The 71,081-nt window shown below is 36.8% G+C and overlaps 6 protein-coding genes across 10 annotated transcripts; all 6 read left to right on the top strand.

The window, feature by feature from the left end:
- Nucleotides 1-3,518: 3,518 nt before the first annotated feature.
- On the top strand, nucleotides 3,519-8,733 carry LOC107759566 (glutamate receptor 3.7-like). Of its 2 annotated transcripts, none has more exons than XM_016577534.2 (6): nucleotides 3,519-4,161; nucleotides 5,379-6,716; nucleotides 6,884-7,161; nucleotides 7,274-7,305; nucleotides 7,446-7,852; nucleotides 8,158-8,733. In XM_016577534.2, the coding sequence occupies exons 1-6, from the start codon at nucleotides 4,096-4,098 to the stop codon at nucleotides 8,560-8,562; spliced, it is 2,526 nt and encodes an 841-aa protein (XP_016433020.1). In that variant the 5' UTR covers nucleotides 3,519-4,095; the 3' UTR covers nucleotides 8,563-8,733. The 2 variants fall into 2 exon arrangements, with proteins under 2 accessions (XP_016433020.1, XP_016433019.1); XM_016577533.2 differs by having other exon boundaries at nucleotides 3,568-4,161; nucleotides 5,371-6,716.
- A 3,665-nt stretch (nucleotides 8,734-12,398) lies between these two features.
- On the top strand, nucleotides 12,399-18,777 carry LOC107759568 (glutamate receptor 3.4). 4 transcript variants are annotated; one of them, XM_075237619.1, is made up of 7 exons: nucleotides 12,399-12,655; nucleotides 13,537-13,912; nucleotides 14,827-16,163; nucleotides 16,798-17,075; nucleotides 17,396-17,427; nucleotides 17,528-17,937; nucleotides 18,077-18,777. In XM_075237619.1, exons 2-7 carry the CDS (start codon nucleotides 13,591-13,593, stop codon nucleotides 18,533-18,535), a joined length of 2,838 nt encoding a protein of 945 aa, XP_075093720.1. In that variant the 5' UTR covers nucleotides 12,399-12,655; nucleotides 13,537-13,590; the 3' UTR covers nucleotides 18,536-18,777. The 4 variants fall into 4 exon arrangements, with proteins under 4 accessions (XP_075093720.1, XP_075093723.1, XP_075093722.1 ...); XM_075237622.1 differs by having other exon boundaries at nucleotides 12,460-12,655; nucleotides 14,835-16,163; XM_075237621.1 differs by lacking the exon at nucleotides 12,399-12,655 and adding an exon at nucleotides 13,188-13,206.
- Nucleotides 18,778-23,484: 4,707 nt separating this feature from the next.
- On the top strand, nucleotides 23,485-30,453 carry LOC107759569 (uncharacterized). Its single transcript, XM_016577542.2, has 6 exons — nucleotides 23,485-23,619; nucleotides 23,941-24,043; nucleotides 29,058-29,839; nucleotides 29,927-30,019; nucleotides 30,119-30,202; nucleotides 30,337-30,453. The coding sequence occupies exons 3-6, from the start codon at nucleotides 29,687-29,689 to the stop codon at nucleotides 30,436-30,438; spliced, it is 432 nt and encodes a 143-aa protein (XP_016433028.1). The 5' UTR covers nucleotides 23,485-23,619; nucleotides 23,941-24,043; nucleotides 29,058-29,686; the 3' UTR covers nucleotides 30,439-30,453.
- On the top strand, nucleotides 24,980-26,256 carry LOC142167856 (uncharacterized). Its single transcript, XM_075228061.1, has 2 exons — nucleotides 24,980-25,289; nucleotides 25,400-26,256. Exons 1-2 carry the CDS (start codon nucleotides 24,980-24,982, stop codon nucleotides 26,254-26,256), a joined length of 1,167 nt encoding a protein of 388 aa, XP_075084162.1.
- Nucleotides 30,454-41,227: 10,774 nt separating the features above from the next.
- LOC107759570 (septum-promoting GTP-binding protein 1-like) lies at nucleotides 41,228-43,671 on the top strand. Its single transcript, XM_016577543.2, has 6 exons — nucleotides 41,228-41,676; nucleotides 41,908-42,028; nucleotides 42,146-42,242; nucleotides 42,352-42,391; nucleotides 42,493-42,576; nucleotides 43,322-43,671. Exons 1-6 carry the CDS (start codon nucleotides 41,329-41,331, stop codon nucleotides 43,484-43,486), a joined length of 855 nt encoding a protein of 284 aa, XP_016433029.1. The 5' UTR covers nucleotides 41,228-41,328; the 3' UTR covers nucleotides 43,487-43,671.
- Nucleotides 43,672-59,592: 15,921 nt separating this feature from the next.
- Nucleotides 59,593-61,481, top strand: LOC107759572 (uncharacterized). The gene is made up of 2 exons (XM_016577545.2): nucleotides 59,593-60,096; nucleotides 61,065-61,481. Exons 1-2 carry the CDS (start codon nucleotides 59,773-59,775, stop codon nucleotides 61,239-61,241), a joined length of 501 nt encoding a protein of 166 aa, XP_016433031.1. The 5' UTR covers nucleotides 59,593-59,772; the 3' UTR covers nucleotides 61,242-61,481.
- Nucleotides 61,482-71,081: the final 9,600 nt, after the last annotated feature.

Below are 71,081 nucleotides of genomic sequence, written 5' to 3'. Positions count from 1 at the left end.
AAGTCGAGGAACTGCACTCGGGATCCGAGCAATAGCTGCACCATCACAGAACGCCGATAAGAAGAAAGGAAAAGAGCGATAAATTAAATCTTGGGAGGAAAATTATACTTACATGACATGTTCCACTTCTCAGGGAATGACATGTGCTCGGCAAGGATCATGTTGGAGGTCCTCACTCAGACGAAACAGCCTAGCCAACATTGATCCCTATCTTCATCGATACTCAATAACGGGGCTTCATTGGCCCGACGAGCGAGCTTGATTAGTCCTCCCGGTAGAGTCGGGGACTGTATAATTGCATGAGGTGGTCGATAGTGAAGGGGCACCCTTCAGTCTTGCTTACAAAGAAATGGAGGAGGATTATGATCCTCCAAAAATAAGGGTGAATTTGACCAAGGGTTACCTCGTATCTTTTGTAAAAATCGATGATAACCGGGTCCAGGGGGTCCAGCGTGAAGAGATAAGTGAAAACACTTAGAAATCCCTCGACGTGGGTGGTGATGGCTTCGTCAGGTTCGTGAATCACCACATGTTTGTCAACCCAGTTGCAATCCTTTTTGACTTCGTCGAGAACATCCTCGGTGATCAAGCAGATATACCTCGAGACCTCCTCAGACCGGCCTGGTACGGAGGAGGGTTTTTCGATCTTAAAATCAGCATTAACCGACAACCCCCATGGGGATGAACATTTTCAGAGGAGGTTCTGGTACCGGTTCCTCGACAATAGTACGTGAAACGACTTCCTCGATAGCCGACCGCGAGGTAGAGGGAGTTTCTTTTTGAGGAACAGATTTTAAAGTCTTTGCAATTTCTTTGAAAGAAGGAGAAAAAACGAGGAAAAAGAAGAAGTTACACTTGATGGTTTGAGATGAAGACGAATGAAAGCTTTTATAAAAGATCTCAAAGTGACCAGAATATAAGTGGAAATATTGAAATTTCTTAGATACGAGGGTAGAAGATTTGGATGTAAAGTTAGAATGAACAAATGAGGGGGAATTTATAGTTTTTAGCGACGGTTGGCATCCATGAGTGGCCGACCGACAACTAACAAGCCTTTAATGCCATTAAGACTTGATTGACGGGACATTTCCCCTGTTTTTGTCGTTTATGTCGTGAGGTATCGAAGTAAGAATCGGAAGCTCATGTCGTTTCTCGTCGTCTACTCTCCGAAAAATGAGGGGACTATTTGTATACGGTCAAAATTGAACTCGCCTACGACATGGAAGGACAAGCTCGGAACATGGTTTAAGATCGATCCCAAATCCCACCAAGCTAGAACCCAGGGTCAGAACATCTGCCTTCGAGAACATTGAGTCCGTGATCCCAGAATCGACCCCAGCCCGAACGAGCTTGGAGAAACGTTGTTAGCATAACCAACAGAAGACCGAAATATTCGTGACCGGTCGGATATTGCGACGGGAATCTCGACATGTATCAATAGAGAACTGGTAATCAGCAAATTAAGGGATATTTATCTTTTATAGAATTGTACATAAAGTAGGACTCCTCTACTATATAAAGAGAGTCTGATTACTTGTAAAAGCACATTGTGACATGCATTCCAAAGCGATACATTATTATTCACAGTTGAATTTGTAAGTGGTTTTAAGGATACATGGATTAACTTGACACAAAATGATAAATCAGATTGCAATTGAAATAAATAATGTTAAAATAAATGCAATCCACACGAATTGAGCAGTTTCAGCCTTGGAAGGTTAGCCACCCTTGAGCCGAAGGTATTTTGATTGATATCAAAATAAGAGAATAAAAACTTAAAGAGAATAATAATGTATTACTTTGGAATACGTGCTACCATGACTTTTTACAAGTAATCAAACCCCCTTTATATAGTAGAGGAGTCCAACTTAGGTACAATTCTATAAAAGATAAAAATCCCTTGATTTGCTGATTACCGGTTCTCTATTGATACGTGCCGAGATTTTCGTCGCAATATCCGACCGGTCACAAACATTTCGATCTCTTGTTGGTTATGCTAACAACGTTTCTCCGAGCTCGTTCGGGGCTGGGGTCGATTCTGGGATCACAGATTCAATGTTCTCGAAGGCAGGCATTCTGACCACGAGTTCTAGCTCGGTGGGACTTGAGATCGATATTCAACCATGTTCCGAGCCTGTCCTTCCATGTCGTAGGCGAGTTCGATTTCGACCTATATACACTAACAATAAATAAACCGACATATTATAGTGTAAGATGATTTGAAAGGATATTTTGTTATTTTTCTTACTTCACATCATATCTCGTGCAAATTAAATGGGCGTTTGGACATAAGAATTATAAAATTCCAAAATATGGAGAAAATATTTTTCAAGTGAAAATGGTATTTGAAATTTAGAGTTGTGTTTGGACATGAATATAATTTTGGGCTATTTTTGAAGTTTTATGAGTGATTTGAGTGAAAATTTTGAAATTATTTTTTTTTGGAGTTTTTTAAATTTTTGAAAATTTCTAAAATACATATTCAAGTGAAAATTGAAAATTTTATGAACCAACGCTAATTTCGGAAAAAAAGTAAAAATATTTTTTAAAAAAGAGAAAAATTTCTTATGTCCGAACGGGCTCTCAATAAATTTTCATCTGCATTGTCGGCTATTATTTAAAGTGAAAATAAACATGATAATCCGTAAATGGCCATATCATCCTAAAATGACAATCTGATGCAGAATTTTGTGCAAGTTATTTTCTGTAGGAGTAGCTGCTATCATTAATTCGTCGAGACAACTTCCTCTTTGTTAGCAATTAGTGCATTTGAAAAGGAAAGGTAAAAGAGTAAAATATCTAGAAAATTGCAACTGGAGGATTATCCTACATGTTGTCAGTTTATACATTATTTTATGTCTTTTCTCTTCTAATAGTAGGGATTAGATTCTCTCTAATCCTCTTTCCCTTCTTCCCTTGTGGAATATGATCCTTATTTTAAACAAGTTGAGGGTGTTTGGGTAAGCTTATAAGCTGGTCAAATTGAGTTATAAGTACCTTTTGATTTATCTACGCGTTTGGTAAACATTTAAAGTGCTTATAAACCAAGTGCTTATAAGTTAAAATCAGCCATAAGTCATAAGTCGGTCACCCCCAACTTATGGCTTTTCAACTTATAAGCACTTTTAGTTTGACCAACACTTTTACTAGTTTATCCTTAATAATATTTTCTAATTCACAAAATACTTTTCCCAAAATAAATTTCTTAACTTTCTCTTCATTCCATATTCGTTATTAATTCTTTTCTTTACAAAAAAAATTTTAATTTATAATCTTTTAAAAAAGATTCAAGGGTATTTTAGTTATTTTAACAAAAAAATAGTTTATCAGCATTTCTAATCAAACACATCAACTTGCTTATTATCAGTTTCAGCACTTCTATCCAAACACGTAAATACTTATTTTAAAAATCAGTTTCAGCATTTAAATTTTTTTTCAGCACTACAGGCTTATCAGCTATTTACAATCAACTAATCCAAACAGGCTCAAGGTCTATTCATTGTCAATCTCTTCTACCCCTTGTGGGACCTTTCTTTTCTCTCTCAAATTTGGCTGCGAACTCATTTTATACCATCAAATTGTAGCTTCTCTCTTTCCAATTTTCTTACGGCTGCTTGACTATTTTCAAGAGTTCATATGATCATGTTTTTCTCAATTTTAAACTGTCTAGAAAAATGGGTCACTCTTGTTTCCCACATGAAAATTACTAGCTCTTTAAAGTTAGACAAACTCTAGAACCTTATAAAATCCAGGGTCTGATTTTTTTTAAGTGAAGTTGGTTTTCTTGATTTGACAGGCTTGAAATAAGTTACTCAAAAGAGGGTTTATCACTTATATATATGGATATGGATTCTTGAATAAAGTTCCAAACTTTATCCCTCTTCTGTGTTTTTGCAACAGTGGAAATGAAGCTTATTGGGGCAGTGCCACTATTTGTTTTCATTTGGGTACTGCAAAATAGACATGGGAACTGTCAAATGCCTAATGTTGTGAATGTTGGTGCAGTTTTTAGTTTTGATTCAGTGATTGGTAGAGCAGCAAAGACTGCTATGGAGTTAGCAGTCTCTGATATCAATGGGGATCCCAGCACTCTAAATGGAACTAAATTTAATTTGGTTATGGCTGATTCAGATTGCAGTGTCTTTAAGGGGTCCATTGAAGGTACATGTTACTTGCTGCTTATTTTTAACTCTTCTCTTTGGTTAATTGTAGTTTGTCATGTTGTTAATGGAAAATTCTTGTGGTAATCATTTCAGAATTTATCTTTACCTATTTGGATACTGACGCAAGCTAAGCTTGTAGTAATATTTGTCTATGGTGGACCTTTGAGACATTTCAGCAGTCATATTTGATTAGCTATTTTCAATAATGGATTACTAGTTTAAAGCCACTAACTATCAATAGTCGTTGTCGAGTTTATACGGAGTAACATGGTCACTTAGGATTCTTATAGTTGATCCCAACTTGTTTGGGACTGAGACGCAGTTGTTGTTATTGTTGTTTTTTTGTTTTGAATTGTTGATTTCTCTAGGTTATGGAAGCAGGGGATTCTTAGTTGGACTATGAAGGAGGTGAAAACCAATTTTATGCACTAAGCTCCCATGATTTTCATTGTTTAAGATTTACAAACAAGCAGATGTAAAGCAATTATGTTGTTTAACTTCTAACTTCGCCGTAAAGTAAAATTTAAGAAATGTAAACCAACATAGATTTGGAATTTAGCTTAAGTTCTAGTTTCTGGAATTCATTGTCTTTCCCTTTTTTTCATGTGTGCTTTAAGTGTTTTCAAATGAGTTGGTATTATGGAACAATAGGCTTAGCGAATGATGCCCTGTTATCTCCCTCTAATTCTTCATCTGTCTGCAATATTTCCAGTTTCTCTTTTTCTCTTAATTTTTTTGCATGTTTGTTCACTACTTCAGCTTGTCACATTTTCCATCTAATTTTCTAAAGAGCAAAATATTGTTAAACTTTTTATCTTCTTATTACGAAATTTTTTCTGGGAGAGTTGTTGCAATAAATTGTTATTCTTTTACCGAGAGAGCTATTTTCTTTAAAGTCGCCGAAAAAGCCATTCAATATCTTTCTTTCTTACCAGGTCAAAAAATTAATTTCATCTTTTACATATTATTTTCTACTAGATTAAGAACATTTGTAATTAATTGATCTTCTCTTGAAAAACTGATGCCAGATTTTCTAAGTTAAAGACATCATAAGATCTGCAATGTTTCTTTCCAGTCAACGACTACAAAAAAGAAAAAGGATTGCTTTGTACACATTATCTGGAGGCACAGAAATTATGTCCTAAAGTTGATATTCATGTTCAAGAATCTATCCAGCATAGTTTATGATTCCAATTCATTTTGTCAGCTTTACAGGTAATTGAGAAGCAAGTGGTGGCATTAATTGGTCCACAGTCTTCTGCAATAGCTCATATGATTTCTTTCATTGCTAATGGTCTTCAAGTTCCTCTTATCTCATATGCTGCCACTGATCCAACACTGTCTTCCCTCCAGTTCCCATTTTTCCTTCGGACCACACAGAGCGATTGGTACCAAATGGCAGCTGTTGCCGACATTGTCTGCTTTTACGAATGGAAAGAAGTCATTGCCATATTTCTGGATGACGACTATGGGAGAAATGGAATAGCTGCTTTAACTGATGCACTTGCTAAGAAAATGTCAAAGATCTCTTATAAGCTACCATTACCTATCAATTATAATCTCAGTGATATGATTTATGTGTTAAATCAATCGAAATCGTTTGGGCCTCGTGTTTTTGTTGTGCATATCAATCCTGACTCCCAATTAAGATTCTTCGACGCAATCCAGAAGCTGAAAATGACTCGCAGCGATTATGTGTGGCTTATGACAGATTGGTTTTCTACTACTATAGATTCTTTCTCCCCGAAAAATGGATCTTATCTAAGCACTCTTGAAGGTGTAGTTGGTCTTCGTCCCTATATTCCACAAACTGCCCAGAAAAGGGCGTTTTTGTCTCGCTGGAGAAAATTGCAGCAGAATGAGTCGGTTCGATCAGGACTGACTGCATATGGTCTTTATGCTTATGATACTGTGTGGGTCATTGCACGTTCAGTTGATAACCTACTTCAACAGGGAGGCAACGTAAGCTTTTCTCTCAGCAGTATGTTAAATGGTACAACAAGTGGTAAACTACAGCTTGGGAAACTCAAAGTATTTGATAGTGGAGAACTTCTAATGAATATCTTATCACAAACAAACTTCACTGGCTTGACAGGAAAGATTCATTTCACTCCAGATAGAAATCTTATTGGTAGTGGTTATGAAGTCATTAACATTGTGCAACAGGAAATTCACACAGTTGGCTACTGGTCAAATTTTTCTGGTCTCTCGATCTCACCTCCGAAAGCAGTCAAAAACAAAGAAACGGCCGTTACCAGGATAAATCAGAATCTCAAAATTGTAACTTGGCCTGGTGGGAAGAGCGAGAAGCCACGTGGTTGGGTTATTGCTAATGATGAAAGACCCTTGAGAATTGGATTTCCTAGAAGAGCCAGTTTTCCTGAGTTTGTGACGTTGAATAATGACAGCCACCAAGTACTAGGTTATTGCATAGATCTCTTTTTTGAAGCACGAAAGATTGTGCCTTATGATGTTCCTTTCAGATTTGAGCCATTTGGTACTGGTCTTGCCAATCCAAGTTATGATGAGCTTGTAACAATGGTTGCAGATGATGTGAGTATATCATATATGCTAATCTCGCCGTTCAAATACCATCTAAAGAATTGTATCTTGTTTCTTACTAATTTTTCCCTTCCATACAAAAAATTGCGCAGCCATTCACTTGTAGCTTACTGATGCAAATGACAAGAAGTGTAACTCATTCTTTTTGAAGATTGTAGGTTTTTGATGCAGCTGTTGGAGATATTGCTATTGTCACAAATAGGACAAGGATGGTCGATTTCACTCAGCCTTATGTGTCTACAGGCCTTGTCATAGTAGCTCCCATTGATAATTCCGAATCAAGTGCTTGGGTATTCCTCAAACCTTTTACACTGGAAATGTGGGGTGTTACAGCTCTTTCATTTCTTATAATAGCGGTGGTCATATGGATACTTGAGCATCGTGTCAATGATGATTTCCGTGGTCCTCCTAAGAGACAGATAATTACAATGTTCCTGTGAGTTCCTATGTTATCCTTCTATATTTACTTGTATACTGGTATACTAATTAAACTTTTTGCACACCCTTTCCAACATGTCTCGTATTAACTCTTTACAAATATTATGCAGGTTCAGCTTCTCGACACTTTTCAAAACAAACCGTAAGCATTATTTGATTTCCAATTTCTACTTTTTATGGTATCTTAGTATATGAATTGGAATCGCGGTCAATTTTTATGTCTTGCAATATTATCAGCCATCATTCTAGCAGGCAAAGTAACTTTACTTTGTAAATTTCCAGAAGAAAATACTGTAAGCACTCTTGGTCGAATGGTAATGGTGGTTTGGCTATTCTTACTCCTGGTGATCACATCAAGCTATACGGCAAGTTTGACATCCATTCTAACAGTGCAGCAACTTTCATCACCCATCACAGGGATTGAAAGTTTGATAACAAGCAGCTCCTTTATTGGATATCAAGTTGGGTCATTTGCTTATAGCTATTTGAGAGACAATCTCAACATATCTCCATCAAGACTAATATCTCTACGCTCCCCAGAAGAATTTGAAAGTGCTCTACGACGTGGCTCAGGAAGTGGAGGAGTGATGGCTATTGTAGATGAACTTCCATATGTAGAGTTGTTCCTTCAAAATCGTACTGATTTTGGGATCATTGGTCGACCATTTACTAAGAGCGGATGGGGTTTTGTAAGTGGTCTATTCATATGCACTATTTATTTTACTTAAACTTTCTGCTGATTTACATACCTCCTATTGACAACCTTGGACTTCATCATGACTGTTCCACTAGTAGCAGAACAGCCGAAAAAGTGTTTCAATTTAGAGACCCCTAAGCTTCAAATGGAGTTGGGATATTGATTAACATATAACAAGAAAATTTGGCAAAATGACTTCAATTTTTCGATGAAAACATGAATCGCTTCTTCTAATTGCATGGTTATGGTCAATTTATACTTTCAACTGAATGTTTCTTTGCTATCTGTGAAATGCAGGCTTTTAAGAAGGATTCTCCTCTAGCTACAGACATGTCAACAGCAATCCTGAAACTGGCCGAGAATGGGAAACTTCAAGAGATCCACAAGAAATGGTTTTGCAAGTTAGGTTGTCCAGCAGATAGGAGAAGAGATTCAGAGCCTAACCAACTCCACTTGAGCAGCTTTTGGGCACTCTATCTTTTATCTGGTGCTGTCACTCTCCTTGCTCTGCTTGTCTTCTTATTCAGAACTATTCACCAATATATGAGATACAAAAGAAAGCACGCCGACCCTTCTTCTCCCTCAAACACCAGATGTTCACAGGTTATCTACAGTTTCTTTGACTTCATTGATGAGAAGGAAGAAGCCATTAAAAGAATTTTTGCTCATGATACTTCTCAGCCTCAAACAAGTGGAGCCTAATATTTCCTTATGGTAGTGGATTCTCTATGTAATTGAAATTTAGTGATATTGCTAGATAGTAATGCTAATACATCTCACCAACTGTATATGTCTTGTACAAATGGCTATACCAAATGACAAATATTTAATTATCTTGAATGGCTTGATTAAAGTCTGTTAATCAGATTGAAACTTAAGTTTCAGTTGAACATAAAGAGGTGTTACAAATCTAACTAGGCATGTTCCAAACGGGGGCGGATTTAGGAGGGCGGAAGGGGGTTCACTCCCTTCGCCGGAAAAGTTTACATATAAGTAAAAATTTGTTTTGTACCTCTATATATTATATTTTGAATATTCTTGATACAGTCCAAGAGCATAGTTTAGTGGTGGAGAGAGTTCACAACTTTTGTGAGGTTATTGGTTCAATTTTTACTAGCCACAATCTCTTTTAATTTTTTAACTTTTTTTTTTGAATCCTTAGCAAATATTTTGCCTCCGCTGCTGGTTCCAATCTGCCTTGATTTTGGTGAACTTGACTTCGCTAACTGCATTAGTACTTTCACAACACATACCATAACGAACAAAGAGGAGGCTATTCTAATTTATATTGCCTACCTATATTATTATATTATATGCATTCTTCAAAAAGTTAGGTGACAAATGAATATCTAGCTCATAAGGTCAAGGAGATTCTCGAATATAATAAGATTATATAAAGAAGAATAAAGTTGACTTAGACAAATATGTAATCAGGCGCTAATACTTCGTTGTCAAAATAATGGTGGAGAGAGATAATAAAACTCAACTTGCCCTGATAATTTCATAGAGATATGGGGCCAAATATGTAGGTTGACTATGATGTAAGTTGGGGACCATATATCTGTGTTTAGTCCCTAGCTTCTTGTAACAATGTTATATTCCTTTTTTCTATTATTGGAAAACAAAATAATTATATTTTAAAGAACTTGATACATTTTAGTCAGAATAACTTGATCTTTTATATTAAGTCTCAATGATGTCTCATTGGCATCGACAAAATTGATATATTAGTTTTTTCTCTACTTATTTTACAAGTTGTTGACTTTCTGCTATGTAAATATTCTAAAAAAGAAACACACTATTAACGTTTAACAAAAAATAATAAAAAATATCAAATCAAGATATGTTAAAAGATCCCACTAATAAATTTTTTTATGAAGAATGATTGTGTATTTAAATCAATCTACCTAAATTACTTATTAAATGAGTTCGGTTTATGTTATGTGAGGATAATTATTAATAATTATTTAGAGTTCGACAAACGTGGGTAATTATTAAAAATAATTCAACCTCGCAAGATGAGTGTCTACAATTTTAATAGTTTGTTTGGCCAAACTGCAAAAATCAGCTTATTTTCAGAAGTGTTTTTTCTCAAAAGTACTTTTGGTGAGAATCAATTTGTATTTGGTTAATTAATTTGAAAAACACTTATAAGCAACAATTAGTGTTTGGCCAAGCATTTAAAAATTGTTTCTAAGTGTATTTTTTTCAAAAGTGCTTTTCAAAAAAATACTTTTGGAGAGAAACTACTTTTTTCTGTTTCTGCTTCTGCTCAAAAGCATTTTGTTCTTCTAAAAGCGTGACCAAACACTTCAACTTTGAAAAAAAGTACTTTTAGATTTGGAGAAGCTTGACCAAACAGCTATGTAAATAAAAATCAAGTGAAAGTTCAGCATATTAGGCAAAAGTGCTTAATTGCTTAATGCCTTAATTTGCCCAAGCATCTCACGTTTTATGTCCAAATAATATAACAATCTAGTGAATACATATTTTAAAAATCTAAAAGTCCATTTAAAGTAGTGGCATGGCAAGTTTAAAAATTATATGTACGTCAGTGTCTAGAATTTTTTATGAGATAAAATAGTCTCAATCCACGACTATCATACTTAATTTTTTTGGTTTCTGATGATTAAAGAACCATTATATGTCCCCCACTAAAAAATAAGTTTATTTTTAAAAGATAAAATGAGACGATCAAATATTACTTGAAAATCTAAACCGTTCCTCTTTATACGTCAATGATCTATGCTGTTATTTTTTATTTTTATTTGGGTTGTTTTAAAGATATTAAATAGAATAAAACTAGTTGTCTCACAGGTGGGTTGGTTAGCCCTTCAGCCAAAGGAGAAATTTGAGGTTGAATGCCACTCTCAATCTTCTTTATGTCTGCTACTAGTACCGTAACATTAGTACAAAGGGATAAAAAACAGAGAAAAATTGGAAACACAAATTAGGACAAGTAATTAGATTTTTGCTTAAAAGATACTGCAAGTTAATGATACACTACCAACCTACAACAAATTCAAAAGAAACCACGAAAGACGACAGATAATATTTCAGTACTTGCAAATTGATGAAATTCAGTATTTGTAAGTATCACCTTTTTTTGGACTTGCAAATATCAATTTGATTATTAGTATTTGTAAATTTTGAGCTTCAGTTGATATATTGATAAAAAATATTATTAAAAATCTTATTTGAAAGTTATTTCAAGTGAAATAATGAGTTTTACTCATAAATTTTCAAGTCATGTGCAAACACAAATAATAACTTTCAAATACTCTTTTTAAACCTCAAGTTTAAACATTCTTTTTCTTTTCAACTTCAATCAAAATATTGAATATTTACTTACTTGCAAGTCCGGCAAAAGCCACATTGTACGTCAGAGACCTTTCTTTCACGAGAAATATTAAAAGATCGGACCAATAGCTTCGTAAGAAAAAAATAGACTGAAAAGGAGATCACCAAATAAGACCACTAATTATGTTTAACTAAAAATTAAAAAGGGAAAGCTTATGGCTAAACGAGTCAATGCACAGTTGACTTTTATATAACAGAAAAATACTAAATTAATCACTAATGCTCAAGGCTAGATGCCAATTCAATATACGATAATGATAGATTAGGACATTAATATCACCTTTAATAAGATATTTTAGGGTATGGGTCCCAAATTGATCACGATACCCCCTTCCTCAACTAGGAAAATTCTATTCTTTCTCCATATACGTAACACCTTTATTATTTTCCATTCTTTTGTGTAAGTATTTTTTTTCCTGTACTAAATATATTTAATTTCACCTACCTATAGAGCCTAGACCCCAAAAGATTTTCCATAGCCTTTTCTAATGTTCCAATTTATAATTTAGTATTATTTTAAAACGAAAATAACACACTTTCGTTACTAGTCTGTTTAAAAAAGAATGATATATTTTTACTATTTGAAATAATTCACTTTAAATTATTCATTTTATCAATTTTATCCTTAATGAGAAACTTTTATAATCATACAAATGTCATGGTCCAACAAAACTTTTATTCTTTAAGCTTTTAAAACAAAAAGGTTTTAAATTTTTTTTTAAAAAAAATTTCGTAACGAGTCAATTACCTCATTTAAATTTAAAAAAGGGGAAACATGGGAAGTACATAATTTATGGAGTATAATTTAATGCTAAGAAAAAAGAAGGTCAAAAAAGAGCCCACGTGTTTCACGAGAAGATTAGTAGGTCCCACTCCCACATGACACTATCTGATGAAAGTTATGTCCTGTCCACTGGTTTGCTCTCATCCCACTCATCTATATCATCTGTATGTTTCTTTTAAAAAATTGTTTTCGTCAATAATTAATATGCAAACTCTTAATACGAAACTCACAAAGCAGAAGAATCAATTGTTGTAAAGTGAAATGAAAAGAAGGTAGACAACTAGGGAAAGAATCATTCTTTCCCGAGCTTTCAAGACTGTTCTAATTACGATCTCTTTGTAATATGCTTTTTAGAACATGATAAATGCAAACGAATAATACATAAACTAAGTCAGGTACTTAGTGATTATTCCTTAGTGTGTTATTTAAATGAGTGGACTCATACCTGTTTTTTTGAGGTTGTCTTATGTGAGCTCGTGAATAGTGAAAAATGAAATAATACGAAAGAATAGAGGTACACTTACTGGACCACAACTTTGAGTGTCAAATTCTAACTGTTAGAAAATATATCTCAGATAGCGTTATGCATTGTTAGAAGATAAGAAGATCAAGGACTCAAGTCCTGAAAACAGCGTATTGTAAAAATATTGGGTAAGACTGTATACAATAAATTTTTATGGTCCGGTCTTTCTTGGAATCCGGCACATAGCATGAGCTTATTGTGCCAGGTTGCTCTTTTAATATTATGCATCGTTAAGCTCTTAATCTTCTTGTTGAATATTCTAAGTTTTGCATCCACTACTAATATAAATGTGTGCAAATTAACCATATTGTCTAAGGTTGCTATTTCAACAAGGTATTATAGCCTTATCCTGACCTCTTTATCATAATCTCTTTCTCTTCCACCAAACTTGTTTATGTTTAGCATTGTTATTCAAATCAAATGGTATGTATTGTCATATTGTGTAGCTGTAAATAATGTAAATTGTTTCCAATGTATGCTAACCAACCTTATTGGTTTGAGGTTCTTAATTTAATGTAATAATTAGTCAAGGTTGTAGTCATGTATGAATTTTAGCCATTTAGGTAATCCCAACGTGGCAACGCCCACCACATCCAACTACCAAGATTCTCTATCATACATGTATTATTTCTCTACCTTTCTTTATCAAACTGTCTATTTGATTTCCAAGACAAAATGGGTATATTTTCCTCCAACTTGTTCTTATTTTATTGACCTTGTTGTTCTTTAATTACATGTGGCTAGCATGCATCAGCTTATACATAGTTCATTAAAGATTCTATTTTTAGTTGGGTTTTTACAAGTTTACTAATTTTTTTGTCGCATTTCCCAAGTGGGAGTCAAAATCATACTTGTGCAAGTTGCCATTTTTTGGGGTACAAATTTACAGTACTTTTGTTGTTTTCTGTGAATGAAGCTTCCTCTTTCTTCTTTAGGACCCCTTGTTGAAAATCTTGAATCTTTCACCTTCAAATGTTGAGTTCTAACATTTTATCTTTATTTCTTGAAGAAATGGTGATGTGAATTGATTTTCAAAAGTAGCCACTTTTTGGCCATAGTGGTGATGGAGGCCAATTTACAAAGGAAGAGAGTATTTCTCTTGTTGGTTACATGGATTTGGGTGCCTCTAGCAGTTTTTGGAGGGACTGGGAATAATAACACAGCAAATGCCACTGCTCCTTTATTTCCTTCTTCTTCTTCTAGGCCAAGGGTGGTGAATATTGGAGCTTTATTCACAGCTAATTCTGTTATTGGAAAGTCAGCAGAGCCAGCCCTTGTAGCTGCAATTAATGATGTTAACTCAGATTCTACCATTCTGAGTGGAAGCAAATTGAACCTCATTTTTCAGGATACTAATTGCAGTGGATTTGTTGGCACTGTTGATGGTAAAGGCTTTTCTCCTCTATGATCTTTTTTTGTATTTAATTATCAAATTAAGTAGTACCACTGCTTGTTTTTTATCTTTCCTTGAGCGGAGTCGAGGTTTATCGGAAACAGCCTCTGTACTTCTCAAGTTAAGGCTGCGTACACACCAGAGGCGAAGCCAAACTTTGGTTAGCCTTTGTAGGAAAATTACAGTGCGTATATAGGTAAAATATACAGTTTTAGAGGTACATAACATATATTGAACACCCTTTGTCGGGAACTTTTTTTACTTCTTTTAAGTTTGAACACCCTTGAGTAAATTCCTCGCTTTGCCACTGGTACACACTACTCTCCACAAACACCGCTTGCGGGATTACACTGGGTTTGTTGTTGTTGTAAATTAAGTAGTGCCATACTTCATTCCCAGGAATATGGGCCTCTTATCATTTGCAACATGATATCTTATAGCCTATACATAACCATTAATTTTTATAGCTTACCCCACTAAATTGTGATTGAGGTGTTAATATACATTCATTAAGTTTAGATTAAGACATGGTCATTTGATCCTCTTTTATATATTGGTCAAATTTCTCATGTGGAGATTCAGAGTGTGGGATTTTTTATTATGTAGTAGCTTAATTTGAGAACTTAATGGGTTGTGGTAGAGGGTTGAGGGACTATTTTGGAAGTCTAAAAAGGAAAATTGCAAAAAGCTGTGCACTTTAGACTGGAAATGGAGGGTGCTGTACTAATTTTAGGAATTACGGAAGCATGTTTTAGTTCATGACCTGTTCTTGAATTCTCGAATAGTTCAATGTCTCGGTACCAATATTGTTTCACAGACAAGATACTTGTTTAAGTTACTATTTACTATTGCCAATGTCTATTTCCTTCTTTTCTTTGCCTCTCTTAGTGCATCTTTGCTTTGTAGCTTTGCAGCTGATGGAGAAAGAAGTAGTTGCTACAATCGGTCCACAATCCTCAGGAATAGCACATGTCATTTCCCATGTTATGAATGAACTTCAGGTCCCTCTTTTGTCTTTTGCAACAGACCCTACTCTATCCGCTCTGCAATACTCGTATTTCCTTAGAACTGTTCCAAATGATTACTTCCAAATGTATGCTATAGCTGATGTTGTTGATTATTTTGGATGGAAAGAGGTTATAGCCATATTTGTTGACGATGATAATGGTAGAAATGGGATATCTGTGTTGGGTGATGCCCTTGCAAAGAAGCGTGCCAAGCTCTCTTACAAAGCAGCCTTTTCTCCTGGAGCCAGTAGTAGTGAGATTGATGATTTGTTAGTCAGTGTAAACCTTATGGAGGCACGAGTATATGTTGTTCATGTAAATCCTGATACTGGGCTATCCATTTTCTCAAAGGCAAAGAATCTGGGAATGATGACCGGTGGCTATGTTTGGATCACTACTGATTGGCTTCCGTCCTTTTTGGATTCTTCAGATTCAGTTAATCCAGAAACTATGGACCTTATACAGGGAGTTGTAGCGCTTCGCCATCACACCCCAGATTCTAATATGAAAAAGATGTTTGCATCGCGATGGAAAAACATTAAGGATGTTGAGACTTCAGGTTTTAATTCTTATGCACTCTATGCTTACGATACCATTTGGCTACTTGCCCGAGCTCTCGACCTTTTCTTCAAGGATGGTGGAAATGTTACCTTCTCTAATGACCCCAGATTACGTGATACAAATGGAAGTGCTTTGCATTTGTCATCCATGCAAGTTTTTGACCAAGGACAGAAACTATTTCAGATACTCGTTGGCATGAACGTCACAGGTCTAACTGGCCAGATTCAATTTGATTCTGAGAAGAATTTGGTTCGTCCAGCTTGTGATGTTCTTAACATTGGTGGAACTGGATCACGCACTGTAGGTTATTGGTCAAACTACTCTGGTCTATCAGTGGTACCTCCAGAGGTTTTATACTCAAAACCTCCAAACACTTCAACCAGTACCCAACATCTATACAATGTCATATGGCCAGGAGAAACTGTAACTCGACCTCGAGGATGGGTGTTTCCGCATAACGGAAAGCCTCTGCGAATTGCTGTGCCTTTCCGTATTACTTTTAAAGAGTTTGTGCATAAAGATAAAGGACCTTCCGGGGTTAAAGGATATTGCATCGATGTTTTTGAGGCTGCGATAAATTTGTTGCCTTACCCTGTTCCTCATGTCTATATTCTGTATGGAGATGGCAAGAGAAATCCCTCCTTCAAGAACCTGGTCAACGACGTCTTAACAGATGTGAGTTCTTTGATTGTGCTGTTGAGTTTTTAATCATTGACTAATTATGATGAAATATTTTGATGAAACCGACTTAAGATCTCTATAAATTACTAGTTACTGCAATACGAATATTAATTTTGAAGTGTGAGTGCTTGTTAATTAACATCTATGATATATGAAGTAGATGTTCAGTTTTCTGATTGAAAGAGTTACAGTCTGTAGGGGGATACCATACTAATATTGATGCCTAAGGTTTTCTGCTTATGGAATCTTAAACCCACTGTGATTGTAAACGTGTTGTTGCGTCAGCAAGTTCAGATAGAAGTTATCCAGCAGAATGAGTTACTTGTCCGCTTGCAAGTCGCAATTATGATGTGGTGCATTCTGTTGTTAAGAGAACTAATTCCGTAAGATTCTTAAAGCTGGTTAAGAAGACTCTTCAAAGAAAGTTTATCAGTTAACGAGTTCCCTTACCAATTTAACATCTTGTGTGCTTGTTGGATAGGATTTTGTAAACAATGCTCCAAGATCAGTCTCTAATCTGTTCCTAAAATCAGGGATATTTGTCCTTGATTTGTATTAGAGCTCAACGCAAAATGTTGCCCTGAAACAATTTTCATGATTACTTATAAGGATATATTTTTCTTTTTAGAAATATGATGCAGCTGTCGGGGATGTCACGATTACTACAAATCGCACAAGGATTGTGGACTTCACGCAACCTTACATGGAATCTGGACTTGTCGTAGTTGCTCCTATCAAAGAGATCAAATCCAGCCCATGGGCATTCCTTAAGCCATTTACCCTTCAAATGTGGTCCGTAACTGGGATCTTCTTTCTCTTCGTTGGAACTGTCGTTTGGATTCTTGAGCATCGACATAATCCTGAATTCCGTGGTCCGCCAAGGCAGCAACTTGTTACAGTTTTTTGGTCAGTAGCTCAGTCTTATAACCTCTTTTTATAGATGCTTTATGTGAAAAACTTTGCTTCTCTGAATGTTCTGGAATGAAGATAAATTCATCTATTTGGAATTACAAGTCTAAACAACGGCCTTGATTAGAGATAAATAGAGATACTTTATTATTGAGACTTTTGCATTTGGTCAAAATACAGTGACTCTTTTCTTTAGCAAAAAAAGTTAAATTCCTGATTGCATCATCAATGCAGTGAAAATATCATCCTTTTACTCAAATAATTGTACTGTTAGGGATGTATTGACTCTGGTGCTAAGAACCTTTTTATTCTTTCAGGTTTAGTTTCTCAACAATGTTTTTCGCACACAGTACGTACATCCTCTTCAATTTGGTTTTAAGATCTCCTGAACATATTTGGACAGGGAGCTATTCCTCGCATATCTGACACTCTTCTATGAATTATAATAGGAGAAAACACAATGAGCACCTTGGGACGCTTAGTGCTTATCTTCTGGCTCTTTGTCGTTCTAATTATCAATTCGAGCTATACAGCTAGCTTGACATCTATCCTGACGGTGCAGCAGCTGTCTTCAGGAATTCAAGGAATTGACAGTTTAATTTCAAGTAGTGATCCAATAGGAGTCCAGGATGGGTCATTTGCATATAATTACCTCATTGAAGAGCTAGGTGTTTCAGAATCACGGCTTCGTATATTGAAAACTGAAGATGAATATGTCAGTGCCCTCGAGAAAGGTCCACATGGTGGTGGTGTTGCTGGCATTGTCGACGAGCTCCCTTATGTTGAGCTCTTCTTATCCAACAACAAATGCATATTCAGGACAGTAGGGCAGGAGTTCACAAAGGGCGGATGGGGCTTTGTAAGTTTTTCTTTTCCTTTGCATTACTATAAATGTCAGTATGTCACAACATATTATTGCACGTATATATTCATATTATGCAAGGATTGATGTACAAGCAATCCAATCTACATTAGCTGACTTTACTATCGATGGCCAGGCATTTCAAAGGGACTCTCCGCTGGCTGTTGATCTGTCAACTGCAATTCTTCAACTGTCAGAGAACGGTGAACTCCAAAGGATTCATGACAAATGGCTAACGAACAACGGATGCTCTTCACAAAACAACCAAGCTGATGATACTCAGCTTTCTCTCAAGAGCTTCTGGGGCCTATTTCTCATATGCGCCATTGCTTGCGTCCTTGCTCTTACAGTGTTTTTCTGCAGGGTATACTGTCAGTTCCGAAGGTATGACCCCGAGCCAGAGGAGCCGGAGATCAGTGAACCTGAATCTGCACGACCTAGTAGGCGTACCCTCCGCTCTGTTAGTTTTAAGGACTTGATAGACTTTGTCGATAGAAGAGAAAGTGAAATTAAGGAAATACTCAAGCGTAAGAGTAGTGATAACAAGAGACATCAAACTCAGAACTCAGATGGGCAGCCGAGCTCGCCTGTTTGAAACAAAAATTTGTGGTCGGGTTTGTTAGCTCTTGCTCAATACACTTATGGTTGATATGTAAATGATGCATGTACAATTTTATTGTTGAATTACCTCATTTCACACACAGAAGGCTAGATATATTAGAAAAGAAAAAAAAATTTGGTTTTGTATACTAGTAGGAAAGAAAGAATAGATGGAAAAACATGGGTACGTTTGTACTACTGAGTATCATAAAATGATAACTATTAACATTTTGATCAGTTTGCTTGCTTTTTCAGTAAGTTGAGTAAGTTCATCTGATGTTCAGTATATTACGACTTTAAGTTCTTCACCTCTCTTTGCATTGTTGTGTAAGAAGTTTCAAAGGAACCTATAGTGATCGTGGGTAGGTGTGGCAAACGGCAGATCAGATCGAATATGGGCCGATCGAAAATGGGTAATGCAAATCGGATAAATTATTCGATCCAACTCATATTTAATACGGATAAAAAATGGGTTAACCGGCAGATAATATGGGTAACCCTATTATCCATGGCTTTTTGAATATGATCACTTTTGGGAAAATTCCTAGTCTCCCAAGCTTGAGGAACCCCTAATTTGAGTCTTTAGATATGTATAAGTTATTCATTGGATAAATCAATAATATGGTTTTAATCCATATTTTACCCGTTTTTTAAAGTTCATTATCCAACTCATTTTTAGTGGATAATATGGATGGATAACTATTTTTTTTATCCATTTTGCCACCACTAATTGGGGACTATTCAACAGAACACTGTTGTGAAATAAATGTTCAGATTATTTCACGCATTACATATCAATAAATATAACGTACTCCTAATAATTAATCATTAGCTTTATATCGCAACGTTAATACATAATAGCTGATTGATCAATGATGATTTTAATCAATAAAATTGATTTACTGAATAATACCGAGTAAGATAAGGTGAAGCCATCCAAATCAAACTCTACATAATGGCGAGGTAATCGTTTTAGCAAATAGGTGGTAATACTAATTAACTTGTTAGCAGCAGATACTATTTAAAACAATTTCTAAGGGACTTTTCTTTAACGACTGCGGTACAAGTGAAAGAGTTTTTCAATTTTTTTTATTTTTTTAATGTTTTCAATCAAACACCTAAATCTCTTCATCAAATTAATTTTGAAACAAATCAAGACACAAAGTATCTTCTAACAAACTTGAAATAACCAATTCGAACACAAGTAAACTCACTTCTAGTATTGCCCTTACTAAACAATTACAAGGAATAGCAATGGATCTACCATAGAAGAACTCATAAGAAGAAGGAGGTTAGAAGCAGAGACGTACAAAAGGAGATGAGGAAATCAGACATATAGAGCAGAGATGAGAAAGAACATATTTAACATCACAATTCGCATAATCCTTCTTACTAACCCCTAGTCCCCTTTTAACCATTTGCTAAATGGGCCTGGATCCCAAATAAAACTCTCCAACATTTTACTCAGCCCAATAACTCTAATTGACTTAGCCTCATTCACCACTTCTAGCCCATAAGCCCATATGGAGTGAGCTTGGTTCATACTTCATAACAGTACTCCCGCGCTCAAAAAGAACCTTGTCCTCAAACAAACGCCATCAAATAGGTTCTGCTCATCAATGGAATTCCCGAAGTCAAAAGAATTCTTGCCCAACTCGCACCAAACAAGAGTGTATGTGTCAAGTACAGGAGCATATTGGCGATGAAATTTCTTCAACCAATTTGTTTTCACAGAAGCCTTGTCATTATAAAAGATGTGGCAGTTCATTTCCAAAAGAGGTGTGAAGTACTCCCTTGTAAAATGTACTGTAAAGTCTACTTCGCTAATGGAAAATGTAAGTTTTACCGTGGCAGCATCCAAGTCAAACACCCTTTTGTATGTTTGTGAGAAAATGCAATCGGTGCCTTCCTGCATATGCAATTGTGCCACCATAAATGCATCATAATTGGGAAAAATGTCAACAAAATTTGTCACACCTTCCTGGTGTTCAACTGTTGACTTAATTACTGTAATTTTTTTGCCCCTTCCAAGGTCGTCACCAAATCCATCCCTCGTAACCGTGAAAGAACCACCAGCATGAGATTCCAACACACATTGTTCAGCATCGGCACCAGCAAGTAGCTCCCTAAATTCCACGATCCTTGTCCTAGCAACTTCACCAAGGTTGTTCGGGATTGACTTTTTAAGCTCGAGAAAGAGTGTAGCACGCTCTCCACAAGTCAGCGCCAAAGGAATAGCAGAAACAACATGTACTAGTGGCAGTGTAATGGACTGAAGTTTCAGCAAGTGCACCTACGATCTTGAGTAGTGCATCCTTATGTGCATTCTCCGTGTCAAACAATTGTCTGCTTGCAAGTTGTAAAACTACAGTTAAGATGCCAAATGGAGAATTTAAATCCAAACTTATAACAATGCAACCCCCTTTCGGTCTCATGTCAGCAAGAAATTCAGCAGTAGAAGAAAAATCACCATCCAAAATAGAACCAAATATGACAATAGTCCAAACAATGATGTCGCAGATTGGTATTGCAAGAAGATTCCATACATCTGAGGGCATGAACTTGGTAGGACTCGGACCAGAGGCAGTCCTGAATGCACAATTTCTTGTAGCGTCATAAAATGTGGTAAAAACAAAACTAGAACCATGGTCAAATGGAAAGTCTAATCTGGATTCATCAGGTGGATGGTGGAGCAAAGCTAATAGAAATTCAGCATGACCAAGTTCATATATGGGATCAAATTTACCCGTGTAGAAGTTGCTCATGATTGTAAGCTATGTGCAGAAGTTGATCATGATTGCAAGCTAAAAGAAAACAAGGTATCACCCCTAAGCATTGAGCAATCCCAAGTCCAAGTTGAGGGCATGGTAGTTTAGACTGTCCAGCAAGCAATTGGTAACAACAACCATCTAGAACTTTGTGAATATCAAACATGACCAGGGCACATGGAATAGATAATGTAGAATTAATCCCTAATGAAGGCTTCTTTGTGATTAAAACAACAAACTCTAGTGGTTCGTCTCTGATAGTAATAGTTTCATTAATCCATACCACCAGTGTGAAAGTTAAAGCATGGTGTAACATACTTAGCTCAAGAGTCCTTCCACTCGAAAAAGACCTCGGCTGATCAATTATGTATTGCTCCTCAATTTGAGTAGTAGCATCATCAACAGAACACATAAATGAATTTGCTAAAGACTCTCCCAGTAGCTTGTACATTGCGCAAGATTTTATGGAATTACCATTGTGTGCAACACTCATATCAACTCTACCCAAATCAACCTTAAATACCTGCCCAGTGTCGAACCACTTGTCCACATAACTTGCTTTATGAACTAGACTAAACAGAGAAAACAAGAGTCCAACAGCTTTATCCACCCGAATATGCGGTGACTGCTTGGAGTAACTTTCAGCTAATACCTGCAGCCGTCGCTGTATTTTCTGCTCCCAAGCACACTCTCTGTATTTAGACAACAAGAATCCTGGAAAATTGCGCTCTTGCCCAGTATCAACCCAATTGCATTTATGTAAGCCAAAAAGCGACATGATTTTGATTAACCCCACCAATTTCTTCAAGATAACTACTCAACCATGGAATTGTTCCAAACCATAGGGTACCATCAAATGGAAACTCTATTACGTCAAATCTCACACTCGCATTCGACACCACAATTCCTTGGCTAGGAAAAACGAGGAAATCCAATGTATCCCATTGAGAAAGTTTGTCAAACACCCCAACTATAGTAGAATCTCATGAATTTTCTTCCTCCCCATCATCAAATCCGGCGGTATCATCTAACACCTCCGTATGGACTTTGGTTTGGAAGATGGCATTTGCATAGCAGCTATCGTTGCAAACCGTGAATACTGTAGTAACAGAACTATCTCCCTCGTGGACAAGAGCATTAAGATCATGAATGTCGGAGCTCACTACGGCGAGTGAAATTTCGTCGAGCACGTGATCTTCAGTGATGGCAGAAGGTTCCTGTACCAAATCCACTGCCTCTATTGAATTTCCATTCCAAATTTGAGGTGCTGCTATATCTTCAAGATTTACAATCTCAGTACTACTTCCAGTAATCAATGTCAAGGAATCTACATTTTCATACTTCACTGGTAATTTATCGAACATATGGTCTGCCTTTGAGTTTTCAGTTTCATAAGCCGCTTCAAATGCTGATGTCTTCGGAAAAAGGCTCGAAACAGGAAAGGGAGACACCATATCTGATTGTGAAACTATAGGGACAGTATCAATGTAGTCAAAACTAACATGTGATGAACCCACGGAACACCTCACCGAATATATGGCGGTTGGTTGTGGAAATGCTGAGCAAATTTCGCTTTGAAATGCGTCCAATCGAAAAATTGCTTGTTTCGAAATAATCAATTAAACCAATTAAGAGCTTCACCATCGAGGTAAAAGGAAGAAAGATGTAACCGATCCTTCTCGGCGAAGCCAAGGTAAGTGAAGTACCGCTTGGCCCGAAAAAGCCAATTCTCTGGGTTGCCGCTGCCGCTGAATCGACTGATTACCTCCATTGGAGCCAATGGATGAAAGCACCAATGTAACAAATTTGAAATAACCAAATAGCACACAAATAAACTCACTTGTAGTATTGTTTGGATATTACATACAATACAAGAATTTGAATTTTTAGTGGCAACATATAGCGGCGACCCTATATGTTGCTACAACATTTATAGCATTAGGATATTAAAGGTTGCTACAGAAGGTAAATATTTAGTAGTGACTTTTTTGAGGCCGTCTATGATGTGGTTGAAATTTTCGATCCCGCTAAAAATAAAATTTTGGTTCCATATTATTTGTGGTGACTTTTAACTTGTTGTCGCTAAAGATAATTTGGGCCGCTACTATACCCTAGAAATTTTAATTTAAAATAACAAAACAAAATTAAAAAAGCCTCACAGACACACTAATTAAAATAACTGAACCCTTCACAGACACACAAGCCCACCTCTCTCTAGAAATCCCTCCCCCTTCTCTCTAAAATCACTTCTCTGCTAAAATTTCACCCAACTCTAAATCTCTCTAATCAAAATGTGAATCTTATTTATCAGGTATGTGTTCAAATTCCTAATCTTTTCCTTTTTCTTTTAGGAACGAAAATCTCATATAGCTGTTATTCAAATCTATATCGATTTTGTGGTGGAAGAATTGCACAACTGATTTCTCTCATATAGCTGCTAGTGACCCTAATCCTTTCCTTTGTGTTTATACCCATACTAGTTTATATATAAATTTATGTTTGGATTTTTTATAAGGATTCTTTAAGGCAAATTTTTTAACATGCAGTTAGGGATTATTGTTATTTCGGTGATTTTACATTTGTATTCTTAGATTTCATCTCGAATTTCTCTGAACCATTTGATAATCTACAGAAATACAAAAAACAAAACCTGCACAGAAAGACTCATTTGAGGCCTATTTGGTGTTGTTGTTGTTGATTTTCAGTCTTGACAGAACTCGACTATCTTAGTTTGGGTAAGTTAAAAGTTTCTTGTTCAGAGACCTATTGCATGTTGGTATTTCATTCTAATTTTTTTCTTTTATGGCTAAATGCCTAAATCAGTATATAGATACTTTTAAATTTTATAAGGCACATATATGTTACTGTAAGGTTATAAAAAAATATAATACTTCATTGATTTGTTCCTCGTCCTCTTCGTTATTGCTCATGTTGTTAAGGTTGAAGCCAAACATGGTTGGTGTTTGAGTTTCAGGTGGGGTGGGTGGGTGGGGTAGTGTGTTGTTATGATGAGGTTTTCTTGGATGAGGAGTCCATCGTCATATATTGTTGTTGTTTAGTCCACCACACTGTTTCTGAAGAAATATGATTTATGGACATCTCTTTCTGGAGAAAAAGAGAGAAATCAGTAGCTGATTTTAAAGATTTTTGCAAGTGATGTAGAAACTTAGTAGAAAAGGTGGGTATTTAAGGGAAGGGGTCCGGGTAAGGGTCAGGTGTATATATATATATATATATATAGAAAATACAACCTTTGGAAAAGTGATGTTCTTTTGAAACATTATGCACATTTTTTACAGTAGAATTAAATGCATGTATTTGGCCACTTAAACAATAATTTGAATGTAAAATTGTTTCTTGATTATCTTAAAAAAAGAGTTTAGAGACTATCAATTTAATACTCTTTGAGCCTAGTTGGGTAAGAGATGTTAAATATGTTTATCAATAAGGTGTTTATAGATGTGGCAGTGTACATTTTTTTATTTATGAAACTGGTTAATTTCCTTGTAACCAAAAGGTGTGTAAGAGTAGAAACTTGCTGCAATATTTCTCATTTTATTTAGAGGTGATTTGATTTGTTCATTTCTCTTGTATGTTAGTTATTATATATGTTTTGATTATTATCACCGCTGCACTTTTATTTAATTAACTTTCTTTTTTAAATAGAAAGGATGGATAAAAGTTGGTTGAATATTAGGAATAGAGTCGATCAAAGGTATAGAGATGGAGTAGACAACTTTCTTAATTGGGCATTCAGTCAACCTACGGTGAGCACTATGATTCGGTGTCCTTGTAAAGGGTGTATGAATACCGAGTTCAAGCTACGGGTTGGTGTAAGAGGAGATTTATTGAGGAAGGATTTTTGGGATTCTTATAAAGTGTGGGACTTGCATGGAGAAGTGTCAGTTAGAGTTGAAACTTCTAGTGTTGTAGTTAGTGATGATGAAACAGAAAATGATAGCATTGAAGAGGACAATATTAGTGAAATGATTCACGATGCTTGTGGATATACGAATAATAATAATAATAATAATAATAATAATAATATACGAATGTGGAGGATAATAACAACAATAATAATAATAATTTAGAGTACAACGAAGAGCCAAATATACATGCAACAAAGTTCTACGAATTGTTAGAAGATGCTGAGACAGAACTTTATCCTGGTTGTAAAAAAGTCTTGAAGTTGTCTTTTGTCGTTAAACTACTTCACTTGAAGTGCCTTAACCATTGGAGCAACAAATCTATGGATGCACTATTGAGCTTCTTTAAAGAAGTTCTTCCCGAGGAGTCATTTGTGGCAAATTCTTTCTATGAAGCAAAGAAAGTTCTTTGTGACCTCAGCTTGGGGTACACCAAAATAGATGCATGTCGGAATGATTGTATTTTATATTGGCGTGATTATGCTGATATTCAAGCATGTCCTAAGTGCGGTAAGTCTAGATGGAAGTCCGAAGAACACGGAGGCAAGAAAGTAGCTCATAAAATCTTGCGGCATTTTTCAATCAAACCAAGGCTTCAAAGATTGTACATGGCAAGAAAGACAGCTAAAACGATGTGGTGGCACAAGGAGGAAAATATTGATGATGGTGTCTTGCGACATCCGTCTGACTCAATAGCATGGAAATCCTTTGATACACAACATCCCACCTTTTTAGCTGAGTTAAGAAATGTTCGACTAGGCTTGGCGAGTGATGGGTTCCAACCTTATGGGAACATGAGTTCTAATCATAGTATTTGGCCAGTCGTACTAGCTACGTATAATTTGCCACCATGGGATTGCATGAAAAATCTGTATTTCATGATGACACTTCTAATTCCAGGCAATGATATCGATGTATATTTACAACCAATGATTGAAGAGTTGAAAGAATTATGGGACGGGGTGGAGACTTATGATGCGCACACAAAATCTAATTTTCTGATGTGTGTGGCTATCATGTGAATGATCAATGACTTTCCTGCATATGGGAATATTTCGGGATGGTCAACCAAAGGCAAGCTTGCATGCCCCTGTTTCTATAAAGATACACAATCGACTTCCTTACGTAGTAAGTTGTGTTATATGGGTCATCGTCGCTTTCTTCCCATGGACCATCCATGGCGTAGAAGTAGGACGTTATTTGATGGGAAAGTTGAAATGAGAGTTATGCCTAACCCTTTAACAGGTGATGAAGCACTTATGCAATTACAAGCTTTAGGTAATGTGACTTTTGGTAAAGGACAAAAGAGAAAGCGTGATGTTCATAACAATGCATACAATTGGAAGAAGAAAAGTATCTTTTTCCAATTACCTTATTGGAAGTGTCTTATATTACGACATAACCTTGATGTGATGCACATCGAAAGAAATGTGTCCGACAATATTATATCAACTGTCATGAATATGGTTGGAAAGACAAAAGACACATTGAAAAGTAGATATGACTTGATGAACACTGGAATTAGACAAAGGTTGCATCCAATTGAAGATGAGAATAATATTTTGTTACCGGCAGTGTGCTATGCATTGTCCCCGGAAGAGAAGTTGGAGGTATGCAATTTCTTAGCTAATCTGAAGGTTCCTGATGCCTTTTCCTCAAACATTTAAAGGTGTGTCAATGTACAGGAAAAAAAGATACATGGATTGAAATGTCATGATCATCATGTATTGTTGCATGACATTTTTTCAGTAGCTATACGTGGTTTGCTACCCAAGGAAGTGTATGATCCAATTATAGCCGTAGGAAAATTTTTCAAGAATATATACTCTAAGTGCTTGACGATTGAAGATCTTGATATCCTAGAGGTAGAAATTCCTATTATTTTGAGCAAACTTCAACTTATTTTCCCTCCGGCGTTCATTGATGTCATGGTTCATTTGCCAATTCACTTGCCAAGTGAGGCAAAGCTTGGTGGACCAGCTCAATATCGGAATATGTATCCTATAGAGAGGTAATTTATTAATTAATTTTTTCGGTGCTATAGTTTTAGAATGACATATATTTTATTAATGAGTTATTTTATATAGGTATTTGCGAACACTTAAGTCATATGTTCGCAACAAAAATAGTCCAGAAGGTTCAATTGCATAAGGTTATATGGCAGAGGAAAGCCTCACATTTTGCTCACAATACTTGAAGAATATCTCAACCAAGTTTAATAAACCAACTAGGAATGACGATGGATCTGTGTCAAATGATGAGATGTCTATCTTTAAAAAAAGTGGTCAAACAAAAGGTGCTTCAGAAGGCATCAGGCTATCTCATGATGAGTTTAAACAAGCATGTATGTATGTGTTTCAAAATTGTGAAGAGGTTTCGCATTTCATGGAGTAAGTATCTTATTAACTCCAAGATAGTTTCACACTGATATAATCCGAACCCGATTGAAAACCAAAGTTCAATGAGAGCTCATAAAAATGAGTTTCTTGATTGGTTTCGCGCACGTGTAGGTGTCTACTTAATTAATAATATTGATATTAGTTTAATCATCCCATCATGTTATTGGTCATAACAATGTTGTTTGTCTTTGTAGATATTTGTACTATCTTCACAAGGACGCGCAAATGATGAGCTCATAAGCTTAGCCGTTGGTCCTACACCATTAGTACATTGATATTCAATATTTATGGTGAATGGATTTAGATTCCTTACAAAAGATCTTGCATTGAGAAGGAAAACACAGAATAGTGGTGTTCTTGTGAGAGGAGATGATTCAAACTCTAATAAGGAGTATTATGGTGTATTAGAGGACATTTATGAGTTATCTTATGTGTAAAATAGAAAAGTTTACTTATTCAAGTGTCATTGGTGGGAAGTGGTTCGCTTAGGAAGAGGATATAAGATAGACAAATATGGCCTCACAAGTGTGAATACTCGGTGTGCCTTGAATACAAATGAGCCATTTGTGTTGGCATCCCAGTCGGAACAAGTCTTTTACTTGGACGACATGGTCGATAATGATTGGCTTGTTGTGAAGACAAATCCTCGCGGCCTTTTTAAAATGCCTGATAATGATGATAATTGTGTAGAAATGGAAGATGAAGAATTACTGAATGAAGATGTTTATCAGCAAGAGGAAGCCGAATTTAATACTTTGTGCACCAATGACCAAGAAAATATTGTTGAGGTGTCTCTACATAGGGATAATGTTGAACCACAAAGTATTAACTACGATCATGCAAGTACGCAAGCTCAAAACAATGTGCATAATGAGGAAGATGATTTCATTAATGACAATCATATAGAAATATCAGAGAGTGAAGATAGCGAAGAAGAGTTATTTGATGATGATGATGGGGAGGACACCGATACATCCTTTTGAAGACTAAGAAGCAAAAGACTGATGATATAGACGTTACATCGTGTTTTGAAAATTCTCTGTATTTTTGTCCATATTATTGTCCATATTAGACTAACAGTGAAATTAGTTCTTGGTGCTTGAAGCTTTGTGTCTATATCTTATTTTTTAAAGTTCTCTGTATGTTTGTCCTTGTTAGACTTGCAATGAAATTAGTTTGTGATGCTTGTAGCTTTATGTCTACATCTTATTATTTTGAAAAGTTCTCTGTATTTTTGTCCTAATTAGACTAAATGAAATTAATTCGTAATGTTTGAAGCTTTAATTTCATAACAGAATCAGTGGTGAAGTAAAATTAGTGCTTTACTCCAACATTTCATCAATTAATTGATTTTAATTCTCTACTATTTGAATTAATATTTTCCCTAGTCCGATAAATCATTTTCTTTTTATATGATGTTGCAGGAAATGAAAGGAACTGGACGAGAAAAAAGTGGGAGAGGCGAGACAAGCTGTGGTCGTGAAAGTTTTCAAAGACGTGGCAATTTGGAAGCAAGGAAAAAGTGGGCAGTGTTGCATCCACGCTACTGGTTTTATTTAGTGAATATACCTGTCCAGCATCTTTGTATCTGCATTATCCATATGTAGAAAATACACTGCCCAGATAACCATTGAATCATGAATTCAAATGTACCTACCCAGAATTTTGAGGTTCTGGGCTGCCTGTTGTTATCCCACACTGCCCATGATAGGCAGTGATGTCCTTGTTTGGGTTGTGCCCTTGTTAAACTTGTCATTCCATGGGATTCTTTTTGGAATAATGTACCAGTGTAGTACATTGCAGAGATGTTCCAGAAAAAGCTCCCAATGCTCTCTATGTATTTTCTAGTTCCATCAAAGCTGCCCCAGTAATAACCTGTTGTACCTTCCATCTTTGAACGAACTTGCTGCTCTGTCTTCAAAATTTCTTGGCTTTTTGTTGTTTATTTATGTGGTTAAGATATCGAATATAATATTACATTTATTGTCAGGATAAATTTGAAGTTTACAGCGGGCTGCAAGAGCATAGGTTTCAAGCCTTTGTAATTAGCACTATGCAAAGACTTTTTAGAGCATGGAAAGCTCGACTCAGCAGGCTGTACTCTAAGTACAATACTAATGAAGAAAGATTGTCTCATCGACCTGAAGATGTTGAGCTTGAGGACTGGAAATACCTAATACAATATTTTGGAAGTCAGGATTTTAAGGTAATAACTTAATACCTGAAGATTCTGCCAATCAAATGGCACCATTCACATCTTTGAAAGGTGATTTATTAATCTGTTGACTTACAGGTTGTAAGTGAGAGGAACAAAAGAAATAGAGAAAAGCAAATAACTAAGCATACTTGTGGTACAAGGTCTTTTGCAGAAGTAGAGGAATCTATGGTAAAAATATATTTAGTCCCCTACTATCACATATGCTTCTTTGTTATTTACATATTTATATATTTGCTTTTATATTTTTTCTCCAAAATTATATTGCAGAGAAATCCTATTACTGGAGAAATAGACACAGCAGATAAAGTTTGGGAGATCCAACATACACGCAAGGATGATAGAGGAGAACTGGTGTGGGTGGATTCACAATCCCAACAAATTCATATAATTATCTAAAATGATAAACTTATTATCTTTCTGTTTCTGTAAGTTACATTCAGTGTGTTTTATTATGTTTTGATGTAAATGATTATGCATAAATGCAGGGTCAACTCCAAGAAGTTGTCGCTCAGCAACAATCTGAAGAGATCGAGCATCCTATGACTAGAGATGAGATTTTATCCACCGTTCTTGGTGAGAGAACATGATATGTTCGCGGAAAAGGATACGGAAAGAAGCCTCCTAAAAAGAGTAACATGCAACTGGCAAACATAGAGTCCAGTGTGTCTTCCGCTATGAAAATTGTACGTCAAGAGATGCAAGCCGAGATGGATAGGAAGTTGCAAGAAGAACGTGAACAAATGGCTGCTCAGTTGCAAAGAAATATGGAACTTGAGTTGCAAAGGAAGTTGGCAGAGGAGCGTGAACACGCAAATACAGAAGTAGACAAGAGGATCCATCTAGAAGTGGACAAGAGGATGCATGAACAATTTGCTAGTTTCATGACCAGAATGCAACAACAACAACAACAATAGGTACTTGCTCTGCTGCTTCTTAACAATTCTTCTTCCTTCTCGGCATTTCTTCTTCCCTCATTCTGGACAATTCTTCTGTCACTTACTCCCTTTCTTCTTATCAACTTCTCCTTCTTTAACTTTCATCCTCTTGGTAATAGACTATTGGACTGTTTTTTGTTTATGTGAAATCTGGATTTTTGCAAACCTTAGTTTTGTGGGCTTCGGGGGTTTAATTAGTTGATAATAGACTATTGGGCTTTTTTTGTTTATGTGAGATCTGAATTTTTGCAAACCTTAGTTGTGTGGGCTGCTTCAGGGGCTGCTGCTGCTGCTGAAATCTGGATTTTTGCAAACCTTAGTTGTACCGTAGCTGCTTCAGGGGTTGTTGCTGCTGAAATCTAGATTTTGCAAACCGTGGTTGTACCGTAGCTGTTTTTTGCAAACCGTGGTTGTACCGTAGCTGTTTTTTGCAAACCTTAGTTGTGTGGGCTGCTGCTGCTGTTTAGTTAGTACTTCTATGGTTTCTCCTAGTGTTGATTCATGACAATTTATACTAGTTAATGAGTGGCCTTGTTGTTGATCCCATGTTGGATGATCAAATATTCCCTCTTATATATAACTTAAGTAGAAAGATCCCATGTTTTATTACCTCTTCATGTTTATTATTTGGAGCAATTAATAGATTGCAATTTGCAACTAGCTGCAAATAAGCTATCCATATGATCTGCTAGAAAAATTGAGAAGGATGTAAATGGAATATTGTCACCTGCTGTAACCTTAGCAGGATAGTTCAACGAGAAGAATAATACCAATCCATATATGAAAATTAGAGAGCTAATAATCCTCATGGATTCAATTGAAAATTCTCTTTTTCTTGATGTGTTCACAGTTCATCACCATACACTGTTTATGCAAAAAGACAGTATTCCAAGAAAAGCAATTACTATTTACTTTTTCGTCATGAAAAAATGTGATTTCTTTAACTATTAGAATAATGAGTGGATAAATTGAAAGGGGGAAATGATCAGTTTAGTTGATCAGGGAACAAGATGCCAATGAAGCATAAGTTTGTCCTGAATATGAAAGTCCAATAAGATAAAAAGAAGCACATCATCTTTAAACTTAGTAGACCCCCTTTTGTTATCCTTAGAAGTTTTTCTATGCATGTTTTTTGATATAAAAAATCTCATTATGTTCCTTATATATATATATATATATATATATATATATATATATATATATATATATATATATATATATATATATATATATATATATATATATTAGCAGGGTCAAAGTACTTAAACAATGGTATCGTTCAAGGATGGTGTCGACCAAGGAGCAACTACAAGGCACTTAATATTTTATCTTTTTTGGGATATGTATATGCGCACAATTATAATGCACAATGAAGTATCGTGTAGTATTATGTAATTGACTTTTTAGTAATGAAAATATATATAATATTCAGTTTGAGAAATTCTTTTGGTATTTTTTAAATATTATTAGTTGCTTTTAATAATGGTAGTCAATTGATGTAAATATCCAGTCATTAAATTTAGAGAATTAGGTTCCTACCGGAAATATATATAATTTTGGTCATTATAGTTTTTGAGAAGATAGGTTTTAGTGGCGACATTATTTTGTCACAAAATATTAGTAATTGTTGCAATGTTAATTTTGCCACTGTTGGTTTATTTCTTTTGCAGCGACTTTAGTCGCTACAGAAAGTTATTGTGTCTTTCATGATTTATTATATTGTAGCGACACGAGTCACCACTAACAGTCATTTATAGTGGCGACATTAACTTGCCACTACAAAAATGTTTTGGCAGCGATAGTAGTTGCCGCTAAAGGTGAATAGCAGTGGCGACCCAGCTAAATTTTTATTCTTGTGGAACCATTTTTGTAGCGAATGTTTTCACCTTTTGTGGCAACTATGTCGCCGCAAAATATGCGCTTTTAGTGGCGACCTTTGGTGTCGCCACAAATACCTTTCAGTTTCGATTTTGCTTGTAGCAACACAAATGTCGCCACTGATAACATGTAACAACGACTTTCAGGGATTTTGTAGCGACTTTGGTCGCCGAAATAAGACTGATTTCTTGTAGTGATAGAAGAACTCATAAGAAGAAGGAGGTTAGAAGCAGAGACGTACAGAAGGAGATCAGGAAATCAAAGATATAGAGCAGAGATGAGAGAGAACATATTCATCATCACAATTCGCATAATCCTTCTTACTAACCCCTAGTCCCATTTTAATCATTTGCTAAATGGACCTGGATCCCAAATAAAGCTCTCCAACATTTTACTCAGCCCAATAACCCCAATTGACTTAGTCTCATTCACCACTTCTAGCCCATAGGCTCATATGGAGTGAGCTTGGTTCATAACATATCTCGTGTTCACGGAGGGTTTAAGGAAAGGCCACACCCTAAGGGGTGTGTGATATAGATAGCCTACTGCTTTTACGGCTCGAATTCATGACCTATAGATCACACGGAAATAACTGTGTCATTGCTCTAAGGCCTCCCTCTTATTGTCGTTTATTTAATTTTTTGTTTATGCTCGTCGTTATAGAATAAGGAAGAGACCTGTCTAGCTAATTACCTTATAATTCAATTTGAGAAACACTCTGTATCCAAAAGTATAGCTCCCCACGAAACATAAACATGTGTGCACGCACATGGCACCTAATTAGAGGCATAATAAAATTTCAAATTAGTGGATGGGCGTAAAGAAAAAGAGAAAGGCGAAGCATTAAAGAAAAATCGAAAGAAAAAAAAAAGATAGAGACGAACATATAAATATGTTTTAACGAATCAATGCCACTCACATGCATTTTTAAATTTATTTTTATTTTTTAAACCTATTAAATTATGTAATGTCAATGAGTATACTAGATTAATTTATGTCCTCCAATAGATTAATTAATTAAATCAGTCCAATGTCTCCTCATTAGGTTCGTCGGGGGCCATGGAGAATCAAATAACATTACGTGATTGATGATCATATATTTGAAAATTGAAATGAAGGGTCCAATTGTTTTTCTCCCCTTTTAAATATTTAAAAAAAAAAGGAGAAAAAGAAATACCATTTTCCATTTGTTGGCTATCTTGTATACACATGAACTAACTTTTCTATCATGTACTTGTAGGTCGATTCGTTTAGTAATTTCTCATTCTTTATTTACTCGATTTTTAAGTAGGTGACTAATGTGGATGAATAGAAATGGTGAATTAATGTGTGACTTTGTGTCACAACCCGCACTTTGGGGTTGTGACTTCGGCCAAGAACTGGTGAGAAAAGGCTCTTCTGATTGTCTGACGTAGACTTGTCTACTCAGGTAACTTGAGCTTTTTAATTTTAAGCATGTATAATGGGGTATAGGTGATGAAAGCTCCGACCTGCCTCCCCCATACGTGCTGCCACTAAGTCGTAATGAATGAGCTACCTTGAGGGCAATCTCAATGGCCTGCCTAGACGACTCAAAGGAGCGTCCTAGGTATCCATATGAGTTAGGAAACTCTATAGACGACACGACGCCTTCGGGCTAGCGTTGGGCACCAAACGGGCGCTGGAGGTTAATATGTGGGACGGTTATGCCCAGCGGGCTGCCGAAATATTGGAAAGAGACCTCTGTGCCGATTAGATACTTGATGCACCTATCTTAGGGGCATCATGTGTCGACTTGTAAGCATGGCTTGGGTTCAGCCATGCGAGCAAGGGTCTGTTGGCCTAAACCTGCAGTTGTGGGGCGACACTGTACTAGACGGGATGGAAGTGTGTCGCGAGGGCTATGTATGGGCATGGCACGAAAGACGCACATGACAATGGCCAAAGACTAAAGGTTGCCTTACTCGGGCAAGGCGCAAGCCGGGTTGCGGATGCACCAAGTGAGTGTCAAGCTTGAGGATTGGGCTGTGCATACGAGAGCGATGCTTAGTCTTAGGCGAGGGACAAGACATGTCCTAAGCCAACCCCCAGGGAGCGCATGGATTATGATCCTAAGACGAGAAGCACCACGATATGTCGAGGCCAGGAGCCTAGACATCTTACGGGTGGCACAAGTTGGAGCATGTCTTCCAGGTAGGCTTCACCACAGGCACAAGATCGTGCTTTAAAAATATGGAAAAGGAGAAAGGCTGGCCTGCAGCGAGGGGAACTGTAGGCGCCGCACGGACAATTAGGTGCTGCTGACGAGCATAAGGAATCGGGCCCGTGACACATGGTATCATAGCTGATTAAGGCCATACTATGCCATGACCCAATGTCAAGGCAAAGAGTGGAGATGGCGAGTGCATTTTGGATGTCAGTGCGGAGATCATGTCAAAGCAGAGATTGATGTTCATATGCCACCAGAGACCGAGAACCCAAAACTGTTGGTCGAAGAAAGTCTAGGGTGCTACTGAATGCAGTAATATACCGATGAGTCGGATGGTTAAGAGAAGGCCATGTTTGCCAGGTCGTGCAACCATATTGCAAAGAGTGGGAGCCATGGACTATAAATATTGGGCGTGATCGTAGCACAGAACTTGCAAAGGATGCGCGCGACGCATCAGTTGAGCATCTTTCCTTCGGGATAGACTTTTGGACTTCCTGAGGGCATTGCCAAGGTGAGGAGAAATGGATTCGAGGGAATAGCGAAGCTTCAGAATTGGGCGAATTTCCAAGTTAAAAGATGTCATCATTCTGAAAAGGGGTACGCCGAATGATCGGGGACCTTTGAGAGTTCAAGTGCGAGGCACAACCGGACCGGGAAGCCATGCTAGCAGGACCAAGAGAGTACCTGTCTATAGGGCGAGTATTGACCTACTACTGGGAGCATTGGGTACTTGCTGAGGAAGTGACCGTTGGAAAACAAAGAGCTTTGTTCGGGAATGTGGCGATGCTATGACTTTGAAAATGTAGTACTCACCAAGAGTCGTCCCAAGATCTGGCCGAATGCCAAGTGGGAGACAACGCTAAGAAGTATCCTCCACATCGAGTGTGGGAGGATCCCGCCTATGCAAGAGGCATGAGGGCAAAGTTGTGAGTCCGGAAGCGAACATATCTTCAAGGTAATGAAGTCAAGGGAAAATCTACGGGAGTGAAAGGCTACGGGAGCTATGCCGGAGGACGTTATAAGGCTATGTGAGTGATTGAGCTACTAGAGCCGCGCCAAAGAGCACGTTGATGTGCTTACCATTGAATCATGGTGTGATTGACTAGTGTGGGTCGATCACAAAGTTAGACACCAAAGGGTGCAAATGCGGAGGCACTTTCCAAGTGAACACCGAAAGGAGGTGAAGTGTAGAGGCACGCTTGGAAGATACTTGGGGGAGAAGTGCATGGGGCACGACTCCTTTTGAGCAGGACTTCGAGGAAGTCCAACCCACAGGACAAAGGGTGCCGCGGAGTACATACCTGAGGGGGCAGACTCCGGGATGTAATAGGCCATGATGTGTCATCGGGGACGATGACAGAATGAGTGCGGGAGGATGTCACAACCCGCACTTTGGGGTTGTGACTTCGGCCAAGAACTGGTGAGAAAAGGCTCCTCTGATTGTCTAACATAGACTTGTCTACTCAGGTAACTTGGGCTTTTTAATTTTAAGCATATATAATGGGGTATAGGTAATGAAAGCTCCGACCTGCCTCCCCCATACGTGCTGCCACCAAGCCGTAATGAATGAGCTACCTTGAGGGCAATCTCAATGGCCTGCCTAGACGACTCAAAGGAGCGTCCTAGGTATCCATATGAGTTAGGAAACTCTATAGATGACACGACGCCTTCGGGCTAGCGTTGGGCACCAAACGGGCGCTGGAGGTTAATATGTGGGACGGTTATACCCCGCGGGCTGCCGAAATGTTGGAAAGAGACCTTCGTGCCGATTGGATACTTGATGCACCTATATTAGGGGTATCAAGTGTCGACTTGTAAGCATGTCTTGGGTTCAGCCATGCGAGCAAGGGTCTGTTGGCCTAAACGTGCAGTTGTGGGGCGACAATGCACTAGACGGGATGAAAGTGTTTCGCGAGGTCTATGTATGGGCATGGCACGAAAGACGCACATGACAATGGCCAAGAACTAAAGGTTGCCTTACTCGGGCGAGGCGCAACCCGGGTTACGGATGCACCAGGCGAGTGTCAAGCTTGAGGATTGGGCTGTGCATGCGAGAGCGATGCTTAGTCTTAGGCGAAGGACAAGACATGTCCTAAGCCAACCCCCACGGAGCGCATGGATTATGATCCTAAGACGAGAAGTACCACGACATGTCGAGGCCAGGAGCCTAGACATCTTATGGGCGGCACAAGTTGGAGCATGCCTTCCAGGCAGGCTTCACCACAGGCACAGGATCGTGCTTGAAAAACCTGGAAAAGGAGAAAGGCTGGCCTTCAGCAATGGTAACTGTAGGCGCTGCACGTGCAATTAGGTGCCGCTGACAAGAGTAAGGAATCGGGCCTGTGACACGTGGTATCAGAGCTGATTAAGGCCATACTATGCCATGACACAATGTCAAGGCAAACAGTGGAGATGGCGAGTGCATTTTGGATGTCAGTGCAGAGATCATGTCAAAGCAGAGATTTATGTTCATATGCCAGTAGAGACCGAGAACCCGATACTGCTGGTCGAAGAAATATAGGGTGCTACTGAATGCGGTAATATGCCGATGAGTCGGATGGTTAAGAGAAGGCCATGTTTGCCAGGTCGTGCAACCATATTGCAAAGAGTGGGAGCCATGGACTATAAACATTGGGCATGATCATAGCGGAGATCTTGCCAAGGATGTGCGCGACGCATCAGTTGAGCGTCTTTCCTTCGGGATAGACTTTTGGACTGCCTGAGGGCATTGCCAATATGAGAAGACGGATTCGAGGGAATAGCGAAGCTTCAGAATTGAGCGAATTTCCAAGGTAGAAGATGTCATCATTCTGGAAAGGGGTACGCCGAATGATCGAGGACCGTTGAGAGTTCAAGTGCGAGGCACAACCGGACCGGGAAACCGTGCTAGCAGGACCAAGAGAGTACCTGTCTATAGGGCGAGTATTGACCTACTACCGGGAGAATTGGGTACTTGTTGAGGAAGTGACAGTTGGAAAACAAAGAGCTTTGTTCGGGAATGCGGCGATGCTATGACTTTGAGAATGTACTACTCACCAAGAGTCATCCCAAGATCTGGCCGAATGCCAAGTGGGATGACAACGCTAAGAAGTATCCTCCACATCAAGTGTGGGAGGATCCCGCCTATGCAAGAGGCATGAGGGCGAAGTTGTGAGTCTGGAAGCGAACACATCTTCAAGGCAAGGGAAAAGCTACGGGAGCGAAAGGCTACAGGAGCTATGTCGGAGGGCGTTATAAGTCTATGTGAGTGATTGAGCTACTAGAGCCGCGCCAAAGAGCACGTTGATGTGCTTACCATTGAAGGAAAAGCTTCAGACGGACATGAAGGTCGTGAGGGTCATGGTGTGATTGACTAGTGTGGTCAATCACAAAGTTAGACACCAAAGGGTACAAGTGCGGAGGCACTTTCTAAGTGAACACCGAAAGGAGGTGAAGTACAGAGGCACGCTTGGAAGATACTTGGGGGAGAAGTGCATGGGGCACGACTCCTTTTGAGCTGGACTTCGAGGAAGTCCAACCCACAGGACAAAGGGTGCCGCGAAGTACATACCTGAGGGGGAAGACTCCGGGATGTCATAGGCCATGATGTATCATCAGGGACGATGACATAATGAGTGTGGGAGGATGTAACAACCCGCACTTTGGGGTTGTGATTTCGGCCAAGAACTGGTGTGAAAAGGCTCTTCTGATTGTCTGACGTAGACTTGTCTACTCAAGTAACTTGGGCTTTTTAATTTTAAGCATATATAAGGGGGGTATAGGTGATGAAAGCTCTGACCTGCCTCCCCCATACATGTTGCCACCAAGCCGTATTGAATGAGCTACCTTGAGGGCAACCTCAAGGGCCTGCCTGGACGACTCAAAGGAGCGTCCTAGGTATCCATATGAGTTAGTGAACTCTATGGACGGCGCGACGCCTTCGGGCTAGCGTTGGGTACCAAACGGGCTTTGGAGGTTGATATGTGGTACGGCTATGCTCCGCGAGTTGCCGAAATGTTGGAAAGAGACCTCCATGCCGATTGGATACTTGATGCACCTATCTTAGGGGCATCATGTGTCGACTTGTAAGCATGGCTTGGGTTCAGCCATGCGAGCAAGGGTCCGTTGGCCTAAACGTGCAGTTGTGGGGCGACACTGCACTAGACGGGATGGAAGTGTGTCGCGAGGGCTATGTATGGGCATGGCACGAAAGACACACATGACAATGGCCAAGGACTAAAGGTTGCCTTACTCGGGCGAGGCGCAAGCCGGGTTGCAGATACACCAGGTGAGTGTCAAGCTTGAGGATTGGGTTGTGCACGCGAGAGCGATGCTCAGTCTTAGGCGAGGGACAAGACATGCCCTAAGCCAGCCCCCAGGGCACGCATGGATTATGATCCTAAGACGAGAAGCGCCACGACATGTCGAGGCCAGGAGCCTAGACATCTTACGGGTAACACAAGTTGGAGCATGCCTTCCAGGCAGGCTTTACCACGGGCACATGATCGTGCTTGAAAAACCTGGAAAGGAGAAAGGCTGGCCTGCAGCGAGGGGAACTGTAGGCGCCGCACGGGCAATTAGGTATCGCTGACGAGCGTAAGGAATCGGGCCCGTGACACTTTGCATTCATTCACTAGTATTTTACATGTAGACATGTACATGAATTTTTTTAAACCTTATCTGTAACTACATTTAAGAATTATTCTAAATCTTATATTTATCTTATCTACAGACTATAATTACATTTTATTTTCCTCTCAACCTAAGAAGGAGGTGAAATGCAATAAATAAAACGAAAGACTAATAGATAGCTGACGAAGATGCCAAATTGAATGCCTTAACTGTAGGATTATTTGATAATAAGATTACTACTAGCTTTTTTTGCAGCGGCGGAGGGATAAAATTTTGTATGGCCTTTACATAAGAGAAATACATATTCAAATATTCAGATGTGATGTCCTTGGGTTTTTCGAATCTCCTTGTCGAAGTTTCTAGTTCTGCCACGGCTACTTTGTTCCAGAAAATAAGCAAATCAAGCAATTGTCTTGAATTGATAATTTTTAAAAGAGAATAAATAATTTGTTGCTATTAAACTATATTAATAATATAATATGTAACCGAATTCAAAGAAAAGTGCAGTAATCAAAGTCTAAATTTTGCAGTGATCAAGTAGATCCACTGATAGGGGTGTACAAATAAAATCGATAAATCGCACCAATCCGATAATTTGAGTCAAACCGAGAAAAAAAAATTCCGATTATGATTTGGTGTTGGAAAAAGAAAACCCGACCATATTTGGTTTGGCTTGGTTTTAACTAAAAAAAAATAAAATTGAAACTAAACCAACCAGACATTATATGTATAGAAGTTTTAAATATATTTAATACATAAAATATTGATGGTAGTGTAGTTTATAAATATTTTTTAAGCTTTTTCATAGTTTTATCTTTTAACATATTATTTCAAGCTTGGGCTTATAATTTTTGGATATATGCTCCAATAAGTTTTATAGTCCATAAATGTTAGTTACTCAAATAAATACTAAACCAAAATCAAATCAATACTAATGCTAATTCAAGACATTCAATTCAATTGTACTATGAATGAAAATAGTGTTGGATATCTATTTTTTAGTTTTTCCATGTTTAGATAAAATGTATAACTTAATTTTCTTTTAGTTTAGTCATGTAAATAATAGTACTTATTAGTCATAATTTTAAATTATGTTTGTTTTCATTATGGCGTATTAATAATATTTATTTTATGCAATTTTATTATTTTTATTGTTGAATATTTTAGTACAATGTCATGAGTCATCTCATATTTATATTATTTTATTAAAAAATACATTATATAGTTCTGTTTTATTAGGATTAAAGAAATATTTAGAGCATAAATTTTACGTTTTGTGCTATGAGGACTTTATGAGAAAAAAAACCCGAAAACCCAAAAAATCAGAGAAAAACTAAAATTAAAAAATCCGATTTTTATTGGTTTGGTTTGATATTTAAATTTAATAACCCGATACAATTAATTTGATTTGATAATTTAAAAAATCTGAACCAACCCGTCCCATATATATCCTCCACAAACATGAAAAAAAGAAAACTTAGATCCACAAACAGTTTCCTCATTCCAAGAACTACCAATTAATATACCATAAATTATTATCAAATAACTCCTCTTTAGGATCAAACCGAGTAGAAAGCAGATAAAGACAAGGACATCTTAACATATTCTGACTTTTTTGACCCACAGAATCAGTCACCCCTTCCCCCGTAACGCCGGCAACCGTTACTCCTCCAATTGTCCTTAACCCCATAAATGTTAAAAAATCAAAAATAATTAATTAAATAATTTATAATAATTATTATAAGGAAAGAAATATGAGTGTGTAAAAGAGTCTTGCTTTCACTTTCATGGCCTAGAGCAGAAGCTCCTCTTGAGGCCGTCCACCACTTAAACTCATTCAAAAACCACTAGCATAAAAGAATAAAATGACGAAGCATTTACTGCTTTGTTATAGAAGAATGTTTAAGCTGAACAAGAAACGGAAAATAATTTGCAAAGTTTCAATACTTCAAAAGTATGTGAAGTCACTTTGGAACCAACTTGTTGGTTGCTGTATAGGCAAATCCATTAAGTATAGGCAATTGTCACGACAACATTCCTCTTCCTCTCCTACCACCACCACCACGCCGCCTTCGCCGTCCGGCGAGGCTGTCCCCGACGGTGGCTTTAATATGAAGTGCTGCTGTGATCACTCTAAGGAATCTTTGGAGGATTTGGTTGCCCTAAAGATATGTCTATTGGGTGATAACCAAATTGGCAAGACAAGTTTCCTGGTAAGTGTTATAGTAATAATAGTGTTTTTCAAGGAGTTTGCGAGTTCAAGCCGTGGAAACAGGCTCTTGCAGAAATGCAGTGTAAGGCTGCGGTACAATAGACCCTCGTTGTTCGGCCCTTTCCCGAATCCCGCTCATAGCGAAAACTTTGCGCACCGACATTTTTTTTTTTATTGGATGGTTTTGATTTATTTTTTCTAACGTTGGTTTTGGCTTTCATGTTGATTGAAGACAAAGTATGTAGGAAAGGAAACAGGAGAAGAAAGTTTTTCAACAACAGGATTAAATCAAATGGATAAAATTCTGTGTATTAAAGGGGCAAGGATCTCCTATAGTATCTGGGAAGTCCAAGGTATATATACATCCAACAACTTTTTTTGGTTAGTTGTGAAAAGGGTAGCAAAACATTAGGGAGCTAAATCTGCAAATATGTGAATTTGACTGAAATTACTTGGAAATAATAATGCAGGTGATTTGTCTGCCTCTACACAAATTCCAATCGCTTGTAAAGACTCTGTAGCAATGTTATTCATGTTTGATCTTACAAGTCGGTGTACACTGAAGAGGTATCATATTTTTGATGTTTTCTTATTTTAAAGGAAAACAAATGAGAGTATTATAAACTAGTTTTTGAACATATTTTCTTGTCTAAATTGTTTTACTGTTCAATTACAGTGTTATTAGCTGGTATCAACAAGCACGACAATGGAATCAGGTAGAGCAATCTCTTGATTTGGATTTTCTTATTGTTATATTTTTCTTCCAAATTCAACTGCTTAAGGGTCTATTGGTCTGACATAGCTTTGTTCATTTCAGACGGCAATTCCAGTAATGATAGGGACAAAATTTGATGATTTTGTACAATTGCCATTAGATTTGCAATGGACCATCGCCAGTCAGGTATCTGTCTCATTCTTTAATGACCCCTATAAAGATTGTAATTGTGGCTAGAGAGACGGATAATTCTTTTAGAGGAGCTTGGAGCAACGGTAAAATTGTATTCTGTGTGACCTATAGGGTACGGGTTCGAGTCGTGGAAGCGGAAACTAATGCTTGCATTAAGTTAGGTTGTCTACATCACACCCCTTGGGTCCAGCCCTTCCCAGACCTTGCACGAACGTGAAATTACCTTCGGGGGCGGAGCTAGCATAGGATTTGCAGGTTCGACCGAAATCAGTAACTTTGGTCTAAACCTTGTATTTGTCTTAAAAAATTCAATTGAATACATATGAATTGTTAATTTAGAACCCAGAAACATAAACGAACTAGAATCCCGAATCCATAAGGTTCAAATCCTGATTTCGTCTCTGATTGCCTTGTGCACCGAGCTGCCTTTTAAAGACGGATAAATTTTGATATCATCAGCTTGTAGAAGGAATATGGAGGGAGTGAAGGTGTTGGGTTCTAAGATAAGCAAGGAAAAGTCATACTGCAGATGTAACACATGGAAAAGGAATTGAAATTGATAGTTTGAGCAAAATCCACCATTCAGTTATTGGGAACATAAATAGAGATACTTATTCCTTCTGTATCTTTTATTGTTCTGAACTACTGGATATGTACTTAGTACCATATTTTTTGTTGATTTTGGTCAGATCATGAAAGGAAACTGATATTTACAGCATTTCAATGTGATTTTGAACAGGCAAGAGCATATGCAAAAGCACTGAATGCAACACTATTCTTCTCAAGTGCAACATACAACATAAATGTCAACAAGATCTTCAAGTTCATCACAGCCAAGCTCTTCAACTTACCCTGGACGATGGAACGTAACCTCACCATTGGAGAACCAATCATTGACTTCTAGTTTTACTTCCATTTTGTAGCAAACTGATCAATGACTGTAGATACGAAAAATCCACAAAACCCCAGGAAAAGGAAATGGTTCTCAGCCAACCAGTCACTGGATTTTGTTAGTATTGCTACAACCAGTGAAAATTCGGGTTGCCTTCGTATGACATCTTATGCAATGGAGAAAAATTTTCCTTCTTATTTCATTCTTGTTGTATATAATGACGTTCAAATTGCATGTTCTGCAAATTTCTTAGAATATAGGGTTTACTACCTTCTAGTCAAGTTCATTGATCACATTATGAGCCATACTTCTATAACATTACCATCAATGAAGTTCCAATGGACAAATTAGAGATGCCAAACATGTTAAGAAAATATCATATAAAAACAGTAGAACGAAATCCTATGAAGTTAGAAGTTAAAGGCAAAAAATAATCGAATATATACAACCAGGAACAAGCATACATTAAAGTAAACGCAACAAAGAGAGAGACAGGAGTCCAGACACCGAGGAATGAAATCTCCACCGTATCAGAAACTCACAGGATAGAAGTTGCAACCGGAGCCCATTCAGTAGTCGCCAACAAACATAACAATCAGAATAGTGTAGTATCTCGAAGTTCTATCTATATCATCATTTTAGATTAGATATCTGCCCTTATTAGAAAACAGAGGAAAACCGAATATAAACTTTCAATCTTCATTGGGGGAATATTTTGATGGGAACAACCTTCCAAAGTGCAGATTCCTATCGTCAAGTAACACAACCTAGAGCGACAGGATAGTAAACAACCTTATTAAAGGTTTCGATTATAGCAAAAGCAAGGCTCTATTCAAGGTGCACTTCTCTCTTGGGGGGCTCCAACTGCAAGTAATAGAATGGCTCAGTTGGCTCTTCCCTGCACAACCATGTCGCGTAGAAAGTTAGATAGGCCTTTTCTTTATCACGATAGGAACATAAATTTATACCAGTTGGTTTGGAGGATATCGAATCCCCCTCAATGCCTTCTGGGTTGAGCATGTCGCACAGGGCTTGCCTAGTACGGTTTACATCCCCTGTGTGGTTTGCAGGCTATTACACAGGGGGAGGTTTATCCAGTGCGCACAAAGTGCTCACCACAGAGTCCTCACCCGAAGGGCAGAGGTTTTAGCGGCTGCGGATTTCCCCTCTTACCAAAAAAAAACATAAATTTATACCAACTAAAAGCAAAATAAGAGAACTTTCAATTAATTGCTTGGAGTTATATTTGGCACTTCATCCAAACTGTATTTCTTTGTTTCTTTTTCTTATTTATACGATTCCTACTTGTTTGTTTGTTTCAGTGTTGGAAAATTATCTCTTTAGCCTCAATCACAAAATATTTAACAAGCGGACTTTTGAAGATTTGAAAGCTATTTGACATACCCTCAAGTATTCTTCAATATTTACTGTATCTTTTCCCCGATTTCTTGCCTTCTCTTAGCTTCTCTCTTCAAGTTTACCCCTTTCTCTCTCCAACCCCCTGAAAAAATCTTCCTTCCACATGATTCGTCTTACCACTTTCAAAGATGTTGAGACTGAAATTCATTGCTGTCACGAGTTGTTCTTTTGCAACATCTAAGCTCAGGCACCAAACAACCTAGTTCATGATTGTCAAAACTTGACACTTGGCTCCAAAGATTTTAGTGCTTATGTGACTTCTGCGTATAAAAGCTTTGGCCTATTTGTATTATGTATTTACAATCGGCACGACTACATATTTTTTGATATAAATGACAATTTTTTCGGGTTTTATATAGACTAATTGTTCAAGATTTTCAACTTTACTCCAAGATCTCTTTATGGATAAACGAAAAATAAAAAATAAAGTAAGCCAATATTTAAATTTGAAATTCAATATTTATAAGAAGATGGTTGTTATGTGTTAGATGACATAGAATGACATAACACCACAACATATCAAAGTAGATCTATGGAATGAATTAAAGCTTACCCAGGCTTTGAACGCATGCACCGCCAGAATAGCTTGAAAGGCCCTGGTATCGTTTTAAATGGATTGCCCTCAAAACACGCCTGCATAATATTAAAAATACTTCAGCTGAAAAAGCAAAGATAAACAAGCACAAAATGCTATGATGTACATGTGCACTGGTAATACTACAGAATCTGCAACAGCAGTGGCGAACTCAGAACATTCAAAAGAGTTGAATATCTGATTTTGGAAATAGGGGCAGAATGCAACCAATGAATAGATACTGGTACATCGAACTTATAGCAGCCCCCCACCCCCCACCCCCACCAAACCCTAATTTTTTAATGAGATTATTACACAAATAGCCAGCCAGATTCAATGTTTACTTTTTCTAGCCAGCATACATAGATTATACATTGATCATTCACAGTTAGCTATCGTACAGCTATTTAAAGGCTTTATGTTTCTTTTTAGATGAAAGTGCAATTTGGTCTATAAGCTAGAACAGATACAATTTTTTCCAGAGCTAAGTTTCTTCTAGTAGCTCAATGGTTTGCAGTGAATCAAAAAAGCAGACAATGGCCCATTACTATGGATGCTTCAAGTCTTTCTTTTTATTTAATCCACTAGTTGTAGCAGTACATAATATGTAGCTTTCTCATTGCTTATAACTTATAAGTAAACTATGCGTAGAATATCAGGTTCTGAAATTCCTAAGCAACTAAGCATTTATTAAAGCAAACAAAATCGGAAGTAAAAGTTGACATCTACGACTTTTTGGTGAAACTTGTGTTGTTTAAACAACCTTACTTTAGGGAAGAAATTCTAAGTGGGACGATTTATTCTCAGTCAAAAGAACAACTCTTGAATTGCACAAGCGTCATCTTTCATCCTTTCCTAACTCTTCTTTTACCTACTTGTAGACTAGTAAACCATCACTTTTGCATCTAGGTTTTGCATCATGGATTTTACAGTTAGAAAGTAGAGCTAAATGGTTTTTAGTTGACCTCATCTTTTAGCAAAATCCCAAAATCAGTTAAGTGTATGGATTGTAGTCTCCTTATATGCTCCTGAACAATACGCACCACTTGAGCAATGTTTTAAGATTTGAGTTTGGTCCAAAGTCCATTTTAAACATGATATCAGAGCAAGAACCAGCTTTAGGCATGTGGTATGTCAAAACCCAAGATCAGTTTTTTTTCTCATTTTCAGAAAATGACAAGATGGTCGAAACAGCTTTCAGTGTTCAAACTCCAGGCTTACAACAGATCCAAGTTAATATGTGTTTTTTAGAATCTAATAGGGAAACAGTTAATCAATTAGACTAAAATGCCAACAAGAATACACATAAAGAGTCATGAATCAGTATTGATATAAAAAATCAAACACAAGAACAATAATTTAATAAATCTGCAGGGCGAAATTCTGACTTGGAAGGATAAATAGAGAAAAGGGGTTAAAAGAGAGGGGTTTAGAATGAAGACCTGAACAACATCCTCGACGCGGTCGTTGCAGCGATGGGCCTTAGGTTGTCTGGTATCACCCTCAGGCAAACCCCATGGACTCTCTCTTCTGGGCACTGTTCTCTCACTCATCTTCCTTCTCTACTCTGTCTAACGTATCTTTCAAGTTTCAGCTAACCTTGGAAATTTTAGGATTATCTTTGTTTTTCCTCTTGAACCGAGTATTTCGGGTCAGGTTCGGTCTATTAAATAGAAGCAATGAACCATCTTTAATCCAAAAGGTTGATTGTTGCGGAGGGGTGTTTATAAGAACCAGAAAATCGATCCAACCGATCAAAAAATAAAATTTGTTTGATTTGATTTTGGTTTTGAATTTTAAAAATTGATCAAATTTAGTTTGATTTTAATTTAAAAAAATGACTAGAAGTAGCTATTTAAAATTTACTAATATAGTATCCGCGCAATGCGCTGAGAATATAAATCATGTTGTGTGATCATATTGTTTGAATTAAATTTCAAATTCCTATTTCTTATCCAATGAAACTGTTACACCACATGTTTTCGTACGTGAGAGTACGTCATAAGTCAATTGATGTAACCTCAGAAATGAGATCATTTTTGAAAGTACATATGGTAAGTTAATTATGTTACCTTGGAGGTTACAAATCTTTAAGATCATAGATAACAAGTACCAAGAGGGTTAAAAGATTTAGAAGCTAAGCAAACTAAAAAAAATAAGTTTCGCCGAAAGTCGACAAGTTGGGAATATTATAACATGTAATCTTGGGATAAGAATAGGGTGATTAACATGATAAGTAGGTTATGTTATGAGTTATTTTACGCTTATGATAGTCGTGTGTTACGTTTTTAAGTCAAGCGAGTTGTGGAACAAAAGTTGGCAAAGGTCATCACAAGTTACATTCATAAAGGTGCTGAAAATTAGGTCAAATGTTGCGGAGCTTTTCTTCCAATATACTTGGAATTACGGGATGATCCACATATCAAATTGAATATCTACGAGTCTATTTTCTAACGCATTAAACCGTTTGTTGATACGACATCGGAGTAGAGAGATATTTGCAGTTTCGCGAGACTGCATAGGTGACAAGTAGGTGTGTCACTAAAGCTTTTTGAGCAATACATTTCGTGTGTTATATGAGGTCTTTTTGGGACATATTATATACCAAATTGAAGGTCGTGGAATGTAGTTTTCAACTCTCTTAATCGTTCGTTCGTACAACATCCAGATAAAAAGATATAAGTGTCGGAAGATGGGCCAATGAGAGGGTGCCAAGCTAGCACCTCTTTGACTTTTTCAAACTTGATATATATAGGTCTTAGGCCGTGTTTATCTTCATTTTGCCATAGAACACGACCTTAGAATAGTACAGTCAGATATGAACACTAGAATATTCAGAAATTTCAGAAGACTGGCATTGGAATCCTAGAAGGGATAAATATTTATATTTGTATAGCTCTCGTCCCTAGTAAAAAGAGAGTGTTAGGCGACCCGAAAAGCCAGTGAAGTGAATCAAGAGGGGCTAAAAGTGAAAGAATATTTTGTTAAAATTTTCAGAATAAGGTGATAGATAGAAATATTAGCAGGACAATAAGAAAAAAGTAAATGAAGCATTATGAGTAAGATGTGATAAATGGATGATAACGGTAAATCAAAATATGACAGGACTACAGATTCTATAGTCAAGTAAAGGAAAAGACAAGATGTGATAGGCCTTGAGATAATAAAAGAGTATAATCCATAAAGTCATATCCTCATTTCGAGAAATAAGTTGGTGACTCCAACGTGATTATCAGAAGGAAAAGTTAGACCCCCAGAATAAAAAAAAAATTAGTATGGGCCAGTGAACAAGATAAACTGAACGTGAATTAGGGACCGAAGGATTTGGTAATGGTTGGCATCGTGAGAACTTCAGAGATCGCGTTCCGGCGATAATAGAATGGACAACAAAAGAATAACCTTTAAAGGTCATTCAGGACGACGCTTCCCTAAAGCAAGCACTGTGAGTAGAGTTAAGCTTAAGGGACTAAGTGTGCTAGTTACACTAGATGTCACCTTTGTGCGTAAGAAATTCGGTTATCCCTGGTACAGAAGGATTACGGCAAGGCGAGTAAGAGTCTGTGATGATGTGAAAAGACGCCAAAGATGAAGAGGTAAAATATTATAGGTAAATCTTCATAGCATTAAATATTAGTACTCCCCTAAAGGGGGAATATGGTGTGATATGGTATTATGTCGGAGTTATGTGGTTCAGGTAACTATGGAATAGTAAAGGAAGATTGTGGTAGAAAGTTGAAAGGAATGACATTGCATTTACTCAGATCCTACGGATATGATACGACTCCAGAACATTATGCAAGCATGACGCCGGGGAGAGGCAATAAGGGTTCTAGCACTAGATGTTATTGATAAATAAGTGTAAATGAACACTTGATACATAAGGAGCTAATGCAAGGGGTAAGTTAAGACAAAGGACATAACCCAAAAGAGATTACGCAGAATATAGATATGAGAATGGACCAACGAGTAGTTAGTAGTTGATTCAGGAAGAGCGTATTTATGGCTAGACAAGAGGATACAGACAAATCAGCAAATTGTACAAGATAAGCATAGTGAACCCTAATATAGTGAATTCAGTCTCGCAGATATGGCATCGTAATCCTTGAGAAATATTCAGATAGAAGTTGGGGTTGTTAAAGATACTGTATAAGTTTTATGAAAATAAAAGACGGTGCCATAGGGAAGACAGTCATAAATTTCAGTTCTGAAGCAACCCTACGAGCACAAGGGCGTGGAGGTAAATAACTAAGGATAATTATAGGCGAGTAAGAACATCAAATATTCTTTCGGGTATACGATGTAATAAGCTCGCTACTTTACATGAATCAAATGGCCTCCCTTAAGTACTACAAAGAAAGACTAGCTGAGGAAATAAGGAAAAAGGCTTCAACTTAAGCATAGTGACATAAAGAAGAAATGGTCTTGTAACAACACTCTCACAACAACATTGTATGCACTCCATAAGAAAGTGGCACCTATCGTGCCTAATGAACGGGAAGAAAAAAAATCAAAAGGTGATATTTGAGATCATATGAGTTACAAAAAATTCCAGTATTTGTGGGCAGTGAGATAACCTATGTATTCATGAAGCAAGTGGTAGAACGACCAGTAAAAGTAATTGCTTATGTTTAAAGGCAACTGAGAAGGCACGAAAGGAAATCTATGGTGCTATCAAGTTAAAGGAAGGTTGCAAGTAGTATGAATAGATATGTGTAGGTCACAAGATATAGTATCGTAGAGCGACAAGGGTTTAGGTAGATAGGAGTAAGGATAAGTAAAGATGAGTGAGAAGGTGACAAGAATAGGTAAGGCCTTGGGATTAAGCCCATCAAAACAAGAGAACTGATGGTTTTCGTAAGTTAAAGAAAGATCAATATAGCTTGAATTAACTTGGAGGAGTCTAAGACTAGGTGCATTTAGAAGAGATGAAATGATGCCCTGGTAGTAAAATAAGGGTATAATTATGATTGATAAGAGGATGACATCTAGGCCTTTAATTGAGTAATGATTTAAAGAAAAGGGATTTTATGAATTGCACAGGATTAGAATATCCCCATAAGATGAATCACGTTGGGATGCCATGAAATACGGTTATTGAAGTATAGTATTTTTCTTAGGTGGATCAGGAAAATCACTTCAAATATTCCCCGATGCAACGTGAGCCTTAGTGATAATGTATTACGTAAGAGATTTCAAATTATCAGTGGTAGAATATAGATCAACGTTAAGGTGAATCACCAATAGATGAATAAAAGTACAAAGTATGAGATGATATTAAGCCGTCGTTCTTAAGATGAAAAGTAATGAGGAATCACTAAAGGACTTAGATTTATACATATAGATAAGCAACGAGAGAGTAACCTAGAGTTGGGTAGCAGACCTCGGTAATAAAAAAACCGAAGTAAGAGTTATGGTATAGTATGACCTACCTAGTTGTAGTAAAGCCATAAGTATAGATAATTGAGGCTATGAAATAAGATATAGAAATAGTCGTAAGTTTGACAAAGTACCGAGTGAAGAATTTCAATACACCTATAGATTCCTAGAGGGGCAGCTTGTCATAGTTCTGTATATGTTCACGAAGTGAGTTCTGTATATGTTCACGAAGTGAGGCCTAGAGATTGGCTAAAAGCTGGATGAAAAAAGAGAGAAGAGTAGCATAGGCAGTCCTATAGGTTGCATGACAAAATGTAGCAACAGTTAAGAGATTGGAAGAATTTCGATCACAAGTCGTGGTGTGAGAAAGAGGCCTGGGGGGGGGGGGGAATGACCTAGTCTTTGAATTTATTCAAAAAACAATTGCCTAGATGGAAAGGACAATATTAAATTATTCGCAAGAGCTATAGGTTATGAGACTGATAAGCACATCAGTTAACATTCGAGGACGAATGTTCCCATGGGGGGAATGATGTTATACCCCATATTTTCGTACGTAATAGTACATCATAAGTCAATTGATGTAAGATCAGAAATGATGGTAAGTTAATCATGTTACCTTGGAGGTTACAAATCTTTAAGATCATAGATAACAAGTACCAAGAGAGTTGAAAGACTTAGAAGCTAAGCAAACTGAAGAAAATAAGTTTCGCCGAAAGTCGACAAGTTGAAATATTATAACATATAATCTTGGGATAAGAATAGGGTGATTAAAATGATAATGAGGTTATATTATGATTTATTTTAGGTTTATGATAGTCGTGTGTTACATTTTTAAGTCAAGCGAGTTGTGGAACAAAAGTTGGCAAAAGTCATCACAAGTTACATTCGTAAATGTGCTGAAAATTAGGTCAAATGTTGCAGAGATTTTCTCCCAATATATTTGAAATTACGGGATGATCCACATATAAAATTGAATATCTACGAGTCTATTTTCTAATGCATTAAACCTTTTGTTGATACGACATCGTAGTAGAGAGATATTTGCAGTTTCGCGAGACTGCATAGGTGACAAGTAGGCCCCTAAGTATTGCATTATTTGTGAATACATTTCGTGTGTTATATGAGGTCTTATTGGGACATATTATGTACAAAATTGAATGTCGTGGAATATAGTTTCTAGCGCTCTTAACCATTCGTTCATGCGACATCCAAATAAAATGATATAAGCGTCGGAAGATGGGCCAATGAGAGGGTACCAAGCTAGCACCTCTTTGAGTTTTCCAAACTTGATATATATAGGTCTTAGGCCGTGTTTATCTTCATTTTGCCATAGAACACGACCTGAGAACACCCATAAACATATCCTTAAGCTCTATTCTAGGGTTTCAAAGAAGATTAACATCCCGGGTACGAAATCAAGAAGCGATAACACTAGAACGATCCCTACGACGTAAATATCGCTATATCACCTCTCTTTTTCTTTGTAGTTTGAGTTTTGGAAGGTACTTCATAGTTAAGAAAATATCTACTTTCTGTATTTAAGCTTTTATATATCAAGGAAGGTTGATAAATTCATTTCCTAATAGTTAGAACTCACGGGACGGTGATAGGAAACCGTGAGTTTGATTTATTTCACTTTTAGTGGACTGTTTTGTAGTCCACTCGTGTTGGCCTATTGTGCTGCTGATTTATGGAGTTTGGAAGGATGAAGGGTGTGGATAAATGCCAAATATGGTAGGGTAGTGGGTTGGTCGCTCGCCGTTGCAATTTCAGGCTAGTTGGCAACTTATTGATTGGGTGTGTTATGGTATATTTGGGGTTTTTGTTGTATTGAATGTCCCGAATTGTAGTTGGATTGTTTTTGAGTTTCTGATTGTATTGTGTTTGTATATCACCTATAGTAGGCTTGAGGGAGTAGTGAAATCAGGAAAAATACTGCCCATTTTATTTTAGAATCAAGTTATCGTTTGAGATACGTGATATACTAGCGTCATCTAAGTTGTACATGTATTTCTTTGTTATAGGGTTGGCACGCTAGTTGTCATAAGCTTGTTATTGAGTTGCATTGACAGCTTGAGGTATGTTAAGGCTATTCCTTCTTTCCTTTTGGCATGATCCATATGATACAACGAAACGAGCAAGCACATAACTTTCATAAATGATTCTATTCTTAAAAGTACTAGGGGCTCCTATGTTCTTGATTCCCCATGTGTCCTTTTATTCTATCATCTGTTCATGGGTCTCAGAAAATACGTAAGTTGATAAAGTTTATTTCATGATATTAATCGAAGGCATAATGATTTTATGACATTCCGAGAGATCTTATTGACTTACTTCTCATGCATTGCATTCATTTATACATGTACATTGACCCATGACCAGATGACGTTATATACACGTATATTATATGTATATGGGGTATGGGAAAAGGTTATGGCATTATATACGCACCACCACCTAATCAGCTAGTATACGTTGATGATTTCACCTACAGTGGCTGAGATGATATGATGGGATGCCCTTAGAGGCTTGATGATGTTATGTACGCATATACCTATGCATGATATGGCATTTATATGCACATGCATGATATTTTAAATATTTTTCATGATTCACAGAGTTGTTCAGAATTACAGGTTGAGTTCTTTACTCCATGTTTCTTTCATGTCTTTTATATACTACTTTCATGCCTTACATACTCGGTACTTTATTTATACTGACATTCCTTTTGCCTGGGGATGATACGTTTCATGCCCGCAGGTTCCGATAGACAGGTTGAGAATCCTCCTAGTAGGCTATCAGCTTAGCGGAAGGTGTTGGTGCACTCCACTTGCTCCGAAGTTGCCTATTTGGTTAGTATGATTTAGACATGTATTGATTGGTTTGGCGGGGCCCTTTTATGAAATTTATGTACTCTTAGAGGCTTGTAGACAAATATTATGTATATGGATACTTGTATGGCCTTATCGGCCTATGTTTTGAGTATACAAATGATCATGTCGGCCTTATAGGCCCGTATGTCACATGTATAAGTTTCTATATCATGTTGGGTCGTCCTATGTCTGGTATTCCCTTATATTTTATTTCCGTTATCTCATGACGGCCCTTCTGGCCCACTTACCCATGACGGTATGATAAGAAAGATATGTTACATTGGTACTCGGTTGTGTAAGGCATCGGGTGCCCGTCGCGGCCCTGCGGTTTGGGTCGTGACATAAACATGACCAATAAAAAATCTGATAAAATTAGAAAAAAATTCATATGGTCATCGAATAACTTTTTAATTCCTCACTTTTCTTTATTACATAATCTACTATATTTATTAATATTTTATTTGTTATTATGACGTTTTATTAGCTTGTTGCTTGACTTAATATTTTTGTTAATTATTTTAAAAAAAATATAATTATAGATACAAATATAGATATTTTTCTTACTCCTAAAACTTTTTCTTAAAATATTTTTTTCATTGTACATTTTCATTTGAATTCGTCAAAAATATAAATTAAACTTTTTATTAGTTATAAATCTACCAATTTTTCAAATTATTGGTATTTTTATTGGATTTTATGGTACAATTTAATAGTTTGCACTTTTAGTCTAGTTCTTCGCTATTAGAATAATTAGTTTTTTGACTTTAAATTCTAGTTTGATTGGTAGTTTTCTTTTGCGAGATACAAGAATCTATTTCATGCTAAAAATAATCTATTTTTAATTGAGTCCTAAAATTATTCATCACTATTTCGTTCATTAATCATCAATATCTCTTGGTAAATGATAGATTTCTCATAGAGCAATTGGTTTGATAGTGTTATATTAAAAATATAGTCGCCGAAATATGTGTGTTGGCAGTGTATGTCTCCTATTTAAGAAAAAATCGATGAAAGATCGAAAAAATAAAAAAAAATCGACATAAATGAATCGATAAAAAAAATGACTTAATTGATTTGGTTTGGTTCCAACATTTGAAAAATTGACATACTTGGTTGGTTTCTTTTTAGGAATAAATCGATCCAAATCGAACCATGAACACCCCTAGTTATGGTCTTTTATGGTACGTACGTGTCAACTAAGTTTACATCTCATTTTCAACAAATTCATTCTTTTTTTGTATGTTGAAAATGATTTTTTTTTATTTTTAATCAAGTATAAATGAGTACAACTATTAGCTTATTTAAACTCTCAACTAGCTTTTCATATACATCCACTGCCTACCTATTGTAACGACCCGATCAGTCGTTTTGAGAGAATTAGCTCTGAACCCCTATTTGTTGCTCCTTCTACTTCAGTTAGTGGTTATGTAACTTACCGGAAAGATTTGTTTTGGTTTCGTAGTAAAATGAGACACATAGTCCCTAAAATGGAGATTTAAGTTATAGGAATTGACCGTAGTTCGAACTGTGTGAAGATGACTCCAGAATGGAGTTTTGACGGTTCCTATAGCTCCATAGGGTGATTTTGGTCCTAGAAGTGTGTTTGGATGTTGAATTAGAGGTCCGTAGGTGATTTTAGCGCTAATTGGCGAAAGTTGAAAAAAGGATGATTTTTGAGAAGTTTGACTGGGAGTGGACTTTTTGATATCGAGGTCGGATTCTGATTCTAGAAGTTGGAATAGGTACGTAATGCCAATTATGACTTGTGTGCAAAATTTGAGGTCAATCGGACTTGATTTGATAAGTTTCGGCGTCGGATGTAGAAGTTTGAAACTTTGAAACTCATTAGGCTTGAATCGATGTGTAATTCATATTTTTAGCGTTGTTTGGTGTGATTTAAAGGTTCAACTAAGTTCGTGTGATGTTTTAGGACTGATTGGTATATTTGGTTGAGGTCCCGGGAGCCTCGGGTGAGTTTCAGATGGTTAATGGATCATTTTTGGACTTAGAAGATTTTCTGGTGCTGGGCTGGTTCTAGTGTAATAGCACATGCACAAGATTTACTGCAGGTGTGAGCCGGCAGAAGCGAGCAATTGGGCGCAAATGCGGGACTGGGGGACTTGGCCAGTGGTCACAGATGCGACGTAAAGATCGCAAGAGCAGAGTCGCTTCTACGGAAGATTGGTCGCAGAAGCGGACGAGTGTGGGAAGGCATGTCCGCAGAAGCGGACGTTTGCGCAAATGCGCACCCGCAGAAGAGAGATTTGGACTACAAAAGCGGTTCCGCCGGTGCGGATAATTGGTTGCATGTGCGAAAAGCCTGGGCAGTGTTTAAAACCGAAGGGCTTCGTGATTTTTGTCATTTTGGACTTTGCAAACTCGGTCTAGGGCAATATTTGAGAGTATTTTCGAGGGATTTCTTGAGGTAAGTCCCTTGTTTTTATTTTTGATCAATAATCTTATTTTTCCATTAATTTTCCACCTAATTTGTGTATATTTAAGGTAAAAATTAGGAGTTTGAGGTTAGGGATTTGAAGAATTGATTTGAGGAATTTAGTGGCGATTTGGTATAGGATTTTGGTAATTTTGGTATGGGTGAACTCGTAGTCGTGTGGGTGTTCGTATTTTGTGACTTTTACTCGATTTCGAGACGTAGATCCGGGTCGACTTTTTGGGTTGAATTTTTGATTCTTTGCTAAAATCGTAGTTTCATTATTTAAATTAGTTTCTTGTAGTTGTATTCATGTTATGTAATTGCTTTTGGTTAGATTTGGGCCATTCAGAGTCGGAAAGTCGAGGGAAAGGCATTCTTACCGATTGATTGAGTAACATTTGAGGTAAGTGACTTGTCTAACCTTGTGTGGGGAAAATTCCCTTAGTATTTTGGTAATGTTGTAACCGTTTGTGATATGTGAGCTCCATGTACGCGAGGTGACGGGGGCGTACACGAGCTGATTATGAAAAATTTGATTTTTGCTGATTTGTCATCTTTTAAAATACATTAACTGAGTTGCCTAAACATATGTAGTGATCATGTTTAGCCTAGTATCGCATGACATCGTGCCTTAATTCTTACTTGCAATTTGCGCAACATGCTTAGTTGAATTACCTGCTTTACTTGTTTTGAATTAAATGTTTAACTGTAAGATTTTTGCTGAAAATTCACGTTTCCTTTCGATTACCTGCTGCATATTTACTTTGGGACTACGAGGAGGTTCCTCGGGAGATCCCATTGTACTGCATATTTACTTTGGGACTACGAGGCGTTTACTCGGGAGATCCCCATGTACTGCATATTTACTTTGGGACTACAAGACGGTTCCTCGGGAGAACCCTCTGTACTACATCTTTACATTTGGGACTACGAGGCGGTACCTCGGGAGTGTCCCTGCTGTGTACCTCTATTTATTGTGCTGATATTTTCTGAAACTTCTTATTGTTTAAATTCTCAGTCATTTCAAAATATTATTATATCTTTTGCCTTACTTTTCTTTTAAACTAGTGGGGCCTGACCTGACCTCGTCACTACTCTACCGAGGTTAGGCTTGACACTTACTGGGTACCGTTGTGGCGTACTCATACTACACTCTGCACATCTTTTGTGCAGATCCAGGTTCTTCCCACCAGCCCAGATACCAGTGAGTTGGACCGCTCGTGGAGATTTCAAGGTATATCTGCCATCATCTGCAGACCTTGGAGTCCCCCTCTATCCTTATTATGTTATTTTTCTTATTTTCTTTAGACTTTGATGTATAGAGACATTTAGTATTTTCTCTTAAAAGCTTGTGACTTATATCTACTGGGTTTTGGGAGTTGTAATTATTTTGAATCGTAGTTTGAATTATATCACATGTTTAGATTTGAGCTTCAGTTTTATTATTCAGATATTCTGCAGATTGTTGGGCTTACTTAGTTTTAGAGATTAGGTACCATCACGACATCATACGGAGGGGAAAATGGGGTCTGTGACACCTAGTTAGTAATAAACAACACGTAATAGAAATACAATCCAAAACAAAGTATATTACTATATCTAGATAGGGAAATTATTTAGATTTTAGCTTATCTAATAGCTTTCACTCCATATATGAAATACAAAAGGCAATATATAAGAATCCAATACTCTTGCTCTGGATCCGCTGTTACATGGCAGTCGAGCATTTCATATTTTCATCACTTTCGGAGCCATATAGGTTGAGTTTAAAAAAAAGTTAATGGAGTTTTTAAAAAGGAAAATTATATTTCAAGTACTAAAATATTTTTGATATTCATGATATTAGTATATATCTACTAATAGCCTGTTTGGCCAAGTTTTTCAAGAGGCCAAAAGTGTTATTTTTTCAAAAAATACTTTTTTTCCCCTAACTTGAGGTGTTTGGCCAAACTTTTTTGAAAAAAAAAGTGTTTTTGAGAAGAAGCAGAAACAGTTTCCGAGAAGCAGAAAAAAATAGTTTTTTCCCAAAAGCGGAAACATGAGCAATTTTGACTTTTCTTCTTACCAAAAATACCCTTAACAAAATATAGTATATACCAAAATAACCGTTAAACCTAATACTTATGATATTAATGTATAAATATTTCTTATTATTTTTAGCATAGCTTTCTAATATATAGTGACTTTAGGGGTGAATATTTTTATATTTGTTGAATGATTTTTATAATATATTCAACTTATATTAAAAGAATTAAGTACTTTTAAATTTTATTTTCATAGTTTACTTAAATAAAATAAAAAGATTTAATTATTATCTGTAATAATAAAATTTTAAAATTATTTATTTACTTATAATATTAACTATTAAGTAAATCTATTAATGTCATTATTCGTAATTTGATACTTAAAAGCATTTTCTGAAAAGCTTGGCCAAACACAAATTATTGCTCAAAAATGCTTTTTAGAGTGATTAGCCAAACACAAACTGCTTCTCTCCAAAAGTACTTTTTTCAAAAACACTTTTGAAAAAAATACTTCTCAAAATAAGCTGATTTCTCTAGTTTGGCCAAACAGACTATAAGTCTATAAATATATTTTTCTTTCCTTATATATAAAGACTCAATTACAAAAAAAAAAAAAAAAAAATTTTATTGTCTTATTATTGTATATATATATTGATCACGTGAGTAACACATATTTGTTAAGTTAAATAATTACATAATTTATACAATATAAAAGGCAATAAAATTTATAAATTATTTTCTTTTAGTTTGAATGCTTGACATTCACAAAATGGAAAACCATCTTGGGATCCCCCCCCCACCCACTTCCTTTTTAAGTATTTGGAGATTTTTCTTTATAATAATTTTGTATCTGAAGTTCACTGGCCTGACTAATTTTAATTTTTCTGATCCGACTAATTAAAATTTTATTTTTAGAGTGAAAATCGAGACCTTTAGAGAAGAGTGGAGGAATTTTATCTATTTCATCTTCTTATAGTTTAATTTGGAGTTTTATTATTTATAAAAACCTATTTGGAGTTTTTTTAAAATCCTTTTTGGAGTTTATGTATAAACTATGTTATTATGTGCAATTTTTCTCAAAATTCTATGCATAAATTAGAAAACGCTATGCTACAACTTGTACTTTAGGTTGGACCATCTGTTCATAGGAAAATTGAAACATTAGAGGTACTTGTACAAAAATATAAAACTACTTGTGAATTTGTAAATCCAGAAGTCTACAAGACTTTCGAGTTTTCGACCACTTCATGAAGTTCAAAAAATTAAAATAAATATAAATATAAAAATAAAAAGTGTCGTAAAACAATAAAATAAGAAGAGTATGTTGTAGAAAAAAGTACAGAGAATTCTGAGTTTTTGGATAAGTTACAGTGAAATAGAACTGTTTTATTAATAGAGAAAAAAGTGACTTAATGACAAAGTAGTAATACTTATCAATAACAAACAGAGAAAAAGAAAAGAAAAGAAAAGAAAAGGGAAGAAATGTTCGTGGATCTTCACTCAGATCCCCTTTTCAAGGAAGTGAACTAGAGGGGGAGATTACAAACAGAAACCCTATTTCCATAATTAACACTTAAAGAGAGAACGAAGAAAAAATGGGTGCTTTCGTGAAGCTACTGGACTTTCTTCTTTTCACCTACTTTTTATTCATAGCCATTGTTGCACCATTCTTTGATGGCCAAGCTGCTCTTCCTAAACACATGTTTCCGCCCGTGTTTGTTGACCTAAAAACCTGGTACACTCAAGAATATGGTGACTATTTGGTTTCTGAAAAACCCCATTTCTTTGTTGGGTTAATTTGGTTGGAGCTTCTTTTTGCATGGCCTCTCTCTGTCATTACTCTTTCTGGGATTGCTGCTGGAAAATCTTGGGTTAATACTACCTGCTTGGTCTATGGTGTTTCCACTCTCACATCAATGGTATTGAATTTGTGTAAATCTAATGCCAATCCTTTTTTACATGTCACTTTTAATTGAAGATTGTAGATTGTTGTGCTAGCTTCAAATTATCTCTTTTCTCGTGATTGTTGTTTTTTTAATCTGTGGAATTGGATTTAATCAGATGGAATTTAACAATATTATGGGATGAAACATATCCATTATGGGTGATAGATGTGTGTGTGTGTGTTGGTTGGGGGGGGGGGTTGCCCTTTTTTTTTTAACCGTATAAGACTGGAAAGATCTAAACTTTCTAGAGTAAGTGGCATTGCCGTTAACCCAAAGCTGTAAAAATTGTAACTTTTGGATCTAAAGATCTCCTTAATTTTTTCTTTGGGTGCGGGGATACAACAAAGTGAAAGGCAATATAATTGACATTGGAAAACTTAAGAGCAAAAGAAGGTAACATTATAAAGATTGGAAAATTCAAGACTATCACTGATATTATAGTGCAATAGAGAAGAATCCTAGATGCACAAGCACAACCACAACTTATTGTAGCGCTTCTGGTTTTTGAGGGATCAGTTGTGCTATACTTTTGTCTTGCAGAAATCATCTTCCACTGAATTATGAGGGTGCCCAAATTCTGTTGCAAATACTGAATTCAGATTCAAAAACTAGCCTTCATAATTGTGCACTTTGTGAAACATTTGGAATATTTATGTTGATTGTTGACTCTGTTTGCAGATCACATTTTCGTTTATGAACTCATTATGATATCTAAAGGAGTTCCCAATAGAAGGGTTTGACACGTCCTTTTGCAATAGTTATAGTTTCACAAAAGTAAATCTTTTGTCTGTTGATTGCTTCCAATTATTATATAAACATTTGATTCTGGATGAGGGTAAAAGGTCATATTAGAGTTGCAGAAGTTCCCAACTTGAGGTAGCAGTGAAGTAGAGTTGCATCTGCCTATGGTTTGCTTTTCTAATTAACGTCACAAATTTCAGGTGGCGATACTAAGTGAAATGGTGGGTTCCCAGAGAGCGTCGGACAAGTTGCTGATGTTGTACTATCCATTTCTAGGATTTGCTGTTTTAGCAATTTTACGTGGTCTGATACCTCATTCTGGCAAGACTGTGAGCATTGGAAAAAGATCTGCTATAAGCAGGAAGAAGAGGGCTTAATCTTTCAACTCAGATGCTATAATCGAATAGTTTGTATTTCTTCCGGCATGGGTACCTAAAAACCATATCAATTTTTATTGTTGGTTCTTTTTTTGTTTCCCCTGTTGATATTAAGGTCTGATGCTTGGGTATGAGTTTTTGACATAAACAATCACAAAATGAGTTGTAGTTTCACAATTACTGGAATTTTGTTAGTTTGAAAAGCTTGATGTGATATTTTTCTTAAAATGTGGTTCGCGACAATCTGTTGTTGTATTGTTAAAGAATAATTGATTTAAATTGAATAACAGATAGCAGTAAATTTTTGTAATTCTCTAGAAAAACTTCTAGCAGTAGAGACTCCATTTGAGTTGCTTAGAAGATACTTACAATGTATTGTGTTCAATAGGATAAAATGGTGATTTGTGTGTTTAGTAGTAGTTGATAGGAAAAAACGCTGCAATATTTAACAGTATTACTTGGTTAAAATTCTAGCTAATTGACCGTTCAGTAGTAACAAATGACTTCTGATCCTTTTGACAATATGCTGAGGAATTTGACTGGAATGTTTAACGTATCAGAAAATTGCACTGAATAGTTCATCACTCAGAATGGACGAAGGAAATAGCTTTGGACATTCATATATTATGCTTTCTTGCATTTGCTCCTTTTGACGTTCTCTAGTTGGTACAGTAGAAGCTGCTTAATTATGAGGGTAGAAGCTGAAATGAACCCAAATTCCTTGCATGATTTCTGCGGACAATTTGGTGTGAAGTCTACTTGTATGATTTTCATGCTATGACTGGAAATGTTTTGACTTAATTCGAAATAAACCCAGTAGATACTTTCTTTATTTGGCCCTATCGGCAATGAGAAAATCTCATCTTTTGCTGCTTGGATGAAGTGCTTTGAGCTAGAGCAGCTACTATAACTTTAGTATTAAGATTTCACACTACTTCAAACCATTTGTGTTTCTTGATCATAGTTAAGAATAAATGAGATCCATGGAAGTCTTTTCTGGGCTTGCTTCTTTATTGAATCATGTGCCTCTTGAGTTATGCCAACAACACTTTGTGGAACTCCTTAAAATAATCACAGTATCCTCTTTCTGGTTTTCCACACCTCCACTACGTTAGTGATGTGTGTCCTTAGCTCCATTGGTTAATCTTATGGCTAAATCAGTTATAGCCATAGCCCCAGACAAGGTTGTGTATATTTGTAATGCACTGAGAGAAACTGATGCGATGGAAGTAGTTGGTCTTGCATGTGCTTGTGGCTTGTTGTTTCCGAACTTGTATCTCCAGTTGTGTTTAACGTTAAAGCAGGGATGTTAAGGGACCAACTTTGGTTGAATGAATGGGGAATGAGGAGTTGTCTCCTCCTTGTGGTTAGAGCTTTTGAGGATGAGTTAGGCTAAAGGTCCATGAGTTAGGCTTAAGGTCCAATTCTTAATTAGGTTGGGTTTTGAGCTGCACACTGTTGTATCATCTGTCTAAACCAGTTCATATTTTTATAAATTTCTAAATTAATTTTATACCAGAAAAAGTTATATAATCTATAACGTGCGAAGGAGAAGGAACTCAGAAAAAGATGCACTTGAAACAAGTTGGTGTTGTAGCCTTTCCTTTATTTGTTTCTTCGTTCAATTCCACTGCCCTTGATTTTGATTAAGATATTTTTGCTGTTGTGTGCGACTGTGAGATTTTGCATGGAAATTCTGGTCGATCAATATGAACCGTGAATGCACCCTTCTCACCAGTCACATCCTCATAAAAAAATAAAAATAAAAATTTGAACGTTGTAGCCACCTGAGTATTTGGAAAGTAACAAAGCAGTCTACTCGGAAACAAACCACATGAACAGTAGGTGAGATGGCTGGCAATCTTCTAATTCATATTATTATTGGGATCTTGAGTACATTGGGCCATACTAGCCAGTGCATCTAAATCTCAATTTTGAGCCACAAAATTCAAAGATTATTTTGGTGCATTATAAAAAAGTGTAGATAACAATATATTCAGCATGTAAATTAAATAAATCGTTCCGTTGATACTGAGAAATTTTAAAGAATGGAACTTAATTTAAAAGTATGCGTGTAGCTAGGTCATTGTGAAGTTTGGTCCATTGTCCAATAAATTGAGACATGACGAGAAGTTGATAGATAATTACAAATCATAGGTCAATATAGGAAACCTATATGTATTTGTAGACACAATCAGTCTAAAAAGGAGACATAAATTCTAGTCATAATTGTATCACAAATATGTTTATCAAGCAGTTGTTAAATGGACACATGTATCACACCAAAGTTGAGGAAATCAAAGTGATGTGGAAAAGGACAGGAACGAGCTGCCAAGGCTTTGAGTACAATTAGTTAGGTTATGATAGTGATTGCAACGATGGCCATGCATTTGCCCGAGCTGTATGTTTGCTAGATATTTGCAGACATTATTGATTTCTTTCTATAATATAATATGATCCGAATTTTATGACCTATAGCATTAGCGAATGGCATTATGATATATGTCAAAATGTTTTGTCATCCTTCGAAAAGATTTCTGTGTAAGGAAACTTGACCTGAATCTTCAATAATGATCGTTCATTACTTCCAAATATACCCCATCCTCTCCCTCCCCCTCCCGAAGGAAAAAATCAAAAGAAAAGAAAAGAAAATTTATTCCCCCCAACTCTGCGTTTTTCAATAATCCATTGACGAAAGTATATATTCAATAACCCGTTTATGAATAATATATGTTAGAAAAATAATGGGATGAAATAATCTGACTTCGATAGTGTAATCATTGTCCTTAAGAAAATTAAGTTTCGCACTTTGTTGCTGCAGGGATAATAGCATAATTCTTCCAGAATTTTACAAAGCTTCCGAAATTCGAGTTTCAGCAATTAACTCGAATTTTTCACAATAACATAATATTTGAGAATTGTAAAAAATAAGTAGAAGAGAAAGAGATGAGAATTTTTAGATGTTTTTCGTTTTGGAGATGATACGGGTATTTATAATACCTCTAGGAGTCTATTGGAATTAACAGACTCATCTTTTCATAACAGGCACCTTATAAAACCAATAGTCACCTTTTTTGAATTTAAAAAAGAAAACTTTTAAAAACCGTTTCCTGAAATTTAATTTAAAAATGCTTTAAATTAATTAATAAAATAATAGGTGACCAAAATATTAATAATATAGTCAAATTTTAATTTTCCTCCAAAACATCCTTCAAAATATTCAAACTATATAAGGCAAAGAAGTACTTTTAATCACTTCTTCCTTTCTTTATTTTTTCAATTTTTAATGAGGGACAAAACAACCTCTTCTCAAATACTTCCGTCAAACACTAACTAATCTAACAATATATTCCGTCTTATTTTTACTTATTTTGAAATCCTCACTCTGCGAAATGATTCTCTATAAATCTAGTTCTTTTACTGACACCATCCTTTGCTATTTTTGTCATTTTATAAAATATTGAGAATAGCTTGCGTCATAAAACCGTGTTTTGCATATTATTGATATGCTCATTAACACTTAAAGGTAAATTAGTATGGGCTAAAAGAAGATCCATTTGTAAAACCACTACTATATTACTAGGATACTCAATTATTGAGTAAATTTCACGGATTGTCATTCAATTTTGTGTTTATTACCCAAAAGTTACTTTTCTTTCTTTTGTTACACAAAAATCATCTTACTGTGCTCTAGTTATCATAATAATCACTTTGACCAAATTTTACAAACCTTTCACCAGAAAAGTCTATTATGCCCTTGGCATTATAAATCCTCTCATTTGTGTAATACCTTCTATATTATATGCTATATAATATACTTTTACCCACATATTTTACTTATGATTAAAATAACTTAATATTATTTTATTTATTATTTTTATAATATATTCGTACATTTTATTATTTTTTTAATATTAATTTTCAAGATATATAAGAAACATTATTAAATTTATCAGTAACATTACCGTGAACAAATCCCAAGTCCACGTTCTTAATCATGCTTAATGAAATATATTTAAGAAAATCAAAGCTCATTGATTTATCAGCCAAGCCATATCTATTAATTTAATAAACAAACAACTCACATTTAGCAAAATGACACATAAGATTAATACTTTCAAATAAATAATATTAACAGGTAAAGCTTTAAAAAACTTAATATTAAACACAAATATCTTTGGAACCTCTTTTAAAATTTGTATTGACTATAAAAAACTATCATTTGTTAAACAAATATGTTTTTATTATATTAAATAAATATTTGTTTATCATTTTTATATTTAAAATATGTTCGTATTTGAATATGATTAAACAAATTGAGTGCCATAAAAAAAATTAAATGTATGGATATATTATAAAAATAATAAATAAAATAATTTGAAGTTATTTAATTATAAATAAAATACCTAGGTAAAAATATATTTATATAGTATACAAGGACATAATAGACTTTTCAAGTAAAAGTATTATAAAATCTGGTCAAAGTGACTTTTGTGATAGATAAAGCAAAGTAAAATAATTTTTGTGTAACAAAAAAAATAAAGAAAAGTAACTTTTGGGTAATGAACACAAAGTTAATGATTTTTACGTAACAAAAAGAAGAAAAGTAATTTTTACGTAATGAGCATAAAGTTTAATGACCACTCATGAAATTTACTCCTCGATTACTTGTACGTATCTCCAATTCTCCACTTTTCTTATAGAGGAGTTCCCAACATTTGTTTAATTGACCTGATATTTTTCAAAAAGATTCTTGGAATTTTCAACTAAATAAGTTGTTTTTCTACCATTATGTGTAGGGGTGTTCATAGTTCAGTTTGAGTCGATTTTTCTCTAAAAATGAGCTAAACCAATTAAATCATTTTTTCAAATATTAGAACCAATTCGAACCAATTAACTCGAGTTTTTATAGGTTCGGTTTATGTCGTGTCACGACCCAATTACGGACGTCTCCGCACCGATCCGCAAGACTCTATTAGGCCTCCTCATAACTTGTGAGACCTACGTGAACCTAGTGCTCTGATACCATGTTGTCACGACCCAATTCCCTTATAGGCCGTGATGGCGCCCAACGCCGCCGCTAGGCAAGCCAACAGTGAACTAGCCATGTATCTATTATTTTAATCATTTTAGAAATAGTTGATTCATAATTATCAATTAAGTAAGAGGTGAGAAATTTAATAAAATAAAGTGTAAACAATTATAAGATCATGTGTGGTGAAATAATTACTCAAAAATCATCAAGTGTCTACTAGCAAAATTTTCAAGACCTAGTGTCACAAGTGTATGAGCTACTAGTAGAATATACAAAATACTAAACTACTGTCCGAATGGAGTAGACAGAAAATAAAAGCAAAAGAAAAACTCCAGGTGCTGCAGGATGGACTCGAAAAACAGCTCACCACGAAGCCTCGAAGTATCAGGGGTGTGCACCGGGATAACTACCAGATGCACCTGCCTCAGAAACTGCATGGTTAGTGCAGAAGTATAGTATGAGTACATAAACAACATGTACCCAATAAGTATCTAGTCTAACCTCGAAGAAGTAGTGACGAGGGGTCGACATCGACACTTACTATGGGCCAACAATAAAATACTGAAGTTCTAAATAGGCATGGATCATATAAATATTAAATACAACTCAGTAACAAACAGTGAATAATAATTCTTCCACTAATAATGAATTCCAAGTCAATTTCTATCATTAAGTACTTATAACCGCTCAAGTCATAAAAAAATATCAAATATAATTGGGCTCCGAGTATTATCACGCGCGATTTATGCCGAGTAGTACTACGTGATCCAGAAAATATACTGTGTGTACTGCCGAGGGTCGAACGACACGAACAATAGATGCATCTATTAGCCTGTCGAGGCGAACGACCCGCTCCCATGAGAGTAGAGAAATTTTACTTCACTTTCGGAAATACTTGCGATACGAGTGAACACGGATTTATCAGAGTTATTATGAAAATTCTTCAATTCCTCCCAAACATAAGAAATCCATATTGGAGACTTTAAATCTTAAAAATCCTTAATCTCAACTCAATTTAAGACAATTGATATGCATAATCAACCTAACAGGGAAAACACGCATGATGTAAATCTAAGACTAACCGGACATCACATGAAATTTAGCTACGCACAGACTCTCGTTACCTAGGGGATGAGTTCCCACTTACAAGGTTAGGCAAGAGACTTACCTCGTTCTCAAGCTCACTTCAGATCCACAAATATGCTTTAAATTCTCAACTCGGTGCCAAATGACCCAAAATTAGTCAAATGTTATATAAATTAATCAATATGTGCTCAAAAGTTCATAATTTAACTATTAGAGTAATTACCCAACCCAAATTGGAATATTCCTAAAATTTACCCCCGGGCCCACGTGCCCGGATTTTGAAAATTCTTGAAGATAAATATTACTCATAACCTCACGAACTCAAATATATAATTTTCACTCAAACCCATAACCATTTTCGTGGTTAAGTCCCATTTTTTATCAAAACCTAGGTCGTTCATCTAAACCCATAATTTTCACAAATTTACATGTTACAATCTACCAATAATCTATGTATTTAACTCACATTGGATAGCAATTACTTACCTCCAAATTGCTTGGTGAAAACCCCTATCAATAAGCTCCAAAATTGCCCAAAAATGAGAAATAAGTTAGAAATGGATTAAGTCCCGTATTAAATAAAGCCTTCTGCCTCCAGGACTTCCGCTTCTGCGGTCAAAACCTTGCAGATGCGTACCATGCCCAAGTCAGCCCCTTCCGCTTCTGTGTGCGGAGTCTCGCATCTGTGGCACGAGAACCGCACCTGCGCTCCTGGCCACTTCTGCGATTTCCTCTCCGCATCTGCGCATTCGCAGATGTGGCCCAGAACCCCGCTTCTGCGACCACTGGGCCACTTCTGTCGCTGATGTCTCACTTCTATGAGCTCGCATTTGCGGCTGACCCTCCGCAGGTACGATTGCACCAGAAGCTGGAGGCTTCAGCTGTTCACCCAATGCCAAATGGCCTCCGCGCATCGTCCAAATGGAATCTGGGGCCCCCGAGGCCCCGTCCAAGCATGCCCACAAGTTTGTAAAAATAAAATGGACTCACTCGCACCCTCGAAACGTGGAAAACAACATTAAAACTAAGAATCACAATCCAAAACTAATGGAATCAACTTATGAACTTCAAATTCTTCCAACTTACTCCAAACACATCGATTCATACTGAAACTACTCGGAATGACACCAAATTTTGTGTGCAAGTCTTAATTCACCATACGAAACTATTCCCAGGCTCAGAATCACAAACAGACCTCGATAACACCAAAGCCTACTCCAAACCAAATTTAAAGAACTTTTAAACCTTCAATAAGCCAATTTTCAACATTAAGCGCTGAAACGCTCCTAGGTAGTCCAAAACCCGATCCGAACATACGCCCAAGTCCAAAATCATCATGCGAACCTATTGGAACCGTCAAATTCCAGTTCTGAGGCCGTTTACTCAAAATGTTGACCAAAGTCAAACTTAGCCTTTTAAAGCCAAACTAAGGAACCACGTGTTCCGATTTCAACCCGAACACTTTTAAATCCGAACTAACCATCCTCGCAAGTCATAAAACAGTAAAAGCACATACGCGGAGTCTTATTTAGGGGAACGGGAATCTATAAGGCAAAATGGCCGATTGGGTCGTAACATACTCCACCTCTTAAACAAATGTTCATCCTCGAACGGGTCTAGAATCATACATGGAGTGCTGAATAGGTGTGGATATCTGCTTCGCATGTCCTCTTCGGCCTCCCAAGTCGCCTCCTCGACTGGTTGGCCCCTCCACTGAGCATTTACCATCGAAATCTTCTTGGACCTCAGCTGGCGAACCTGTATGTTAATAATGGCAACTGTCTCCTCCTCATAACCCCGGCTCTCATCTAACTGAAATGTGCTGAAGTCTAACACATGCGACCAATCGGCATGATACCTCCGGAGCATAGACACGTGGAAAACCGGATGAACTCGCGATAGACTGCAAAGCAAGCTCATAAGCAACCTCTCCAACTCATCTCAACACCTCAAATGGACCTATAAACCTTGAGCTCAACTTTCCCTTATTCCCGAATCTCATGATTCCCTTCATCGGTGAGACTTTCAAGAGAACCTTATCGCCCACCATAAATGATAAATCACACGCCTTCTGATCCGCGTAACTCTTCTGTCTAGACTGTGCTGTGCGAAGCTGCTCCTGAATCAACTTTACCATTTCCAAGGCATCCTTCACTAAGTGAGTACCATATAGCTTAGCCTCGCCGGGCTCAAACCATCTAATGGGCGAACGACATCGTCGACCATATAAAGCCTGAAATGGATCCATCTCGATGCTGGACTGATAACTATTGTTGTAAGAAAACTCGGCCAAAGGCAAGAATCGATCCCACTGCCTTCCAAAGTCAATCACACATGCTTTGAGCATATCCTCCAAGATCTGGATTGTCTGCTCCGACTTCCATTCGGTCTGCGGATGAAAGGTAGTGCTGAGCTCTACCCCGGTTCCCAACTCACTCTGTACTGCCCTCCAGAAGTGTGAAGTAAACTGAGGGCCTCTATCTCATATGATGGAAATAGGCACCCCATGCAACTGAATAATCTCCTGAATATAAATCTGGGCCAACCTCTTTGAAGAATACGTGGTCACCACCGGAATAAAGTGCGCCGACTTGGTCAACCTGTCAACAATGACCCAAACTGCATCAAAATTCGGCAAGGTCCGCGACAACCCCACTATGAAGTCTTTAGTAATGCACTCCCATTTCCACTAAGGTATAGTCATCTGCTGAAGTAGGCCACCTGGTATCTGATGCTCATACTTAACCTGCTGGCAATTCAGGCACCTCTCTACATACTCAACTATGTCCTTCTTCATCCGCTGCCACCAGTAATGCTTCCTCAGGTCGCGATACATCTTCGTAGCAAATGGATGAATAGAATACCGAGAACTGTGTGCCTCTTCTAGGATCTTCTCCCTCAAGCCATCAACATTAGGAACATATAGGCGACCCTGGAGTCGCAGAACACCATCCTCACCGATATTAACCTCCTTGGCACCACCATGCAGTACCGTCTCTATAAGAAATAACAAATGTGGATCATCAAATTGGCGAGCTTTGATCTGCTCGAATAGTGAAGACTGGGCGACAACGCATGCAAGAATTCTGTTGGGCTCTGAAATATCCAACCTCACAAGTCTGTTAGCCAAGGACTGAATGTCCAAAGCTAATTGCCTCTCCTCTGCTGAAATGAATGCCAAACTACCCATACTCCCTGTCTTTCTACTCAAGGCATCCATAACTACATTCGCCTTGCCTGGATGATACATGATGGTAATATCATAATCCTTTAGTAACTCAAGCCACCTACGCTACCTCAAATTGATATCCCTCTGCTTGAACAAATGCTACAAGCTACAATGATCGGTGTAAACCTCGCAGGACACCCCATAAAGATAATGCCTCCAAATCTTAAGTGCAAGAACAATCGCAGCCAACTCCAAATCGCCCCTCTTTCATCAATACACAACCCAAACCAACGTGTGAAGCATCGCAATACATAGTATACATCCCTGAACCGGAAGGTAACACTAACACTGGTGCTGAAGTCAATGCGGTCTTGAACTTATGAAAGCTCGCCTCACAATCATCGGACCATCGAAACGGAGCACCCTTATGGGTCAATCTAGTCAGAGGTGCCGTAATAGATGAGAAGCCCTCCACAAACTGACGATAATAGCATGCTAACCCCAAGAAGCTCTTGATCTCGGTCGCTGTGGTAGGACGAGGCCAACTCTG

Source organism: Nicotiana tabacum, chromosome 2 (genome assembly GCF_000715075.1).
Source record: "Nicotiana tabacum cultivar K326 chromosome 2, ASM71507v2, whole genome shotgun sequence".
In the NCBI taxonomy this organism is placed as follows: domain Eukaryota; kingdom Viridiplantae; phylum Streptophyta; class Magnoliopsida; order Solanales; family Solanaceae; genus Nicotiana; species Nicotiana tabacum.
This window is presented reverse-complemented; position numbering and strand designations above follow the sequence as displayed.

Excerpts from the sequence above, each read along its gene's own strand:
- LOC107759566 (XM_016577533.2), top strand. The coding sequence starts at position 3,906 with ATGAAGCTTATTGGGGCAGTGCCACTATTTGTTTTCATTTGGGTACTG. Across the intron at positions 6,717-6,883 it reads TAACAATGGTTGCAGATGAT|GTTTTTGATGCAGCTGTTGG; the intron begins GTGAGTATATCA and ends TGAAGATTGTAG. Across the intron at positions 7,162-7,273 it reads CAGATAATTACAATGTTCCT|GTTCAGCTTCTCGACACTTT; the intron begins GTGAGTTCCTAT and ends AATATTATGCAG.
- LOC107759568 (XM_075237619.1), top strand. The coding sequence starts at position 13,591 with ATGGAGGCCAATTTACAAAGGAAGAGAGTATTTCTCTTGTTGGTTACA. Across the intron at positions 13,913-14,826 it reads ATTTGTTGGCACTGTTGATG|CTTTGCAGCTGATGGAGAAA; the intron begins GTAAAGGCTTTT and ends TTTGCTTTGTAG. Across the intron at positions 17,938-18,076 it reads CAAAGGGCGGATGGGGCTTT|GCATTTCAAAGGGACTCTCC; the intron begins GTAAGTTTTTCT and ends ATCGATGGCCAG.
- LOC142167856 (XM_075228061.1), top strand. The coding sequence starts at position 24,980 with ATGGATAAAAGTTGGTTGAATATTAGGAATAGAGTCGATCAAAGGTAT. Across the intron at positions 25,290-25,399 it reads CATTGAAGAGGACAATATTA|AGTACAACGAAGAGCCAAAT; the intron begins GTGAAATGATTC and ends ATAATAATTTAG.
- LOC107759569 (XM_016577542.2), top strand. The coding sequence starts at position 29,687 with ATGCAAAGACTTTTTAGAGCATGGAAAGCTCGACTCAGCAGGCTGTAC. Across the intron at positions 29,840-29,926 it reads TTGGAAGTCAGGATTTTAAG|GTTGTAAGTGAGAGGAACAA; the intron begins GTAATAACTTAA and ends GTTGACTTACAG. Across the intron at positions 30,020-30,118 it reads CAGAAGTAGAGGAATCTATG|AGAAATCCTATTACTGGAGA; the intron begins GTAAAAATATAT and ends ATTATATTGCAG.
- LOC107759570 (XM_016577543.2), top strand. The coding sequence starts at position 41,329 with ATGACGAAGCATTTACTGCTTTGTTATAGAAGAATGTTTAAGCTGAAC. Across the intron at positions 42,029-42,145 it reads TAGTATCTGGGAAGTCCAAG|GTGATTTGTCTGCCTCTACA; the intron begins GTATATATACAT and ends ATAATAATGCAG. Across the intron at positions 42,577-43,321 it reads AATGGACCATCGCCAGTCAG|GCAAGAGCATATGCAAAAGC; the intron begins GTATCTGTCTCA and ends GATTTTGAACAG.
- LOC107759572 (XM_016577545.2), top strand. The coding sequence starts at position 59,773 with ATGGGTGCTTTCGTGAAGCTACTGGACTTTCTTCTTTTCACCTACTTT. Across the intron at positions 60,097-61,064 it reads TTTCCACTCTCACATCAATG|GTGGCGATACTAAGTGAAAT; the intron begins GTATTGAATTTG and ends CACAAATTTCAG.